The 72,089-nt window shown below is 32.7% G+C and overlaps 1 protein-coding gene across 1 annotated transcript; it reads left to right on the top strand.

Annotated features, from left to right (window-relative positions):
- Positions 1-22,561: 22,561 nt before the first annotated feature.
- LOC133289790 (heat stress transcription factor C-1) lies at positions 22,562-23,847 on the top strand. Its single transcript, XM_061487788.1, has 2 exons — positions 22,562-22,840; positions 22,997-23,847. The coding sequence occupies exons 1-2, from the start codon at positions 22,637-22,639 to the stop codon at positions 23,789-23,791; spliced, it is 999 nt and encodes a 332-aa protein (XP_061343772.1). The 5' UTR covers positions 22,562-22,636; the 3' UTR covers positions 23,792-23,847.
- The last annotated feature ends 48,242 nt before the right edge of the window (positions 23,848-72,089 follow it).

The following is a 72,089-nucleotide window of genomic DNA, read 5'->3' as shown; positions in this document are numbered from 1 at the left end:
AACATCTTCTTTAACGGCAAAGTACTTTAATTCCATGTGTTTAGCACCTTTGGAATACTTGTCATTTTTAGAAAAGAAGACTGCTGCGGAATTATTACAATAAATTTTCAGCGACTTTTCAATATTGTCGACCAATCCAAGCCCTGAAATAAAATTCCGTAGCCATTTAGCCTGAATCGTGGCTTCAAAGCATGCCACAAATTCAGCTTCCATAGTGGATGCAACTATTACAGTCTGCTTCGCACTTTTCCATGATATAGCTCCTTCAGCTAAAAAATACAGGTAACCACATGTAGACTTTCTTGTGTCTACGCATCCTGCAAAATCCGAATCTGTGTATCCAATAACTTCAAGGTTGCTAGACCTTCTATAAGTAAGCATGTGACCTTTAGTTCCTTGCAAATATCTCAGAACTTTCTCTGCAGCTTTCCAATGATCCATACCGGGATTACTTTGGTATCTACCCAACATCCCAACTGCAAAGCTAATATCTGGTCTCGTACAAGTCTGAGCATACATTAAACTCCCAACTAATGATGCATACGGAATTGCTTCCATTTCTTTTCGTTCCAATTCACTTTTAGGACATTGTAAGAGACTAAACTTATCTCCTTTCTGAATTGGAACTGGAGACGATGAGCAGTTTTCCATTCTGAATCTCTCTAGAACTTTATTAATATATGCTTTCTGAGACAAACCTAACAGTCCTTGTGATCTATCACGGAATATTTCTATTCCTATCACATAAGCTGCCTCACCCATATCTTTCATTTCAAAGTTACTAGAGAGAAACTTCTTAGTCTCAGTTAAAAGACCAAGATCGTTAGTTGCAAGCAAAATATCATCAACATACAGAACCAATAAGATGAACTTGCTCCCACTGATCTTCAGATATATACATCGATCAACGATGTTTTCTTTAAATCCAAAGGAAACAACAGTATCATTAAATTTAAGATACCATTGCCGTGAAGCTTGTTTAAGTCCGTATATTGACTTCTTAAGTTTGCACACCATGTGCTCTTTACCCTTTTCTATGAACCCCATTGGTTGGTCCATGTACACATCTTCATCTAAATTTCCATTTAGAAAGGCGGTTTTCACATCCATTTGGTGTAACTCTAGATCATAATGAGCCACCAATGCCATAATAATTCTTAAAGAATCCTTCTTTGAAACTGGTGAGAAAGTTTCTTTATAGTCAATGCCATCTTTCTGAGTGAATCCCTTTGCAACTAGTCTGGCCTTGTAACGTTCCAAGTTACCATGAGAGTCACGTTTGGTCTTAAAGACCCATTTACAACCAACTCTCTTGCACCCTTCTGGTAACTCAACAAGATCCCAGACCTTGTTCTGTTCCATAGATTTCAACTCATCTTTCATAGCATCTAACCACTTATCACCATTTCACCATTCATGGCTTGTGAAAACGTTACTGGATCATCCTGAATACCCATGTCAAATTCAGACTCTTGTAGATATACCACATAATCATTAGAAATAGCAGGTCTCCTTTCTCTTTGAGATCTTCTTAATGCTATTTGTTGTGGTTCTTCTACTATGGGTTCATTCGGTTCATCAACAATGATTTCTTCATGAATAGTGGGATCATTAACTTGTCCTTCATTATTATTGATTGGTTCAATAGCATAAGGAACAATAACTTTACTAGAGCTACAAGGTAATGGAACTTGTACTCTCACTTCATGAATATCCACTTTACGTGGTGTTTCACTCCCACTAACTTCACCATTCTCAATGAACCTTGCATTTCCAGATTCAATAATCCTTGTAGTATGATAAGGACAGTAAAATCTATACCCTTTCGATTTTTCTGGATAACCAATGAAATAACCACTGATTGTCCTTGCATCCAGTTTCTTTTCTTGCGGATTGTAGTATCTAGTTTCTGCCTGACAACCCCAAACATGCAGGTGTCTTATACTAGGTTTCCTTCCAGTCCAAAGTTCAAAAGGAGTCTTTGGAACTGACTTACTGGGAACCCTATTCAATAGGTACATGGCAGTTTTTAGAGCATAAGTCCACAATGAAACAGGTAAAGAAGAATTACTTAACATACTCCTAACCATATCCAGTAAGGTCCTATTACGCCTTTCTGATACACCATTCTGTTGCGGTGTACCGGGCATTGTGTATTGAGCACAAATACCACGCTTTTCCAGAAATTTAGCAAATGGGCCCGGATGTTGTCCACTTTCATCATACCTTCCATAATATTCACCACCCCTATCAGACCTGACAATCTTCACCTTTCTGTCTAATTGCCTTTCAACTTCATTAATATAAATCTCCAAAGCATTTGCAGCTTGAGACTTATCATGCAACAAATAGACATAACCATAACGTGAATAATCATCAATGAAAGTGATAAAATATTTTTCTTTATTGAAGGCATTAACATCAAACGGACCACATACATCAGTGTGTATAATTTCAAGAAGCTGAGTGCTCCTTGTGGCTCCTTTCTTTGTGTGTTTTGTTTGTTTTCCTTTAATACAATCCACACAAACATTCAAATCAGTAAAGTCTAAATCCGGAAGGATTTCATTATTTACCAATCTTTTCATCCTTTCTTTGGAAATATGTCCCAAACGTTTGTGCCACAAGTAAGCGGAACACTCATTAATTAAGGTACGTTTAGTACCAACATTATGATGCAGAGTCATAAGTGTTTCAGCATAAAGATTATCAAGACATAATTTATATAATCCATCACATAAAGTACCATTACCAATCAAATGATTGTGCTTGTACAAACTGAAACTACCACTACCAAATTTAAAAGAGTATCCAGCAACATCAAGTTTGGAAATTGAAACTCAATTCCTAGATATACTAGGGACATACAAAGTTTCACATAAGTCCAAATGATATCCACTGTCGAGAATTAAACGATACGTCCCAACAGCTTCCACCGGAACTTTCACTCTATTGCCCATAAAGACAAACTTTTCATTTGGCCTTGTGGATTTTAGAAGAAGAGGCATCATTCACTTTAAGGGGTCCTCCTCCTCCTCCTTTCTTCTCATGCATCTTACCTTTATACTTTTCAGCTTCTTGATGCTTTACATAATTGACAGAATGATTTTAATAACATGCTCAATGATTTTAATTTTGCCGCAATGCTTGTCATTTCAATAACATGCTCATGCATAGTACGCGAACCATCAAACTTCATGGTGGTCAGTGTACTCATAAGTGTCCTAGCAAGAGACTTATCAGCGGTTTGGAGCGCTCTTCCACAAGTTTCATTCGATAGCACTTTCAGTTTGTGGAAGAGCTGACTTAATGTTGCTTGCTATACTCATTTTCATGTACATCAAACTTAATCTGTTGGATCTTTCCCAGTTCTTAAAATGGTTCCTTTCATCCTCAGTGCTTTCAGGAGTAATAGCATCAGGTTCCTCTTCTCTAAGAGCCAAATCCATATCCATTACCCCAAGGTAAAAATTGATTTGCTCTTTCCATTCAGAGAAGTTCAGCCCATTAAAAACTACAACAGTTGAGAACATGGAATGTGTAGCAACTGGTACTGCGAGGAATAACATTTAAAACATTAATGCTTTGAGTCATACATGTCACATACTAACATAATTCACATATTCAACTATACTAACTTCAATGCATATCAATGTTCGCCTTTGGGGATCCATTAACATACAACATTAACTATAATGATGCTATATAAATTTCATATAATTTGGCAATGATGCATACCCCTATCATAATTATTTGTCATCTTTGGATGTCCAAATGTGAGGAAATATGCCAACAATACCAACATCCATGTTCATTTTACAAAACAAATAATCAACATTTGGGTTGATCCCCAACTGTTTTATAATAATGAACCTCAATATACCACAACCAGAAAATTATTTCATACTCTTCATAGCATCACAGTCATGGTAATTGAAATAAAATTCATAATATTTGAAATTAAAATAACTCTTCAAGATTTGGCCACTTTGGTGACTAACAAATCTACCATAATTAATTTCAAAACTTTAATATTTCATAAACAATAATAGGATTAAATTTTCATATTCAATTTTAATCTAACCACATCATATAATCATTCACATTCACGGTTTAGAAGGAAAAAATAAAAATAAAATATTCATACAGTACCTAAAAGCCGATTCAATCAGTAGCTAAAACTATTATGGGTCTTCTTATTATACTTTAATGAAACCCACCGATTGACTTTTAAAATTAATGAGCAACAGTACTGTATGCATATATATCGATTATTGACAAGTTGATAATACAAGCCGATTCAATCTCTTTGCATACAGTATTTTCAAATACAAACCGAATGGCAATCTTTCCAACTTTGTCCTTTTGTGAATACAAAGTCAATTTGAATTTTTCCTTCAAAACTCACGATTCTTTTCAAAATCAAATGTGGGCACAAATGACAGTGATTCATGAAACCAAATTGAAAACTGAATGGCTATCGAGAAGTACCTTTAAGCATGATGATCAGAAATTTTCAATGATGATCGTGAATTTTATTTTCAAAAACCCTAACTTTTCATGAATCAGAAATTCATTCATAATTATTTATGGAAAAACACAAATTCTTAAACACACGCTCTGATACCACATGTAAGCAATTTGTCAATAATTCATGATTCATGTTCAACAGTAATCAGTCAAGAACATGACATAGGATCTTTAGAATTCATGAGTTTCACACAAACATACCTTTGTCCATAATTGCGGAAGATCTTTAACAGTAGAATGCTTTCTCTAAGCCTTAACCCTTTCACCGTTCTTGTACCTTCTTTGATAGGGATATGATACAACTTTTCTAGGCAGACTCAGAAAGACGTTTGTTTTCTATAGATACCCTTACTTGAAAACTGACCATATAAACTATTATATAACTGGCCTATCACAGTTATTTCTAATTAACTTCCCTTAATGCGAAACGTCAAAACGTCAATTACCATTAATGCGAAACGTTACCATAATGCAAAACGTTAAAACGTCAATTATCATTAATGCGAAACGTCAATTACCTTAAAGCCTCTTTTATTGTTAATCAAACCAATTGACACACATCACACATGAGACACAAATAGTTTTACACATGTACAATAGCTAGAAGGAAAAATTTTTACGTCCTCTTGAATAAGATTTTTATTTTTTATTTTTTGGAATCTCTGCTAGTAATAGTAAGTTTTTCTTGTATTTTTTCCTTACATTTTATCTTCTTAAGTAAAGGTTAAAATGTTCTATAGAGAAATAACTTTCTTCCTCCAGAAGTAAGAAAGAAACACAATAGCTAGAAGAGTAGTAAGAGGTAAGTCCAAGGGAAAACAAGAAATCTAAATATGCTATTTTAAAAGTTATAGCATTCTACTTCTTTGAAAGGAAGATCAATGCCAATTCCACAATTTTCTAAGGCTGATGACTCCACCGAGAAACAAAAACTAGATACTCTCCAAAGTCCAAGTTAGAAGGTGTGCTTATCACATATTATTTTGTTTTGGTTTATAAGAAAAAATAAAAGAAAATGAGAATATCATTCTTCAACCAAACCTATACCAGAAATTTCAGAGGGGACATTGGCCCTGGCTCCACCCCTGATTGGTGGATATCATTCGAGTACACTTCATTAGTACATTGGTAACACGATCGATGAAACTCGAAGAACCCTTGCAAATTGCAATGCATGGATCCATTTTTCAACTTCAAAACTTTAGTTAGCAACAAGTTGCACATTTAATTTTATATTTTAAGTCGGTAGATATTGTTAATTGCTACATGAAATCGAAAACCAATCACATAAAAAAGTTATAGGGTATGATCGTTGGACAAGTTGAGATCTGAGAATCCAATGCAACCACCACTTGCAATTTGATTGGTTATATTGTCTTGTTTTTCATTCACACTATGAAAACCTAAAAGGGAGTCTATAGACAATGAGACAAAAATGGAAGTCAAGGTTGAACTTGTGATATTGCTATTTGTCAAAACTTTTTCATGTCATTAAGCTGCTTGGAAAATTGGTAACATCTATCACGCAAATTCACTGAAAGAAGCTGTACTTAAAATTTCATTTTTGGTTAAGCAAGATAAAGTTTGATTTTGAAATTGGAAAAGCGATATGATTTTATGTCAAAATTAGATAAAGTTGATTTTGAATCATAAGATTCATACCCTTATGAAAAGTAGAACATGGAAAATAGACCATACAAAATACGGGTCCTAAGAAGACCCTTTTCATTTTGGATCGTGTTTTTTTTCAACGAAGCAAAGAAAGGTACACGTGTATCACACCCTGCCAACCTGCCAAAATCATGTATGTATTTTTTCTTTTGGTAATTAAATCATGTATGTATTTAAATTAGTATATTGATCTTTGGTTAATATAATAGTGAAGGAAAAAAAAAATCTAGATAGATAATACTGCAAATTCACCTCAATTAATGCAGCTAGGAAAATTCTCATTTATAAAGTATCGTGCACCCTAGCTGCTAATTCAAAGCAGCTCTAAAGAACTTACTTGAAGTGTGATACAGACATATTGTTACTGCTCTGGACCCTTCTTAAAATATATATATATATATAGAGGTAGGATCCTTTGACACCTCATCTGAGAGCCGTTAGATCAAAAAAGATCAATTGTCTCACATGTTTATAAATCAGAGACATTGATCTTTTTTGATCTAACGGCTCTCAGATGAGGTGTAAAATTTGACACCGGTGTCAAAGGATCCTACCTCATATATATATATATATATATATATTGTAGTTTAGAAAAATAAAAATAAAATTATGCAAGTCGGCTTAAGACAACTTAATTAACTATTTAGTATTTCACCTGAAAAGACACTAAGATTGTGTACACACTTCAAAATCTTATTGATGTTACCTTAATGTGTCTATCATCCACTTTTTTCCTCTCAACCTACTTAAATTTGTTTATGGGGTTGTCGAGCATTCATTGGTTAGCTACAAGGATTTTGAAATAAAAAAACAATATCCCTTGTCCCTGATACAGTTAAAGAGGGGAAGTAGACCCTTCCCCCTTGCAACTTGAATCGTGCTATACTGTTCAAATCTTGAATATGTTAATAATGCAAGTCAAAAACACTATTAACAGAGAGATATAAGGGGGAATATTCTATTTGCTTTTAATTGTTTCATGCAATCTAATTGGTTGACTCACTACCCCATATGTTGGAAATCGATCTTGCTAGCTCTGGAGTTGTTTATCAAACTTAGACCATAAGAAAACGTTTGCTGAACTTAACCAACCAATCAGTTACTTAATTTGCTTCATTACCCTGAAATCATTAACCAACTAATCAGAGACTGGAATGTGCTTCACTATTTTGTGCTAGTTCACTTGTTTTTCTTTTGAGAGATAATTAAGACAATGATGAATATGGGATCTTCAGTCCTGTACCCACTTTAAGTTTACCTAAACTTGATTATGGACCCGAATTTTTTTAATGACTAAATTGGCACGTTTCAATTTGGTTTTGATTGTAAAAGAATTACATTAACATATAACTTGAACATTAGATTTCACATATTTTTATCTGAGTTCTGCAAGATGATGACATCAAATCAAACAAAGAATGCATATGTTTATCCACTTATTAAGTGACAGCTGTAATGTGTGTGTGTATATATATATATATATATATAAGTCATACCTAAGTAGGCCCGGAAGTAAATACTAAGTTGGAAAGTACCTTCAAGCAAAGGGCAGCATAAATACCAGAAAAAGAAAACCGATCACAAGCAAACAATTAAGAGATCAAAAGATTTAGATGCATGAATGTCAACTCCACAAAAAGGGCTTGAACTTTCTCTCACATATGATGTTACTTATTTGATGTTTTGGATTTTTAATAACACTATACATGTTTTTGTGGCTATATTCACATTTCTACTTTGGATTAAGGAATCGTAGAGTAATGGTATATATCCATAGACAAACTGCTTCTAAGTTCTCAAGCAACAGTACTAAGTAATAAATTTTTTTTTTGAAACTACAATTTTAGGGGACAGTGCGCGGAGGACCAGATGGAAAAGTGTTGAAACGATCAAAAAGCCTCAGTCTTGTTCCCCTTTTTCAAAAATATCCAATTAAGAGAACTCACCTTCCACCTTGTGTGTTAATAATGAGATTTGTTTTCTTTTCTTTATAAAATGTTTATCAGTCAGATCAAATTATATGGTTTATTCCCTTCTTTAAATAATATCATGTTAATAATTGTCATCCTTTCATCAGATTCCAAATGGAATTAGTGAGAATATATGGGAGAAAGGAGATAATCAACCGGAAGCACTTCCCGTCCTTCCACATCACATTTTTCACGCTAGGGTAATCTTCTCCCCTATATAAATACTTCATCATATTCCTCAGAAAGATTATCTTCATCTCCATTACTCACCTTATTGAAACTTTGCTGAATTCACTTCTCCCCAGTCATAACTGAGCTTGTTCACTCTCCCTTGATTTTCAACTTGCTTGAGGCTTGAACGATCATATCTCTAAACTATGGTTCATATTGCTACCTTTTCATGAGTCACCGTTATATTGACATAGTTCACCTTATTTGAAATACATGATATATTTCACTTTTATGACAAACTAGGAAATCCATTGTGCTCTTGACCTTAAAAGTATCTTTTGTTGGATATGACTCATACTTTCTATTCAGATAACAACTCTTGTTGGCGGGACGTAGAGAAAGTCAAAAGGGATCCCACTCCCCGATGAGTAGATAAGGTTTAAGGAACCAACATATGGGCGAGGTGTGGGGGTAGCGCCCTTGAGACCGCAAAGGCCTCGTATCGTTGTGAACTTCAAATATATTTTATTTTCCTTTTTTTTTAATAGTTTGAGTTTAAGCTCTTCAATAGCTACTGTTGTTTAGGATTTATAAGTCGATTTATATTCCTCTTGTAAATCGAATGCTTTGTAACGAGTGAGGTGAGGAAAAAATAATTAAACATTGCTGGACATAGCCCACATTGGATGAACCATGATAAATTTGTGTCCTCATTCTTTCTTCTCAACCTTATTTTCTGTTTTGCAATTCTATGTGTGATTGTTAGGTGCCAATATCTTTGTGTGTAGTTCAAACTTTAAATTAACCTTAACTTATGACATGCATTTTTTATTGTCTTTGATAGTTTCACCCCAAGATTAATATAAAATCATGATTTTTTTCATTTGAGCGAAGAGACGAAGATGAGAAATTAAAAGTTGAACTATACATAGGAATCTGCAGAGTCAATAATGGCCAAATGTTCTTATGATGCCCACTTCTCATCATAAGAACATTCCATTACTTTTATTTCTTTGGTGAATGTTCTTATTCAACAGCAAAAAATGCATTCCTCTGCTTGACCAGAGAGTGTTCAGCACTCTCAAGCTCGTGTATCAGCTGAGTAAGATCCAGATTCATCTTGTTTATGTTATAATTCATTTTGAACTGGTTGCAGTATTCAGGCAGTGATTGCAGGAGGAGGTCAACTTTCACCTCTTGTTCAAACTTGATCTCATGGTCATCCGCTCATTTGATGTTTGCTATCATTGTCAAACAATGATTCTGCACTCTTCCTCCAGTCATCAAAGCTTTGGTGACTGCAGTCAGTTCATTCTGCCTAGCAAAACTGTTAGAAATAACAAATATGCCATCAAGAGTGTTGAGCATGTCTGCTCCACTCTCAATCTTGCTCACTTGCTCCTACAGGTGATTAGCAAGATTGGCCAGAACGTAGCAGCGAACTGCAACACTTTCCTTCTCCCAATTTGAAAACTACATCTATGTTGCCTTAGACTCATTTTTTGCAGGCAGCACTAGCTTAGGGGTAGTTAGGACAAAGTTGAGCTTTTCATATTGCAGAACAATATCTAAATTGGTTTTCTATTATTTGTAGTTTGTACCATCCATAGGCTTTTGACTCAAGATTGAAGCTAAAGGTTTGAAAGATGACATTTCTGAAAACTATACAAAGCGTACAGTTTACAAACAATAAATGCAATAAACAGATTAATCGGAAGTGGATTCTAATAACTACTTATAGTTTATTAACAATCCTTCAATTCTCTTTGTAAGGCTTACGAGGGGCAAGTCACTTATAAAAATTAAAAGTGTTATTTGGTCCTTTGGTGTCATTTCCAGAGCCTCGATAGGAGGGTTAATAAATTTACCAAAGTTGAATGTAATTAGAACCTGTTTAGATTCTCTCTTTTTTAAACTAAAAGCTACTTATAAGCTATAGATAAAAAGAGCTTAAAAAAAACTAAAATTTGTTTGGTGATTACCTAAATTTTTTAGCTTATAAGTTACTTAAAAGCACATGTTTCAAGAAAACTTTTTCTCTCTATCTCTATAACTCTTTGTTTCAAAAAAAGAACAATTCAAGAAAAGCTTATAAGAGCTTAAAAAAACTACTCCTAGGAGCTGTTTGCTGTTAACTTTCTTCTTCATTATAAAAAAAGAGCTTTTCATCATAATAGCTTTTCTCAAAATCTGTTTCACCTAGTTTCTACTTATAAGTAGCTTCTAGCTTAAAAAAGAGAAGATCCAAATAGGTACTTAATCATTACTTAATTTAAAAAATTATCCTTAGTATGCAAGCATTGCCGACAATAGGTTGTACAATACTTTACTAATTTTTTTGAATTTATTAAGGTCCAATCAAATAAAATCCAGTCATGCTTATCCGATGAGGCTTCACATGACCATTTTATTAATGGACCACAATGGAGCCCGCAGATTTAAAATTATTTTTTTTAATTTAGAAACCTTCATTCATCCAATATTTTAAAATTTAGAATTTTTCAATTTCCAGGAATTGTTCAATCGAGAATAATCTTTGTTTGATTTCAAAAATTATGTAAGCATGTGCGCAAATGAACATGTATCACTTATCTTATTGTGATTTTTGAAATCATTAAGGTCCTAAAATCTTGTCATGATAGGTAGCGTGTGCTCCACACAATCATGATTCACGATTGTGGTATGCAGCGTGTGTTAACACATTACCATTTTTGAAGACCCACTTTTTACTTGCCGAATAAACAATTCTCTTATGAAAATTTATGTATTATTTATCTTGATTTTAATTATCCAAATTTAATTAATTCAATTATTAATATAATTTTTTTTAAAAATATAATAATTATTAATTAATTTTTGAGGATGTTATAAAAATCAAAATAACCCCATAATAACTATCTAATAGTCATTTGTTGACATAATAGCTACTATGCTCTTGTAACTAACAAAACATATAATTCATTTATGGGTTTTATAAGAGTTATGTTGTAGGAAAAGTGATTGTGTAATGTTATAGAGATTCGTTTTGCGTGCCTTAATTTTTTATTTATTTTTTTGTTTTAAAAAGTGTGGGCCCCACAAAATATTGTGAGTGTAGAAAAATTTGTTGTGTTATGTTAAAGGATAAAACGAAAACCCTTCATTTATTCATAAAAAATAAAGCAATTATAATTAGACTTTAATCCATGTTTCCCTAGAGAGAAAAAATTACAAAAAAAAACAAAAAAAAAAACTTTTCCAGCCCCTCTACTCCTTCCTTTTGGTCCATAGGTTATGCTTTAAGCCTCTTTATGGTAACCATGGGCCCAAAGATCCAAAATACCAAAATTTAGCTAGAATCCTAAGTCAACTTTTAGGAACCCCAACAATCATGTTAGTGCGTCGTCACCCGAACTCATCTCAGTATGAAACTCTAGGGTTAGGACCACCCTGAAAAGATGAAGTCACGGCCAACGAAACCACCCAGATTCTACCATCTACGTGCCTACACGCGCTACTTCTTTCCAAGAGACCGATGCCAATGCCCAACCACTTCCAGTGTCACGTCTGGCGTCATCTCGACTTGAACCGATCGTCTTCTTGCACAATTTTTTGTCCTCTTTCACCTTATATGGTTGGTTTCTCATATACGCCACCAAAAGGTCACGAACACATCCAAACAAATATGGATCTCCTTGTTTTTGGCTTCTTTTGGATCTTTTTTTATTATAATTTTTTAATACAACAAAAAAATGTACAAAAATTGAAAGAAAAATTAACGAGGAAACCTATTCATGTGGGATTAGCCTCTTTGTTACAATCCAAAAAAATAAAAAGAAATCTCTACCATGAATTAAAGCCAAAAATCAAATAAAGCATTGATTTTTAATGAAAATAATTATAAGGATATACATGCGAAAGACATACCAATAAACATAGAACCTTATGTGCCATATTTAATGAAGCAAAATTAATTACATGAAAAATCGTAAATCAAAAATTAGATCCACATCTAAGCAATCTGGCTCTAGTACCAATTGTCAGGCGGGTATAGAGAAAGCTCGTGATCGGGAACCACAACCAATGGGCGAAGCTAGAATCACACCAGGTAAATCCAACACCACATCTCAATACAAAATCTTAAGGCATCGAGTTCATGGATCCTCCCACTTATATACATTTCACTTAACCTCGTGGAAATCCTTTACACTTGAAAACCCCACATATCTAATTAGACCTAGCTAGTTGGATTACTTTTGTCTTGGAGGGATGACTGGTGGTGATACAGCCAAGTATTATTTTCTTGGAGCTTATGCATATACAGCATTGGATATAATACATCTCTGAACACTTTGGAATGCGATCGAAGTGGGCAAGTTAAATTAATATATTCATAGCAAGAAGTTTCAATAAACAAATTAGCGACCCCATTTCTTCTTTGGGCAAGTAATGGATCTCACTTTGCCTTAATGGGAGGAGGCAATCTATAGCATTATAGAGATGTGGGGTAATGGGGTTAGGTAGAGTACGGCTTGATAATCTCATCCCTCCATTTAGTTATTATACACACACACACTAGCAACCTTGATCAATGGTGCTGCTAGGTCTAAAAGAAAAATAAATAAAAAACAAGAATGCAAATTGAAGGAGAGAGAAGGAAATTAATCCCTTGGCTTTCCATCGTGTTCGAACTATAAGTTGTTGTTACTACAACACTTATATCGTATAAATGTCATTATTTACATGTAGTGCTCTACTTTGTTGTTAGATAAGTATACAAAAGCAAATTTAAATAAGAGGGAATGATTCTGCCGTTGTTGCAGAAATCATCCCCTCTGCCACTTATACAGAAAAAAAAAAAAGATGAGGGAATTAGTGAGTGGCAGAAAGATTTTTTTTACTTTTGAAGCAAAAATGATTTTTCCTTTAAATAATAACAATAATAATAAAATGATAATCATGTAGGGATAAGTTATTTTTTAATAAGCAGAGATAAGTTTATGAGAATATTTTGGAATATGTCATATGTGAACAAGCAATTAATGTTTATGGAGGTGACAACTGTGGATGATGGCATATTACTATACACAAACAAATAGGTAAAGAGACAAAGAGTGTATGATGATGATAGCTAGAAATATTAGAATTTCAAGAAAAAATACATGCGAAATTTAACCATTTATCTATAGAAAATTCACCGGAAGTTAAATAAAATTCATTTCCCCAAGCTAAAGGGCCCATCACATGAGTCCTGCATGATAGAAATCATTATAGTACTTATAAGAATATGCTTTTTGAAATAAGTTATTTAAGTGTTCATAGTTCATTGATTGATTGTTATTTTTATTATAAATGTTAAAAACAATTTAAGCATATATAAATGGGCCCCTTTTTCTTATATTGTAGGAGAATTTTTTTCTCCTATTAAAGACACAAAATATGGTGAGCTTCATCATTCATTAAAAATAAAAATAAAAATTATTATACACAATTCGATATCTTACTAGTAGGAAAAAAAAATCTCTAGAACATGATACTTTTTTTTCTTATATATATATATATATATATATATATATATATATATATATATATATATATATATGAAACACCGACACTTCAAAAATTCTGACTTGTCGTGCCCGACACTTCCCAACACTCCGACACTTCAATATTCGTTGTAAAGACTCAAAAAAGGTTCAAAGGTTACGCTGCGTTGCATTTTGAGTTCCAACTATTAAATTTGTTAGATTACGATTACGATTTTATTGAGTTGGGATTTATCATGTTTCTTTGTAAAATTGATAGGTATTATAAGTTTAGCTTTTTTTGTTAAATTATTAAATACTAAATATAATATATACTACATAAATTAAATATATTATATAATATCAAAACGTGTCCTAACGTGTCGAAATTTAACATTTTTTAGAATTAACGTGTCGGAGTGTCGTGTCATGTCGTATCCCGTGTCCTGTATCGGTGTAACATAGTATATATATATATATATATATATATATATATATATATTTATATAAGGGAATGATCCGTTTACAATTTGTTTTTACAAACTTATAAAATACACCATGTCTGATCGGTAATACTCTACTCAAGAATGTATTATCGATCAGACATAATATAGTTTGTAAATAAAAAATTTGTAAATATAACATTATATATATATATATATATAATAATTATTTGATAATATATTTTTAAAAATGGTATTGGAATAATCGGACTTACAAAAATATGTTCCCCAATGCTGAACCAGCACTTGAAAAGTGCATAATAAAATAAGGTGATACACAAATGGACCAATGAGGAGACGACAGAGAGTTATGGATCAATGAGGAAAGGACAGAGAGCGATTTATTAATGCCCCCACTCACGAGCTGTCTTGCCTCAAAAGTAAAGCGAAAAGGGAATCAGAATTCTAAGCCACTGTTTAGGAGAGAACCCTTTCTATTACCATGTAATTATATATAAGTGTCCTCTATTATTGGTTTACTCTCACACTCTTTGCAGCCGCGCGTGTCCATTTTTATACAGCGCTTTTTGTTTTTTTTGCGCTCAATAACTTATCTATAATTTTATGCATTTAATCTTTATTATGTCTTAGAATATAAATTTATCTCTTACACAAAATTTATATAACTCATAATAAAAAAGAAAAAATAAATTTCACGTACTTTTTTTGCATATAAAAGAGATAAATTTTTTGATACATATATAAGAAATAAATTTATTTTCCATAACATGAGAAACAATAAATTCTAATTTTATTATATATTTTTAAATAACACACCTTATGTCCTTTCAATGTCACAAAGAGCTGGAAAGTACGGACTCGATTTTTTTTTTAAAATTTGCGTGTCGGACACGACACGCGGTCAACATTTGGGGACACGCGATCAACATTTGGGGACACGCGGTCAACTCTCCGACACGTTCCGATACGTTTTTCTGACACGTAGTCAACTTTTTCCAACACGCGGACACGTTTTTGGACACGTTTTTTTTTTTAAATCTTAATTTTATTTTGTTAACTAAATATAAAAGAAATAATTTATAAATTAATTTTTTTCTATTATGAAATTTGACATGAAAAATTAACAAAGTACGAAAAATTATTTATATTTATATTTATGTTATGAAATTTAAATATTTGATTGGTTATATGACTTATTATGGACTCTTATATGTATTAAATATAAATTATATTATATATATTAAAAATTATTTAATATCAAAACGTGTCCCAACGTGTCAAAATATGACATTGTTTAGAATTAACGTGTCTTCGTGTCGTGTCGTGTCCCGTGTCTTCGTGTCGTGTCGTGTAGGGGTGTTCGCGGTCTGGATTGGATCGGTTTTGGAAGCAAAACTCATCCGATCCAATCCCTTCGGTTTGATCATGTAATCATCCATTCGGTTTAATTTTTTTTTCAAATCCGATCCGATCCAATCCAATTTTTTTCAGTTTGGATTGGATCGGTTTTCGGTTTTTTGAATATCCTAAAATTAGTTTCATGATTCTTGTGCAAATAACATCTTTTGTATATATTGGCTTTGTAAAAAAAAAAATTGAAATACAAAAATATCAGTAAACAATACTATAGTTGATGAGACGTGACTAAGTTTTTTTTTGTGTTTAGTTGATGAGTTAATGGGTCTTGAGTTTAGAAATTTTTGGGCTATGATTGGAGAAAGGACAAGTAGGTAGAGAATAATTAATATATTGGATCGGTTTTCATCAACCCATCCGAAAACCGATCCAATCCAATTAAAATTTGCGATTTTCTTTCGGTTTCCGATTTTTCGATTTTCGGTTTATTCGGTTATCGGTTTTTCGGTTCGGTTTTTGCGATTTGAATCGGTTTGGATCGGTTGATGAACACCCCTAGTGTCGTGTCTCATGTCTCGTGTCCGTGTCCGTGTCCGTGCATCATAGACAAAGAGGTACGACTCATATTTTTAAAACTTTTTTCCTTCACTCTTTTTCCTATAATCTATCTCATTCTCTCACTTAAAATAATACAACTTTGTATCCTTTAAAATGATATATATATATATATATATATATATATATATATTTCCTATATTTCATTGATTCGATGATTCAAGATATATGGGAAATTAGAAATAAAATTCTTTAATTTAGAAATTTGTTTCTAAATTTTAGTACGTGAAATTTATAACTTACTTTACATCAAATTAATACTTTTATTTATTTAATTTAGAAATAAGTTCATTTTAAAAAATGATATTTTGAAATTTTTAACATATTTTACATCTATTACTTTTATTTATTTAATTTAGAATTATTGTTGAGATATATAGTCCCACATTGGTTGTATGAGCAACTAATGTTGAGTTTATAAGGCTTTGGGCACTCCCACCTTTTGAGCTAGCTTTTGGGGTGGTGTATCCCAAGGTTCTTTACATGGTAACAGAGCTTGAGTGACTACAAGGTCACAAGTAGATCCTCACCGCCCTCCACTTTAAAGTGAAATTAAAATAAAAAGCACAAAAGGTAAACCAAAAATTGGGCATGTGCAATATCCACGCTTCCAGCCCAAAGGGCTCTAACACCCTGTGTTAACCCAGTTTGTTAACATGTCATCGTATTAAGCCACACTTAATTAAATTTTGCGAAATATCTTTTTATGTTCAATTATGACGTCATTATCATTACCAAGTTGAATTACCTAATTCATTTTCAAAACATTGCCTGTATGTAAATTGCAAATAGACAGCTAACTGAAATACCTCAAATAGATAAGTGAATATCTAAGTCACGGATCTACAACACGTAGTCCGGACATAATCATGATACAATTATACAACTTGAAACAACTAAAAACATAAAGTCAAGTCAATGTGGCATTGACAACCCCCATGCTCACCAAATAAGGCAACAACGCCCAACAACAGTCTCAAATCAAATAACATGACAGTAAAGATAAAGCAATGTCAGCATCCAACAAAATCATCATAATAGCATGCAATCAGCTAAGCTCTGGCCTCCTGCCGCTAGAGGTCTCAACCTCCGCATTACCTGAACCTGAAATGGTGCCCCAAACGTGGGGTGAGATCTCTAAACAGAAATCTCAGTAAGACAAGGGGTCCTCAAGGATCTTCCACCCCAAGCTCACTTACATGTTCAATATAAGCTCTAAAAGCATTAATTCAATATCAGTTCCAAAATCAGTGCAATGCAACAGATATACATGTCATGTGTGTTATAACTATTATACTGATCAGAGAAGTGCATGAATACGTCTATTACCCACACAGTATACGCTCATGCTGTACCCGCCCACAGGACCGCCCTATGGCTTCCTGTCTTGGCGGAACACTACATACATATCATATAGCATTTGCATTTAACAGTTCAATAGCATTTCAGTAAAACAATACATGAAAACACATCATGCATATAACCATCCCCCATGGGACATGGTTGAACAAACAATGGCTAAATCGATGACACGAAAGCTTACCTTGCAAGCTAGCTATCCAAGCGAAGAGTCCACACAAGCTCAAGGTCCACACACAGCACAATCACAATCTGTTAGGACCAATAACAACATCAATATTCATACTCTACAAGCATACGATATAAAGACAACGTCTTTCCTTTGCGTTCCAAGTCTTAAGGCTTCTCACAAAGTCACAAGCCCTTAATCCCTTGATTCTGACTTAACTTAATCATTACAGAAGTTCAACTTCCACAACCTAGGATCCACAAACCCATAACTCAGTTCTGTATGAACAGTACCGTTACTGTTCTCGAAAACCCAGAATATCCGGATATTTGTCGGGGCAATATTCGGATATCATTTCCGGATATGTATATCCAGATATCATATTCCGATATCCACAGACCCCATATCCGAATATTTCGCGACAGAATGCAGTTCTGCATTTTGCGAGATATCCTTCTCAAAGGTGGTTCATTTCACGATTTCAGATGCTTAAACATGCATTTCTAGGTGTGTTTAACCTTACCCAACCTTAAGTTATCAGCTTTATCTTATTACATGCATCAAGGCTTCATTTTTAACCAAAGAAACTCAAGAACAAGGGTGATGATCATACCACAAGCTCAAAACAGAACAAGGAGGTGCTCTTGGAGCTCTCCCTTCAACCCCAAAGGTTCAGACTTGCAAGTAGAGTAGGTTGTTGAATCTACAATTAGATGAGAGCATCATAGATGACTAAAGAGGTCCAGATATGAAGAATGAGAGATCAACTAACTTATATGATGAGAGCAACTCAGGTAATGGCAAAGAATAAGAAAGGTGAGTGCACAAAAGGCTTGGTTTCTAGTGTGAGAATAAATGAGCATGCACAAACTAAGCTTCAGCAATAATGGAGAGATTATTTAGAAAGTTATATTATATTTAAAACTAATAGAAATTATTTGGGAATATGATATAAAATGTGTCTTTTATGTCCAAAGTATTGTTGTGAAACTCAGTCTGACCCAGCCGGTAGACTTGAAACCCTGCGAATCAGTCATCGGACTGGTCATGCATCATATTTGATTATATTCAATCAAAATCCGGCCAAAATTGGCCAAATTCAGTAAAAGTCGATGACCCAGTGACCCAGTCAGGTCATGCATTTATATATATATATATATATATATATATATATATATATATATATATATATATAAATCAAAAACCAAAATTGTATTGTCAGAAAAAATTGTAGAACTCATTGTAAATTTTTTTGTAATTTTATTTGCTGGTAATATACTCTTTTACCATGACCTAAAATTTCAGCTTCCAATACTGAAGCAATTTGCGGAACAATAAATTAAGAGAATGTGACATATGTCATTTCAATGTAGATGAATTTGAAAAATATAATTTCACAACATCTGGTCTTTTGAATGTTATTAAGAGGTATGCTATGAGGATTTTGAGTTGCAATCTAAATTGACATAGTAATAGCATGCATTTTCATTTATTTGTGCTTTATGAACTTATAAAAGTGTGATTGGGTAATTTTTGAACTTATTTAGTGAACATTGTTTAACGAGAATATAATCAAATTTATATGTTTATATTTATATATATCTGGGTCAACCGGTTCAACCAATAACTCAATATCACAACCGGATCAATGCCTAAGTCGAGTTTAATAACACTAGTCTAAAGTGTTTATAGACTAGCAAGAGATTGGGGTGATGGTATCAAGTATCATCAATTTGACTTTAAGTTTCATCTGAAAAAACTATAGAAAACAAATATATCATGTAATATATGAATAAGATATTCTTATAGTGTTTAATTAAAACATTCTCTAAACTAGACCCAACTTAATTCTTTTTAATTATTTATGTCCTATATATGAGAAAAAAAGAAGCATACTCTATCTTCTATATCTTAGTAGAATGACTTTAGGCAAAAATTGAATGGGGTAATATAGTTACAAGAGAAGGTTCAACTTATCCCCAAGAAAAATTATAACTTCAATACATAATAAAAAAAAATTGGAAATTATTCCAAGAGTATCCTCCAGCCAAAAATCAAGGACTAATTACCTCAAGCCAGAGCCGCAGAGAGATCACACGATCGTGGATATAATCTCTCTTAACAAAACCTTTTTTATACACATAATCAAAAATCAAACCCCTATCAATATACTTAAAGGACCCAATTATCTATGCACATACTTTGTTGATAGATAATAAGTTTTGTTCAACTTTCTAAAGGAGTAATGTAATAATGTAATGGCTCATATGCATTGGTCCGCCACCACTTCCATTTTTTTATATTATCTTTTATGACTTTTATCAATGTAAATGAATTATTTTCTTAAATAAATTATTAACCAATTATCTATAATTAGTTGAAATATATATAGAATAAATGATGAACTTGATAATATATTAGAATTTATTATGATTGGTTACTATAAATTAAGGGAGTATATTTATTATATTGTAGAAGATAAATTTTATTTTCTACACCCACACATAAAAGTATATATGACCATATTTTTTCTCTTTTTTTTTCATATAATCCTCACACACTTTTATATATATATATGTAATATCAAACCAATTAATTAATAGTGCTTTTGGAAAGTCGGTCCAATGAGATTGAATGAAATCGTGGAGAGGTATTCTTAATTTAAAAAAAAAAAATCTAAAATAGATTGGTATTTGGTTTTGAGATTCGTACGTGGTTTTCAGAAATTGTGTGGACGGAAAAATTCCTGGAAAATAAAAATACGTGAATTTATTCGTTTTATAAAACTTCATAATAAAAGAAGGGAAAAAAGTTTCCGATGTTACTTTAGATAACTTTATCTAATGTTCATCGAAAAAACGTCATTTTGAAGTTGAAAAATTAAAAAAATAAGAGTGATAAAGACTATTATAACCCTGAAATAAATTAAAATTACAGAAATACCATGATTTTCGTTCCAAAACGACATTATTTTACATTAAATAAAATTATCTAAAGTAACGTAACAAAAACAAACTCACAAAAGAATGCACAATGCAGTTTAAAACCATTTCATTCATATATTTTTTATTTTATTTTTAGCAAACCATTTTATTCCACCGCAACTTCCGTATCGAAATATGATATTACCGCAAATTATGTTAAATCTTGTAACATCATTGACTATCAAATTTTGATATAAATCTTAATCATCCTAGCATTAATATTAATTTGTCTAACTACATCAAATCAATGTAGGCTTTCATTAATTTCTCTAACTACATCAAATCAATGCAGAAAATGTACTTTGAAAGTTTTCTTAGAAAGGATTTACTCTTAAGTTGACGCAAATATCAGATAAAATATACTACTACTGGGAAAAAAATTAAACTTATTCTAAATCGAAGCCACTGATGATTATTGTTTGGTATTCTGCATGTGGTTTAACGTTTTGGTGCCGGGATATTGTCCCACTTTTTGGATGGATTTGTTGGTGAATTTTAATTTCCTATAGGTTTAGAGAAAAAAAATTATATTTACAATATTTTTTATTTATAATATCTTACAATCATGTTTTAATTGTTGATTTTTGTCAATCAATGGTTATTATTTTTACAAACTAAATTCATTAATTAATTATTAATTCACAATAAATAATAACCGTTGATTGACAAAAATTAATGATTAAGATATGATTATAAAAAATTATAAATTAAAATCAGTTGTAAGTATAACCTTTAAAAAAAAAAGAGAGACGCCATATATAGATATATATGATTTATCGTTTCTCCATTTAATAAAATTTTCTTCTATAACATCAAAGTTTTGAAAGTTAGGACTTAGGAGAATTAATGAGGAATGTTATGATAAAATTTATATATGATAAAATTTATATAATATAAAAAGGGAAAAATGTTTGTCATTTTAAATGACAGAAAGTTATGTCATTTTAAGAGTGATACAGACACAGAAAATTTGAATTTTAAATTAAAAAAAACCACTCACCTTCTCTCTCCCATTATTTTCGTTTTTCTGTGTCTATCTCTCTCCTAAAATGACATAATTTATGTCATTTAAGATGACAAACACCAAACCCATATAAAAATGAACAAAAACTTAATCTTTTTTGATCTAACGGTTAGCAGATGAGGTATCAAACTTCAATTTTGATACTAGTGTCAAAGGATCCTACATCATATATATATATATATATATATATATATATATATATATATATATATATATTACCGGTATACAAAGTGCTGGATTCTACTAATTTCGGTTTGAATTTGAGTTTTTTCACTTTATATAAAAGAAGTTGCAGTTTGAAATTTTCCTATTAATTATTTGCAATATTTCTTCATGGAAAAAAAGGATATTAAGTTGGTAAAAAAAAAAAAACGTTATATGACATAGCCAGCACTAAGGAGCTGCCTCATTGGCAACTTTGGACCAAAAACACCCTGTCGTTTACTCCCATTTGGCCTCAATCCCAGGAGGAGGACCACAGCCACTTCATCATGTTCTCAAGTATCGACGCGCCAACTAAGCGCGTGATCAACCTTCCAAAATATCTAACTTCGAACATGACGTGTACCAAAGCGATGCCACGTAGGCATCAACCCACTACCCTCGAGCAAATATCACAGCCCCTCCCGATGCAAGCCACGTAGTTACCCTCATTTTGTTACTGTACATGCGTCCCCTCTATATATAAGGTGCTCTCTCATTCTTATGAAAAAGCTCACCCTTACGCTCAGTTTCGTTCACAGACATAGAAAAACTCAGACAACACAACATAACACAATACAAACACTCTTTCTTTCTTTTGTTGTTGTTGTTAATGGGATGGAGCAGAATAACGTTATCGCACCGTTCGTTTTAAAGACATACCACATGGTGAATGATCCCAACACCGATAAGCTTATCACGTGGGGCCCAAACAACAACAGCTTCATCGTCCTCGACCCCCTCGATTTCTCTCACTCCCTTCTCCCTGCTTTCTTCAAACACAACAACTTCTCCAGCTTCGTTCGCCAACTCAACACCTATGTTAGTACTAATCACTTCACTTTTTCAATTCAATTTAATTTTTTAAACCAAGCCCACTTCTCAAAATCATATTTTGTGAACTGGGTGTTCTTTGTTTTTTGATAAATCAATCGAATTCAGATTCAATTTTTTTATTTTTTTTTATTTTTTTTGTAGGGTTTCAGAAAGGTGGATCCGGATAAGTGGGAGTTTGCGAACGAGTGGTTCCTGCGAGGGCAGAAACACTTGTTGAAGAACATCGTGAGGAAGAAGCACGGTGGTGGAAGGAATAACGCATATTCGAAGCTCGAGGATTTGGACGATGAGGCCTTGGTGATGGAGATTGCGAGGTTGAAGGAGGAACAGAAGGCTTTGGAAGAGGAGCTTCAAGGTATGAACAAGAGGTTAGAGACAACAGAGAAACGACCACAGCAAATGATGTCTTTTCTCTGCAAAGTCGCCGAGGATCCTCAAGTTCTTTCTCGAATACTCCTCGAGAGAGAGAGGAAGCAGCTTGGGGAGAAGAAACGGCGGTTGATATCGGCGGCGGCGGCTACGTCGTCTTCCTCGTCGTCGGGCATGGCGGCGACGAATTCGTCGGTGAAGACGGAGTTTGAGGAAGACGAAGCAACTGTGGGTAATATAATATCTTCATCATCGCCGGAGACAGGTTTTGAAATTCATAATTTTTGCCGTGCGGTGCCGCTGTCTCCGCCGCAGGAGGCTACGCCGGCGGTTTGGTGGGGGCAGGCGCATGGGATTGGCCAACAGGGTGGTTATGGTTATAATTGTGCTGCCGCTCCGGCACCGTTGACGGAGGTGTCTGTGGCGGTGCCGCCGCCAATGGGAGGAGGCTATCCGGGGTACGAGAATAATAATGGTAAGGGGCGGGTGAGTTATTTCAGTGATATGGCGGTAGAGTGCAGTTCACTGCCACCTTATCCGTTTTCGCTGTTGGAAGGTGGCTTTTAGCTTATGTTTTACTTTTATTAAGATTTTATCTTGGATTCTCTCATTTGTAAAATTCTATATATATATTTTTTTCTCTTCTTCTTCTTTTAATACTTCACGTATTTTTTTTTATTTTTGATTCCAAAAGAAGGACATAATCACATAAAGATTTACAAATAATTATTATATATTTTTATTCAATTTTAAATTTATGTTCTGCTTGATTCCTTGAATATGATTAAGAAAAACATACCGCGGTTATTCTGACACACACAAAAGGAGAAAACCGATCTGTAGTTATTTATTTCTGAAAAAAAAAAAATACCACCCGAAAAGAAGGATGTGTTCCTTGTATTTGTTATAAGTATTTCAAAAGGATTACTAGTAAATCTTTTATGGTAAACTCAATTACCATGTTTGATAGAAGAAATAAAAACCAATTCTCGGATATTCAAAGATTATCGGTAATTTGATTTATAAAGAAAAATTACTATTCAGATTACCAAAAATAATATGGTAATTCAGAATACCAAGTAAAGGAAAAACACAACAATAATTTTTGAGACAAAAATACCCCAACACACATAAAAACCTAGACTCAATCTATCAATTACAAAAGTAAAAATAGTTTGAGATTATTTTTGTAAAATAACCTCATATTCCAAGTCATATTTCGTTCTAAATCAAACATGGAGTTAGTAATTTTTATCCAATATTTTCGGTAATATTTTGGCGAACCAAACACATTTTTCATAAGATTCTAAGTAAACTCAATTTCTATTGTATTCCCATTAATCGTGATTTTCGGATACCAAATTTTTTTCTTGTACCAAACACACCCTAAGAGTATAGTAACTGAGTAACATGCTTAGAAATTAAAATTATTCTCTTTCACATAAATAATCGGATGAAAGTAGGAAGAAAAAGAAAAGAAAACTAAAATAGATGAAGCAATGATCATTGGCTTGGCTTGGAGAAAGATTGTTCTCACTTCTCATTGGACCTTTTTGTCAAGGGTACAAGAATATTTTTTTCTTATAACGTGAGTTCAGTTTACTAAAAGAATATCCTTTTGTCAATAATAACATCATCAAAGTTTAAGTTTGATATCTCTTATCATATTAACTAAAAGAATATTTTTGGTCAATTCTAATAGTTAATTTTCGTGTATCTAACAGTTATAATTTATTATAAAATTAATAAATCAATAAATAATTAATATATATTATCCAATAAATTATAATTGTTAAATGAATGAAAATCAATTATTAACATTTGACATAAAATTTATTATTTTTATACTACTTAACCTGATCTTATCCCTCTAAAAAAATGTTTTGAATGTAAAATATGGCCATATATATTCGCGAGAGAGAGAGAGAGTTGCTAATATGTATTTATTTAAATGGCAACAGTAATCAAAGGGAGTCGAATATTCCTCCAAAGAAATAATCTTCCGATCACCAAAAATCTTTTAGGTGATCAACAAAAAGAACGATTCTTCCAATGAAACTATCTTTTAGCCTAAAGCAACAAACTTGGGTGATAAGGTGGATTAAGGAAAGTAATTTTATGGTTTTGGGTTTTTTAAATTTATACAGTTATACGTCTTATTCTATGTTAATTCTTATATTCACCAAGTTATTTAATTTAATTTATTTTTATTATAATAGAGATACAAGTGTCCCTAGCAACATTTGAATGAAGCAAGCAATTTGTTCTTGGGTTCGTATTTTCTGCGGTTATTGCAGATAATTTATCTGCAGTAAGCCTAATATGACGTCGTTTTGGAGCGAAAATTATGGTATTTTTATAATTTTAATTTATTTTAGGATTATAATAATCTTTATATTTATAATTTTTTAAGATTTCAATACCAAAACGACGTTATTTTGAAAATAAATTCAGATAACTTATCTGCATTAACTGCAGAAACATTACCGGCTTGTGTTGGAAAAAAGCATAAATTAACAAACATTATTTAAGGTGCGTTTTAACTTCTTTTTTGAATGAGTTTTATAATTATTTAAAAAAAAAATTGGATTAATTTTAAACTAAAAGTTAATTTTTATTTAAAAATACTAACAAAACAGGTTTTATGGGATACAAATCTAATCCTTAATCATTTACGTCCATTTTTATAGACGATAAACTTTTTTTTAATAAAATTATGGGAAAAAGACTTCTCATGTCGCATGATAATCTCTTCTCCTACTACTCTCACTTCGATGTATGTGACAGTCACTTATTTATTTTCTATTTTTTTTCAAGATGATTCTCATTCATCTCTCTCTCTGTAGAAAAGTTTCAACTTCTCTTAATTACAACATGAGAAGTTACAAGCCCTAAAATTATTTATTTGTTTTCAAGGGAAAATAAGATTAAAATCTCGGCGCAAATTCTAGCATAAGTTTACTAGCTTTTATTTAATATTTCGACATAACTAATAAGTTTTGAATTGTCAATTGAAAAGAACGTGATCATATCTTATCAGGATCTCGCATTTATTTGGAAGAAATCAACCATTTAGATGCGCTTCACGAAAGTGAAACGAATACTGTATTTGTTATTTTTAGAAGGGAATGCTTGGCTATCATTAAGTGCCCTAATTTATACGAAGAGCCCAAAAAAAACAAAAAAACTACACGTTCTACTTCTATTTTGTCAAAGGTATACGCTTTTTTTTTTAGTAAAGAAAATAACTTTGACAGGTATACGCTTTTTAGTGATCAAAGAAGAAAACAAAAGCAACATAAAATTAATTAGCAATAGTAAGTGGCAAAGTTCAACAATCTCGCGTGAGTAGTACTGACACCATCCCTCCATACATATGAGAAAATTTTGGCAGTGCAAGTTTATATGCCGATGAAAAAAGATGGGTTTCATTTCAGTTCATATGTGAACCCACGTGATCTCTGCGACCTTTTGTGGCACTTTAAGGTCACCACTTGCCCACTTCTATTGCTAAAATTTATAATAAACATATATATAGCTCCCATGTTAACTATAAATTAAGGTAGGCCATGCCTTCTTTGTAACTGTGTCCTACATCATATATATGCCCACCTTGCCTTTGTCCCCTTTCCCATCCAAATTTATTAACCTTGCTTCACCTGTTTCTCATGCTCTTCTTGCCTATGGCTATCTTCCTCTCTCTCTCTCTCTCTCTCTCCCTCTCGCATCCTACACTTTACATCGATCTTTGGTGCACAACAAAATTTAAAAAGAAAAAAGATAACTCCTATAGACTTAAGAATAAGAACTACACATGATAGGAAAGCAGCTAGCAACACAACACTAAACCCCTACACATATAAAACAATCTTGGTCCCAGATGAACTAGAGAGAGGGTGAACTGAGTTTTATAAAAATAATTCGCTAATTAAAAATTAACTCAAAGCAATAAATCAAGATAAGGATAAAGAGATATTAACACAATAGTTTTTACGTGAAAAACCCAAAATGGAAGAAAAACCACGGGCCCTAAAATCGAATACTGAAATTCGACGGGCAACTCCACTATGAAACTTGTGTACAAAGAGTTCTCTAGTATTCTAGTTTCCTAGTCTACCTCTTACACAAATTTCCAAACTGGTATCCTAGTTTCCCAGTACGAAACCCTAACCCTTTAGGGTTCCGAAACTCTATCAAACAAGAGTTCTCAACTTACTTTCAATTTCCAAGAAAAAGAGACATGCTGGTATCCCAGTTTCCCAGCACAAGAACTGATATCCAAGTTTCCAGTACCGACCTTCAAAAAGGTCAAGAAGGAAATTACAATTAAAGTATTTACCTCAGTGCTTCTTTTCCTCAAACATATAGGTAATATGAATTCCTATGGTGAAATATTCACTTTGCCAAAGGAAGAATGTATGAATGAATGTTCTTGAGAAAGCTTTTTAATTGATGCACAAGAAAGAATCCTAATCTTGAAAATCTAATTCTCTCTTCTTCTTTTTTTGAAAATATTCCAATCGGTTCATTATTTCGCAACTAATCTGATTCGGGGTGGGTCCAGGATTAAGGCTTTAAACCCCTCCCATAGGTGGTACTGGGGAGATTCGAACACATGCTCTCACCCCCACCTGCTTAGCTCCCATGCGCCAACTGAGCTACCACCATTTGGTAATTCTCTCTTTTCTTTCTTGTATATTCTTCTCTCTTCTCTCGTATTTTTTCCACTATGAAATAATATGCAATGAGCCCTATTTATAATAATAACATCTTAATCTATTATGCAATGCAATCCTAATAAAATCTTTGGCAAAAAATATTTTATTTCTCTTACATAAAATCTAAAAAGATAAAATCTATCCTAATCTTTATTTGATTCCATGCTTTTCTATCTCTTCATGATATTTTCCATATCTTCTCCAAATTTTCATGCAATCTTCAATTATCTTGAATATTAATTTAAATTAGAATAAATATTATTCTGAAATCTCAAACAATCAGCTCATTAGTAATTTCAAGACAATAAAATATTATCAATTAAATTAAAAATAAATTGATTGTAATCATCAAAACATATTTTAAATCAATTAAACAATTGAGGTATAACAAATATCCAACAAACAAGGCTTTAATTTTTCTACATTGAATGTAGATAAGTTATCTACATTCACTCCCAAAATGACATCGTTTTGAGTTGAAAAATTAAAAAATTATAAAGAAAAAGACTATTATAACCCTGAAATATATTTATAATTACAAAAATACCTTAATTTCTGTCCCAGAACGACGACGTTTTGAGCTCAATGTAGATAACTTATCTACATAATTGGCTGCAGAAAAAACGAACCAATAAAACAATACACATTATTTTAAAAAAATTTAGATAAACATTTTTCATAAGTGTTCAACTCGGAATGAGAGATTGATACGATGATATAAGGATTGAGGTAGAGCGTTTGGTATAGGAAGGAACAGTTCTTAGACTCTATTTGACATTTCTTTTAAGTCAAAAATTATTTTTTGAGTTAAAGTTAAAATAAAAGTTTAAAAATCAAAGTTAAAAATTATTTCACTACAAGAAAATTCATTTTTTGTGATGACAATAATCGTCATTAAAAGTAATAAAAAAACATCACTGAGATGCATTTGTGTCCATATTTCAATTCGTCAACAATCATCACTAATATTAACGCTATTATTAAATTAATGATGATATTTTGAAACGACACTAGAAATAATATTTATTGTGACGAAAAAATTGTCACTGATATCTATGATTAATAATGACAAAAATTGATTGTCACACACACATATATATATATATAACATTTGTGATGATTTAATTGTCACAGAACACTAGTTATAATGACCAATAATTTTTATAATCATTAATAATACACCATAATATTAACGACAAAGTCAAATGCTTATCATTAATTCTTTTTTTAATAGTTGTGACAAATTGTTCATGGTCACTGATATTAATATTAAATATTAGTGACAAATTATTATAGACACAAATGATTTATATTACTAATGATGAATTATTGGTCACTAATAATAAAAAATAATTACTATTTTTTATAGTTATTTCTAATATAATATAACTTTAATTACAAAGTTAATTTTTTGTCACTAATATTTTTTTGACGTCTTCAAGATTTTGCATCAGTGACGATCTTATAATAAGAAATAAAAATGGTCCCTGATAATTTATATTAATGACAAATTATTTGTGACATATGTAATTTTTGGTCACTATTAATAATATTAGAGTGACAATTTATCACTTGGTTACAATTAAAAATAACATCAATGATAAAATAAAATTTAGTCACAAATAGTATATAACTAACGAATTTTATATTTGTCACTAAATTTTTATCACTAATAATCATATTTCTTGTAATTTGGTGATTATATAATGTTGTTCTGAAGATTTTGAAGTAGGGAAGATAAAATAATTTATTATTAGAGTAAAGAGTAAAATTGATTCGCAATCATAAGTACCGTAATTCTTCGACTCGCATCCGAACTCTAGATTAGTCCATAGGCGGCTCAAAGAGTCAAACTGGTAGAGATACCGGAGGGTTCTGATTCGATTAGAATCAGTTTCAAAAAAAGAAGAAGAGTAAAATTGATAAATTTAAATTTAAATTTAAAATAAGTGTGAGATTAAAAAATAAAAATGAAAACTTTAAAAAGTTAGTATATATCTAAAACAAATCTCCTATTGGAGCTTTTAGCTTTTATTTTTTTATTCATTATAGTTAAAAAAAAATTTATAATAATAAATTTTGTAAAAATATACTTAATTAAAGTTCTATTTATAAGGAGAAACTTCTTAAAAAAATAATAACTTTAATGTTTAGTCCAAGGTGTTATATGATAGTTTCTGTCATTTGTACTTTTTTTTTAGAGTAAACACCCTTTTTAGTCCCTGGCAATATCTACGAAGTCCTTTTCAGTCTCTGGCAATAAAAAAGGACCAAATTGGTCCCTGAAAGTACAAGAAAATGGCCACTCTACATATTTGGGAGTTGACATAAGGACTAACATGGCCCCTTTTTTTGTAATTTCAGGGACCAATTTGGTCCTTTTTTATTGCCAGGGACTAAAAAGGACTTCGTAGATATTGACAGGGACTAAAAAGGGTGTTTACTCTTTTTTTTAATAAACATCTGTCATGCGTATTACAATGGAGGGAAAGACAGCGTGTTCACCAACAAAAAAGTTACCTGTAGTATGTGCCAGAGAGCATGACCAAAGGTTCTTACCCTAGGGCAAGTGTATGATATAAACATATGGTTGTGAGTAGGGGTGAAATTCGGGCGGGTCGGCCTACGCCATATCAAATCTGACCTAATATATTTCATAAAATAGACTGAGCTTAGACTTTGAAAAGACTTGTTTAATTAAATATACCGCAGGTCCACTTTCACAAAACCTGACCTATAAGCTTACAGGCCGGCCTATATTGTACTATTTATTTAAAATAAAATAAAATAAAATAGAATAAGTATGCTTTGAAGAAAAAATAAGAGATATAAATTTAATCAATTGTAATTATTTATAACTTAATTATATTCGATTATTATTTAATATAAATTTGACTTTATTTCTTATGTAGGAAGAACTAACATCCCAACATGTTAGATTGTGTATATGAATATATTAAAAGATTTTTGGGTGATGTTATACTTACTACCAACATCATAGTGTGTTTGTTGGATTCATGTAGTTGTTTTAATTTACATAGTATGGATTTGTTTGTTGGATCTCATGAAATATATGTTATTTAGTTTTAGCATTTTACTTTTGAAAAGTGACTTAAATGCATATTGTGATTAATTTTGTTGTGATTCATGATTATGTTTGAACGTTGAAATTGTGATTTTTGGTTTAGCAACATAATTTGAGTATTTTGTGAAGTTGATTCATGGTTTTGCTAGGAAGTTAAAAATTAACAGGCTAACAGGCTATGCCAGACCATTTTTTTTAATAAACGGGTCAAGCCAGGCTAATAGTTAGACTCGCACTAGGCTTAGGCCAGACCAAAATTGAAATTTTTTGACATAAACTTGAGCTTTTCGAGATAAAATTTGGCTCAGCCCAGTCCACTTTTACCCCTAGTTGTGAGTCTTGTGACAGTTCAAGAATTAAGAGGTAATCAAACTGAAAAATTATTCAGAGAATTAAATTGATTTATTTTTTTAAACCAGTTTAGAATTCAAATATAAAGTACAAAAAGATTGATAAAAAATAAAATAAATTTTTAAAAAAAGAAGTAAACAATTATAAAGAAAAATAAAAATCTAAACAAAAAGACAGTAAATAAATAAATAAATAAAAAAGAAATAAATGAAAACAAAAGAAAAAAAAAACAGTTCAGTCTAAAAATTAATTTTTTAAAAAAATTAGTTCTGTTCATGATTTATAAGAATCAATTAATTTACCAACCCTAATGTCACCAATCAATTTATACAGGTTAGTGAGTGCATTGATCATATGGAGAATCATGTTGCAAATGGTTATACGAAGAGATGAAGAGATATTCCGTAATATAAACGTTTTGTCCGGTAAAAAATATATAAATAAGTCGCATAAGAGATTAATTGACCATTCCATGGTGAATTTTATGCTACAATGTTATTTTATATATTTGAAATGATGATGTTTATGAAAGATTTTGGAGAGTAATAAGAGAAAGTCGAATGTATCTAATATACTTAACTCGTTTAGTTGAACATTTCTCATTCATCTTATTCTTCTCTTTCATTGGATTATTTTAGAAAATATCATCAGTGGTATGGATGTATTGATCACTTGGTATATTCTTTACTAAATATAGAAAAAAGTAATATATTTACACTATTCTTATTTTTATGGTTATTTTCTTTTATATTCTTTTTTTTGATAAAAATATATCTACATCTGTTGCACTGAATATTTTCTCATTATTTTGTGAAAATTCTTTACGGTAAGGAATCAAGGATAATTCTTTTTTATTTTACATAAATATTCTCGTATTTAAGAATTTTAAGAATAAATAAAATAAAATAAAAAATTATTATAAAATATTATAGTCTTTCTTATTCCTTATTTTATTTTAATTAGAAAAATAAGAAAAAAAATTTAATGTTGAAGATTGAAATTATTTTGTAATACTTTTACTATTAGATAGGAACAAATTATTTAGATTAGTAGAAGTTGTTAGTAGGTTGCCGTTTATCTTGTATAAGTTGTTATTAATTCTTGTATAAATACACCTCATTAACAGAGGTAAAAAATGAATGAATGAAATACAAGTTCCCTGAATTTCATTTTTTAACATGGTATCATTGTGTTAAGATCCAGGACCCAAATAGCCCCACATTGCTTCTGCCTCCTTTACTTTATTTTTTTTCCTCGTACCTGACCCGTGTCTTTTCCTAAACCCATATTTTCTTTTCGGTTTTTTTTCCTTTGAACTTACCCGACCCGCAATTCTTTGCCCCTTTCTTCTGGAAAATTCCAAATCCCTAACCTCTCAACAATGGAAGACGACGAAAACTCTACCCCTCCTCCAGTCACAAACCCTTCCCCTCCACCACAATCCAACATCATTATTCAGCAGGACAACTCCTTTTTTCCCGTCACCGTCATCCTGGATGAATCAAACTACCCACTTTGGTCTCAGCTCATGGACATTCGTATTGGTGCCCGAAATAAGACTGGGTATCCTACTGGTGATACGGCGAAGCCGCCGGCGAACGATCCAACCTATGATGTTTGGGTCACTGAAAACAAAAGGGTCAAGAGTTGGCTCATCGAATCCATGAAACCCTCTCTTATGCAGCGTTTCATTCGCTTGGAGTCAGCTCACGAAATCTGGACTGCAGCTCAACGCACGTTCTATGATGGATCGGTTGAAACTTGTCTATTTGAACTCCATCAACGATCTTTCTCCACAAAACAGACCGGACGTCCTCTCTCCGTCTATTATAATGAGCTCCTCTCTATCTTTCAGGAAATCGATCACCGTATGATCTCCTCTGCGGCCACCGTCGATGATGTAGTTCAGACGCACTCTTCCATGGATCGGCTGCGTGTCTATATTTTTTTGAGTGGCTTGGACTCAGACTTCGACCAGGTCCGAGGTGAAATTCTTCGTAAAGATCCCAAATTGGATCTTGAGAGCATATATGCACTGGTCTGTCGTGCACATCAGCAACGTGTCACGATGGGTCGCCCTGCCTCTACAACGGAGTCCTCAGTTTTCTTATCTTATGTTCCTCGTGCTCCCTCTGCACACCCGACTCAAAAACCTCGGAAGGATACATCCTCTGCCAAGATGCTTCTCTGCTCTCACTGTGGCGATTCTGGCCATTCTAAGAACCGTTGCTATGAGATCATCGGATACCCAGAGTGGTGGGACTTTACCAAACGACCACGACGGAAGGTCATCTCCAAAGCTCTGCAGTCCTCTTCTGATCATGATTCATCTTCTATTCCTCAAGCCAATGCGGTGTACGAAGGTATTTTAGGTAACACTCCTGCACTCTCCTCTAACTATAGGAATTTATCTTGGATAATTGATTCTGGCGCGTCAGACCATATGATTCGTGATGCCTCTCTGTTAACACATTATTCTTCTTGTAATAAATCTACCATAACTACTGCTAATGGTGGATCTGCTTATATTACTGGTCAAAGTACTTTAACTTTATCTAAGAATATTACTCTAAATTCTGTTCTGGTGGTTCCCTCTCTCGAATTCAATCTGTTGTCTGTGAGTAAACTTGTGTCTGAGCTTAATTGCAAAGTTATTTTTTGGCCAACTTTTTGTGTATTTCAAGACTCCCAAACACAAGTGATTCTTGGCTCTGGTGTTAAGCGTAACAACCTTTATTTTTTTGAGGTTTTTGATCGTGGACCTGACTTGCAATCTACAGCGTCTGTGACTCACACTTCTGATCCTCTGCATTCCCCAATTTGGCTTTGGCATAAAAGACTTGGACATCCCTCTTTCCAGTATCTTCAAAAGTTGTTTCCTAATTTATTTTCTAAATGTAGTCCTTCTGATTTTCACTGTTCTACCTGTAAGAAGGCTAAAAGCCATCGAATTCCCTTTTATCCCAGTCTGAATAAAAGTGTTATCCCATTTCAAGTTATTCACTCTGATGTCTGGGGGCCTTCTAAAGTCCCTTTTCTCACGCTTATTATTATGTCTCTTTTATTGATGAGTGTACTCGCATGATGTGGATTTCCTTACTCAAACATAAAAATGAAATCTTCTATGTTTTTCAAAAATTTTGGAATATGGTTCAAACCCAATTTAACAGTTCCATTCAAATCCTCCAATTCGATAATAGGCTGGAATATAAGAACAACCTGTTTTCTGAATTCTTGGACTCTAAAGGTATTAAACATCAGACTTCATGTACCTACACACCTCAGCAAAATGGATTAGCTGAGAGAAAAAACAGGCACTTGTTAGAGGTAACAAGAGCATCTTTATTTGAAATGAATGTACCTTCTTCTTACTGGGGAGAGGCAGTCCTTTCTGCAGCTTACCTTATTAATCGTACTCCTTGTAGTTCCCTCAATTTTCTCACCCCACAAAAAAAACTTGAATCTTTTTTTTCCATACCTCATGTAATGAATCTTGAACCTAGAGTCTTTGGGTGCACTGCTTATGTTCATATACCCAAACCTTTACGAAACAAACTTGATACTTGTGCTAAGAAATGCATCTTTGTTGGATATTCTGATCTTCAAAAGGGTTATCAATGTTTTGATCCTACAACTCACAAAATGCATATTACTCTTGAAGTCTCCTTTCAGGAATCTGAAGCCTTCTATACAGGGGGAGTTTCCTCTTCTTCTTCTCAGGGGGAGATCCAGAATAATAGAGAAGAAGATTTCTGGCTATCTACTTCTACAATTTCTGTACCTTCTACCACAAATCATCAGCTAACAGACACTTATCCAGATTCTTCGACTGCAGGAACCTGTGAACCTCCACAAACAAATCTGAATGATGCAAGTCCATCTGTGCCCAATGAGACACTGTGTCCAAGTGAATTACCTAGTCTGCATAATTCTGAACCCATAACCGAATTGCCAAATCCTTCTGAATTACCCATTGTGCATAATGCTGAAGACAGAACCGAACTAATCCCTGCTCCTAATACAGATTGTTCTGTTTCTGCTGCTCCTAACAGTGTGCAGACCCGAAAATCAGAGAGACCAAATAAAGGCAAACCCAAAATTGCTTATGAACCAGATCCAAAAGTTAAAGTAAAGTATCCTATTAGTAATTATGTGTCATCTCATAGGCTATCTAGATCATATGCTCTAACAGTTGATCAATTATCTACTGTATATATTCCTAATAGTGTGCAGGAGGCTTTGGAAGATCCTAGGTGGAAACAAGCAATGAATATTGAGATGGAAGCTCTTCAGCATAATAAAACTTGGAGATTAGCCTCTTTACCAAGTGGGAAGAAGACAATTGGGTGCAAATGGGTATATACTGTGAAGCTAAAAGCAGATGGAAGTATTGACAGGTATAAAGCGAGACTTGTAGCAAAGGGATATACACAAAAGTATGGAGTTGACTATCAAGACACGTTTGCTCCGGTAGCTAAACTTAATACAATCAGAATCTTGATATCCATTGCTGCGAACAGAGACTGGCCCTTAAAATAGTTCGATGTAAAGAATGCATTTTTGAATGGTGACTTAGAAGAGGAAGTCTACATGGAAATTCCACCTGGATTGAAGCTAACATCTTCAAAGGAGAATATGGTGTGCAAACTGGAAAAGGCTCTCTATGGCCTTAAACAATCACCAAGAGCATGGTTTGGAAGGCTCTCATTGGCAATGAAAAAGTTTGGTTATAAGCAGAGCAACTCAGATCACACATTATTCATAAAACATAACAGAGGAAAGGTGACAATACTCATTGTTTATGTAGATGATATGGTGTTGACAGGGGATGATGTAGAAGAAATGAAACTACTTGAGAAGAAATTGGTTGTTGAATTTGAAATGAAAGATCTAGTTCCTCTAAGATACTTCCTTGGGATAGAAATTGCAAGGTCTGATCAAGGTATATTTCTGTCTCAAAGAAAATATATTTTAGATCTTTTATTTGAGACTGGTTTACTGGCTTGCAAGCCTGCTGATACTCCGATGGAAATGAATCATTCTTTGGGCATTTATCCAGATCAGATTGAAGTTGACAAGGGCAGATATCAAAGGTTAGTAGGAAAGTTAATTTATTTATCACATACTAGACCTGACATTGCGTATTCTGTAAGCATTGTAAGTAGATTCATGCACTCTCCTAGTGAAGAACATATGAAGGCAGTTTACCGTATTTTGAGATATCTCAAAGGATCTCCAGGCAAATGTCTTTTATTCTCAAAAAATAATAGAGCATGCATTGAAGGATACACAGACTCAGATTGGGTTGGTGATAAAACCACAAGGCATTCAACTTCAGGGTACTTCACCTTTGTAGAAGGAAATCTGGTCACATGGAGAAGCAAAAAACAAAAGGTAGTAGCAAGATCCAGTACTGAAGCAGAATTCAGAGGCATTGCTTATGGTGTTTGTGAACTGTTATGGGTGAGAAACATTCTAGCTGATTTGGGAATAAAATATGATAAACCAATGAGTCTCTTTTGTGACAATAAAGCAGCTGTGGAGATAGCACACAATCCAGTCCAACATGATAGAACTAAACATGTTGAAGTGGATAGGCACTTTATAAAGGAAAAGATTGATAATCAAATAATTCAGATTCCTCATGTTCGATCACGGGAGCAACTTGCTGATGTATTAACAAAAGCTGTCACAGGGAAAGTGTTTGAAGAAATCATTGGCAAGTTGGGCATGGTTGATATCCATGAGCCAACTTGAGGGGGAGTGTGAAGATTGAAATTATTTTGTAATACTGTTACTATTAGATAGGAACAAATTATTTAGATTAGTAGAAGTTGTTAGTAGGTTGCCGTTTATCTTGTATAAGTTGTTATTAATTCTTGTATAAATACACCTCATTAAGAGAGGTAAAAAATGAATGAAATACAAGTTCCCTGAATTTCATTTTTTAACACTTTTTAGTAACAATAAAAAATATTATACATTAAAACTTATTTATAAATATATAACAAGAGTATGCATTTCCAAAAGTAGGCACGCTACGAGTATATACCTTTTCAATGGTGAGACATCACCAAAGTTGTTATATAAAAAATAAAAAATCACATCATAAGAGAAAATTATGGTTGATAGAGTTATAAGACGGGATCAGGGATGACGATAGATGCACGCGAGGAAATGATCAAGTGGGAGCACATCCATGACTAGCCAGCTGGGTAATAATGACACGCGTCACGAGAACAAAGCAAGTTGTGAAGAAAGAGGGACCCACCTTCCTTTCCAATAATGGAATAAAATATAGAAAAAGTGGGTCCCGCGGCTATTTGTAGTGGACAAACTCATCGGTCTTTTCGCTTTTCAGGTGGGGACCCTTTCCTTGGCTCGTGCAACTCACGTGGGGGCCATCACAATTTGTACGACGCGTGTCCCGGCACAGTACTTGCTTTAGAAAAATTCATAGATTTAATATTTTTTCTTTCGTTTTCTTCTCTTCAAATAACCTTACCTCTTACATAATTTTAAATATTTCAATATGTGTGTAATAAATAATATTTATAAAAAATATTAAAGCTAAAAATTATAATGAGAATAATGTTTTTCTTCTAGAATGGAAATGACTTTATCTATTATACTCACATAAAAATAGATAAAATTTACTTTTTCTCTTTCCATTTTTACAATATTAATACAGGAGATAAAATTATCTTCATATTTTTTAGTAAAAATTAATCCCAAGAATAATTTACTTACCATTACCAATACTAAAATTATTCTTCAACATATTATAATATTATATGAGCAATATAAAATCTAAAATATGGTGGCTATCTATCTACCTTTACCCGCCCAGATGACGAATGGGCAGCGATATGGTGTTTCTCTGTCACACACACTTTTGTGGTTAACGTTGATCCCATGACTTATTGTTCCTTTGGCTCCACCTCCACCATGTGTAACATCTGCAGCTCACCAATCGTTTTGTTATTACTATTATTAGTATAAAAAATTTCACACTTATATTTAACAGTGTATTATTACATAAATTTGATATCTAGTATAATTATTAGCATAGCTAAATTTATTAAATAATATAGCAACATATCATTATATATTAGGATAAAGTTTTTGTATAGTAATAAAACACGAAAAATAAACTCAATTAATATTCACATAGATGGTTACAAGTCTCACATTGGTTACATAGGTAACTAATGGAGTCTTTATAAGGTTTTGGACATTCCTACTCTTTAAATTAGTTTTGTGGTACTGACCTAAGATCCTAACATTAATATTTTCATTGAGAATTGATGTCATAGAAAGACTCACCTATAAGCTGAATTAATGTGTCATACCTAAAAAAATAAAAAAATAGAAAATAACTCAAGTCAAAAAGAGAAAAAAAAAGGATGTGCTTATCATTGTTTAACGTATAGACTTATATTGTGTGGAGTGTGGACCATGTTAGATATGCATATATTTTTAGAAATGATTTTTCACAAGTCAAATTAATAATGATTTGAGTGATTATGGGGAATACTACCAACCTAGAATTACTCTCTCTCTCTCTATATATTTTTTGTATTTAATTCTGTATAATTATTAGTATGCTTAACGAATATTAATAAATTTATCCAAAAAAAGTGAATATTAATAAACAATAATGGAAGCTTTTCTTTATTGTAAACGTTTATTTACCAGTTTGAAACATAAAATAACATAGAAAGTACCATTTTATTTATGCTTCTAAATAAAATCTAATCTAATTATATTGTTTTCTTTTACTTTTCAAATAATAATATATTCATATGAATAAAAAAAGAGAAAAATGATTATCCTATCATAAGAGATAAACAACCCAAAATGAGTTTTTTTGAATTTGAGGAAAAAATAAAAGGTATTTTGAAAAATATTTCTTCGAACATGAATTTTTTTTTAAAATACTCTTTATTGTGTGAAAGATAACAGAATATTGAGGTGTAAAGAAAAGAACGCAAATGATTCTTGAAACTGAATAATAACTGTTTATTGAATACTTTGTAAATTTATAATTGTATCTGGTATAGAGAAGAGTTACAATATATATACTACGTTAAAGTTAGTTAGTTAATAGTAGGCCCAGACAACATAGCTGGCCCAATGGCCTATATATCTCTTCATCCTCCCACAAGCTGAGTGGGCTTGAAGTTCAAGACTCGAAGATTGGATTTAAAATCCAAGAATTTGGTGGAGGTTATGGCTTTAGTGAGCCCATCAGCTATTTGATCCATTGTTGATATGTGATTAACGGAAAGAAGGTTGGCTGTGACCTTTTCCCTGACAAAATGGAGGTCAAGTTCGAAGTGTTTGGTCCTTGAGTGAAAAATGGGGTTAGCTGAAAGCATAACAGCGAGAGATTATCACAGTAAAGGGTTGGCAACCGTGGAATTTGAACGCGAAGTTCAGAGAGAATGAACTGGATCCATGTGAGCTCAACGATGGTGGCGACAAGGCAGCGATATTCAACTTCTGTGTTAGAACGGCTGACAACTGGATGCCCTTTCGAAGACCAGGAAATGAGATTGTTACCAAAGAAAATGCAAAAGCCACTAGTGGAGCAACAATTGTCCATATCAGACCCCCAATCAGAGTCACAGTAAGCTGCAAGGTGAAAGTGCTTGGAGGGTTGAACTGTGAGACCATGAGATGCAGTGCCGCTGAGATAACGAAGTATTCTTTTTACAGCTTTCCAGTGAGTATCAAGAGGTCGGTGCATGAACTAACAAACTTTATTAACACTGAAGGTGATGTCGGGTCTGGTGATGGAAGCGTATTGGAGAGAACCAACAATAGAACGGTATTGAGATGGATCTGGATGAGGTGAGCCATCATGAGCGGGGAGTTTGCATGTTGACACCATTGGCGTAGGCATGGGTTTGCAACCAGTCATGTGTGCTTTTTGCAGAAGATCCTAGATGTATTTTGATTGACTAAGATTGTAGCCATCAATTTGAGTTTTGTGCGCTTTGATGCCGAGAAAGTAATGTAGATTTCCAAGGTCCTTTAAGGGAAAAGCCTGATTAAGAGCTTGAATAAGAGTTGTAACAACAAAGATGGATGATTTAGTTACCAAAATGTCGTCAACATAGACAAGAACATAAAGAGTTGTGGTGCTGGTGATACGAATGAAGAGGGAGCTGTCGCATTTTGCATTTGTAAACCCAAGATTATGAAGTGTAGTAGAGATCTTGTCAAACCAAGCACATGGTGCTTGTTTGAGGCCATACAGGGCTTTGTTGAGACGACAAACCAGTTTCTTATCTGAATGAAGAAGGCTAGGAGGTTGTTGCATAAACACCTCCTATATGAGGTCACTGTTCAAAAATGCATTATTTATATCTAGTTGATGAATAGGCCAATTACTGGAAAGGGCAAGAGTGAGGATTATTTGAATTGTGGCAGGTTTGACTATAGGGTTGAAGGTTTTGTGGTAATCAAACCCTTATTGTTGATGGTAACCCTTGGCAACAAGACTAACTTTGTGTTTGAGGATGAACTGAGTTGTACTTTGTACGGTAAACCCATTTACAACCAATGGGAGTTCTATCTGGAGGAAAAGGTATAAGCTTACAAGTGTTATTTTTTATGAGAGCTTGATATTCCTCTTGCATGGCTTTCAGCCAATGCGAATTAGCAAGAGCTTGAGAGACGTAACTTGGCTCAATAGATACGGTAAGAGCTTTAGGTTTGTAAATTCTAGCTTTGTCGCGAGTAATCATAAAAATGTGTATTTTGCAGAGGTGTGTCCAATTCTGAAGTGGATGTGCTGTCAGCTATGTTGATAGGAGCAATAGACATGCAATCAGTGTTAGCGGTACTGGCAGTTGAAGTGGGAATAAGGTCAGACATAGTGTTATCAGGTCTGGCTGGATCGATAGGTGAGGAGAGAATGGGAAGAAGAGGAATGATGAGAGATGGAGAAGGGGTGATAGCAGGGAGGCTTGGTGGTGGTGAAAGCTCTTTGTAGGGAAAGACAGATTCATCAAACAGTACATGTCTGGCTATAATGACTTGGCCAGTGGAGGTAAGACAATTGTATCCTTTATGTTTGGGGCTATAACCAATAAATGTGCACTGATCTGATCTAAAATTAATTTTGTTTTTGTTGTCTGGCCTGAGGTAAGGGTAGCAGGCACAACCAAAAGTCCGAAGGAAAGAGTAATCTGAGGGTTTATGAAAAAGAACCTCAAATGGAGATATGTTGAGGAGAATTGGTGTAGGTAGCTAGTTGGTAACAAAGGTAGCTGTATGAAAGGCATTGTCCCATAACATGGTTGGTAGGTGGGAGCTAGCTATGAGAGTTAATCCAATTTCTATAATATGTCTGTGCTTTCTCTCATGTTTACCATTCTATTGATGTGTGTAGAGGAAGGTGAGTTTATGAATTATGCTCTATTCCTGCAGATATGTAGTGAATTTAAGATATTCCTTTGCATTATCAGTTTGTAAAGCCTAAATTTTGGTGTTTAATTGCAATTCTACCATAGCTTTAAAGATAAGGAATATATCAAAGGCTTGTGACTTAGTTGCCATAGGATAAAACAAGTATAATTGGAAAAGGCATCTACAAAAGTAATATAATATTTAGCTGTAGTTATGCTGTCTATGGGTGTTGGTCCCCAAATATCAGTGAAAATAAGTTCAAGAGGAGCAATGTAAGTAGTGACAGATGCAGGTAAGTGGAGTTTGTGCATTTTTGCCATACAATAAGCACAACACAAAATTGCATTATTTTTATTGATAAAATGAATATTACATTGTTCCAATACTTTCTTGACAATATTAAAAGAAGCATGAGCAAGTCTAGAATGCCAAAGTTGTAAGTATTAATAGAGACATTATTACATGAAATAGGATAACAAGAATTTGAATTAACAGAATTAGTGTATAAGGGAGCAGCTTCTGTGCTGAGAGCAGTGTGAGTGCTTTGTTGTACTTTGGTGCTCCATGAAAAATATACAGTCCATGCTTAAGAGTCCCTTAGAGAAGGATCTCCTTGGTAACCTGAGATTTGACATAGCAAGCATTAACATCAAACTCAAAAATGAAATTATGGTCTTTAGGAAATTGGGATACACTTAATAAATTCTTTGAAAGACATGAGACATATAAGAGGTTATAAAGAGTAAAAGATAGGGAGTTTAATGATGAGTATAAGACATAATATCCTATATTTTTAATTTCGAGATTAGTACCATTACCAACTTGAACAACTTCTTGTCCTGAATATGTTATTTTGTTAATCAGGTTGCTTGAGTCAAGAGTAGAATGATGTGTGGCTCCTGAATCAGGGTACCAACTTGAATCTGTAATTAAGAATTAATCACTTGTTGCATCTGCAGGTTGTTGTGAACCTCGAGTATTTCTGATTACCATGTTTAGTTGGGGACCAGCTGATGCAAAGACATTGTTGCTGGTGTTAGAATTGAAAGGGCTTTGGAAATTTTGATTGAAACAGTGATGGCATTCCCAACCTATGTGACCATATTTGCCACAAACTTGACACCGTGGCTTGTATCCATTGGTTCTGCCACCACCTCGTTGTGATCTGCCTCCTCTATAGGTATTATTTCTGCCTATATTATAGTTGAAACCACCTCTGTTTGGATTAGTGATGAGTTTCCAATTTATTATGTATTAAGGGTTATGAGAATTATAATTAAAGTGTTATTTTATTCTCAGTAATATTCTTATAAAAATTCTTATATTTTGTAGTAATTTTCAGCTCAATAAAAGAAAAATTGGAGAGCTCAAGTAGATTTATTTTGGATTTTTGAATCATATAATTAAGTGAAGATCTTATTGAAGATTCTCTTGAATATTTTTAAGTAATGTTTTCCTTTAAATATAAAAGGGAAGATTTTAATGATTTGATTAATAACATGATTGGAGATTCTGGTGAAGATTCCATTGAAGATCTTATGGGATATTAAAAGATATGGTTTTATCACTATAAAAAGGAAATTCTTGAAAATAGAAAGAAGACTGGCAGATTCAGAAAGAGGGGAGCTTTTGTTGGATATTGGAGAATTTCAGAGAGAGAGAAGACTTGAAGAATTGGGCAACATTGATTTCTTTTCTTCTTCTTCTTCATGAATTCTTCTACTACTTTTCACTTCTTTATTTTGTTTAAATCAGCTGTGTCTGGCTAAGTTTCTTTTGTAGTTAGGGTTATGGATCCAACGTGAATCCTTGTTTGGTTTAAATTGCTTCTTTAATAAATTGTCTCAAATTATTTGTGTTTTACATTGTAATAATTTTATGCATTCTTGTATGAGTTGGTCACTCATATAGGGATTTGAGGGTTAAAGTTCACAATAGACATATTGCAATTTTAATCCTGACAGGGGTAAACACCAATTCTTGCATGATCTAGACATAGGCTTGTAGGAATTGCAAACTTTTATAATTCATCATGCTTAAAGCTTAATCTAAAAGGTATTACTAAGATATTAGAATTCCAATTGGGTTAAAGGGTCAAAGTCACTAAGAAATTAGGATTTAACCAACCAATTAATTAGAAGATGAATTATTTGAAACAATTGAGATAAATTGTTATTGAAATTAATTTATACTAGTCAAAGGGGATTAGAGGTGAAATTTTCCCTAACTATAACTTCTGTTATTGAATCCTTTAAATCCGTTTTAATTCTCTACGTTCAATCTGAGTTCTATTTTAATTGCGATTCTTTTTATTTTAATTAAAAATTACTCTTCTCTACACCTATTGATCTATCCAAATTAAAGGGAATAGTGAGAAATAGTACTTGGTGCAATTAATTCTCGTGGGAACGATATCTTACTCATTACTTTATTACTTGTACGACCGGTATACTTACCATGATCGCAACAATTAGCAAAGTTATTGTTCTGTCTGCAAAACTGTAATTGAGCCATATTGGGTTACAACTCTGTAACTTCAATGTTCTTACTATGTTTTTCAAATCTCTGTTCTTGAGCCATTAACAATGCTTCCATCTCTTCCACATTGTAGGGATATGTTCTTGAGATGACTGAGGTAACAAAAGAATCATAATCCTCATTTAAGCCATCTAATATTGCATCAATATGACCTTTTGAGGTAATAGGTGAACCTGTGCCAACCAACACATCTATAATTTTTTTGATCTACAGCATGTATTGTGAGACATTTTTTTTCTTTATGTTTTTGAGTTGTATCTTTAATTATTTAACTCTCGCTCTTGTTTGCGAGGCAAAGAACTCTTCAAGTTTCTTCCAAACCTGGAAAGAACTCAAGCAACCTACCATAAGGGTATAAATGGTTTCTGACATAGATGAAAGAAGCCATGATAGAAGAAGTTATATCACTGGAATCTTGATCAACAGAGGGTGTTGTGCTTCTTGTGCTTGCCGTTTTAGCTGTGCTTGCTTTATTTGCATCTTCCTGTGGATCTTGTTGTGCCTCGTTTGAAGCCTTTTCAGCAAAGCTTTGAATTTCTTGGGTGATAAATCTAGTCAGATTATATCCTTTGATTGTTGCCAAGGCTTGTTGTTTCCATGGCAGAAAGTTTTCTGCGCCTAGTTTAAACGACACTAGGTTGGTGAAAGATTGAACAGAGTTACACTTTTGGGTCTCCATGGATCAATAGCTCTGATAACATGAAAGATATCAGAATATTGAGGAGTAAAGTAAAGAACGCAAGTGATTCTTGAAACTGAATAACAATTGTTTATTGAATACTTTGTAAATATGTAGTTGTATATGATATAAAGAAGAATTACAATATATATACTATGCTAAAGTTAGTTAGTTGATAGTAGGTCCAGACACAATAGCTGGCCCAATGGCCCATATATCATTTCATTGTGTACTCCAAACCCTAAAATAACATCACTTTAGAATTATAAAAAATAATTTTATTTCCCGTTACATAAAAACACTCTTCTCCTTAGAAAATACCACTTTAAATGTAAGCAACTACGAATCATGATAAAGTAATACTTTTGAATTTAATATGTTCTTTGCTTGAGATATATATATTTTTTGTATAGGGAGGGAGATATAAATTGAAAGTTTAACTACACTAACTAAATACCTTTTAGACTTAACATTAAAAATGTGAGTAAATTAAAAATAATAGTTGAATTTACAAAAAAAAATAAAAATAAAAATAATAGTTGATTACAAAATATTCTTAAGCCAAAATCTCAAGCAATTGTTAGAGAATAAATAAAGGGGATTAATTTTCTCATTTTACATGAGAAAATTTTCTTATGCCACACACTCAATGTATAAGTGGAGTCCACAAAAAAGTAAAAAGATAAAAGAAAAAAATATGGGACCCACCTTTTGATTGTATGTGTAACATGAGAATCTTTTCTCATGTAAAATGAGAAAAGATTAACCCATAAATAAAATATATAAAATGAAGAAGTATATATTTACCCTCAAAGAATAAGAATAATGCTAATACCTGTCCACACACCTGCTTATATTTGTACAGTACCAAGCATGCATGATTCAAATAGTCATGATAGAATCCTCCAATGATAGACCCCATCGCAGTCGGCATTTCAAAGATACACAAGATGTACTTTTTCAAAGTACAGATCCAAAAATGAAAAAATATTCCAACTCTGTTTACTCTTTGTTATTGTTGGAGTTGGAGACGTGTGAGTGTGAGTGTGCGTGTGCGAGTGAATGGCATAATTTGAGTAAACACAGCGATTGACACTTGGCAATTGTCAAATTGTTAATACAAGAAAAGTCATTTTCTAATGGGATTGAGCTGCTAAATTGTTGTATGTGGTGATTACTATATAATAAAGATTTGCGACTGTGAATGACCCACGTTACTGGAAAAATAAAATAATAGAACCATTTCCTTTTGTGATACTTGCAATTACTCAATTATGCATTTGTACGTGAAGTGTGACGTGATGTGCTTATCATCGGTCACCCTAAACCTGGTGTTAAAATAAATGGAAATTGATTTAGATAGAAAGAGTATATTTCTTAATTTATTTTTTGTTATAAAATTTGTAGAAAAATAAATGTAATAGATTTTATTTTAAAGTTTGTTAATATTAGTCGTTGATTTTAAATTTTTGACACACTTTTTAAATTTCGTTAATTGATTCGTGATATATATATATATATATATATATATATATATATATATATATATATATATATATATAATAAGGAGGAGTTATATTTACAACTCAAATAGTTTACAAACTCTTACAACTATATCTTAACCGTTGATTTTCGTCAATCAACGATTTTTATTTATTGTGAATTAATAATTAATTAATAAATTTGATTTGCGAAAATCTTAACCGTTGATTAATGGATATCAACGGTTAAAATATGGTTGTAAGAAGTTGTAAATGAAAATAGATTGTAAATATAACCTTCCCTATATATATATATATATATATATATATATATATATATGGGAAATGATAGTCTCATGCTACATAAGATATCTATCTCATGTCATACACCCATAGAATTTTGTGCCAATCTTTTCTTTTCTTTTTTCTTTTCTTTTTAAATTGTGGACCCCACATATTTGTATCACCCACATGAGATAGTACTCTCATGTAACATGAGATTAATAAATCCCTATATATATACATAAAAGTTAATATTTCTTCGGCCGTTTGATATCCAGCAGGTCAATTATTTATCATATATATAGATGATATCATTAAATGTGAAAAATTATAGTCATATAAAAGGTGAAAGTATCAAATGTAGGGAATCATAACCATACATTTATTATTGTCGGACGTCAAGTGGCTGAAAAAATAATTATATATATATATATATATATATATATATATATATATATATATATTATTTTCTGATCAAATGTTATGTTCAACTTTTTTTAGTGTTTAATGTTACAATGAACGGTGAAAGGGTGGAGAGAGTTGAGGCTGGAGGTGATGTAGAGGCTAGATGCCCCCCTTAATAGGTACATACAATAGAAAAGAGAGGGACTGAAAAATTCAATAGCAACATTGTTACCTATGCAAAATTTGAAGACTGAAATTATGCATGTGGTGAAGTGTAAAAGTTCCCCTGAGGGTTGAAAATGTGTGGCATTCCAACACGTGTAATAGCCAAATCATGTTCTATATTGCAAAATATTATTGAGGTATATAGCGAGACATATTGTTGGTGTCAACTGTCAATAAAGTGAAGGAAAAGTTCGTGGAAGATGGGCCAGAAACAAAGTAGGGAACTTGTGGCAAGGTGACACAGTCATAATTCACTTGAGGAGATGCAACAATGATGTAAATATAGTTGACTTAGAGGAGAGCGTGGCAGGAAATTAAGTCTTGTTCTCTTTTTGTAAATGTTTGGTCCAGTGAGTGATGGGCTTGGGTTTTGTTTGTTGGGTTTATATAGGACCGTTGTCCAGCACAGGCTACATGGCTCAGCCTCAAGTCAGCTAGGAGGACTGAACTTTAATAAGTCACTTTTGCTTGAATTGAACCGTTAATGATTTGAAAGAGAAAAGTTATCTTCGATGAATCTTTTACTTCTCTATCTCTTAGATATGCTAATTAACTTAGGCGTTGAAGTATGTAGGATCCAATGTCAATTTTAGTATATCCAATGTCAAGTATCTTAGATATACTAAAAAGACAAAAACACCATGAAAATAAAGTGTTGAAAAATGACTACTTGTTACTACTCAGGTTCCTATTACAACTAATTATGCATATTTGGTGATGTCTTTTACCCACGATGGGACCACAATGAAATTACAAGATGATTCTAAGATGCTACCTATGGCTATTTCTCTTTCCAATTACAAAAATTGGCGTCTCTCAACTCAACCACATTTTATTTAACGTGCTTTCCTAGCTCTCCCCCTTCCCTTCTGCTTTCACTATCACTTCGAACAATCCATTCCATCTTATACCCGAAATCCACAATCTCTTCCAAAATAACAAGATGTCTTTGCCACCCCTGTAACGCCCCGTCTGCAACTGGTTAATTAGTATTCATATGATACTTAGCCAAGCAAAGATTACTTTAACAACCCCACATCCCTTCAAACTCGATCAGCCTTATATTCACCATGTAAATTGAGCCTAATTTAGGGTCTGTCCATATACGACCATATCGCTACCCCCATTTTCAAAAAGCTGAGATTGAAAAACTAATTTGGGAAATGTTAGCCGTTGTCATTATCTGCCCCAATCACTCCCGTTTTAGTTCTTTGATTCTCTTGGTTAAAAAGAAAAATGGAATGTGGCAATCTTGTGTCGATTACCATGCTTTAAATTCCATTACTATATAGGATTACTTCCCATTACTACGATCAATGAATAATTGGATGAGCTATATGGCTTAAAGGTTTTCTCTAAGTTGGACCTTCGTTCTGATTATCACCAAATAAGAATACACCTAAAATATGTTTACAAGACTGCTTTCAAGACACACCATGGATACTTCAAATTCGTGGCAATGCATTTTGCCCTATCGAATACTCCATCATCCTTCCAAGTGACTACCAATGACATATTTGCAAATTTTTTCTAATTGTTAGTTGTTATAATTTTTTGATGATATACTGGATTTTAGCCCCTCTATAGCCATACATCTGACACATCTTAAGCAAGTTTTGGGACCTTGAAAACACATTGCTTATATGAAAGATTTTCTAAGTGTTCATTTGTCACAAATACAATGCATTTTCTGGGCCATATCATGTCTGCTAATAATGTGTCCCCCGACCATGAAAAGTCATGGTTGTTATTGATTGGTCCCCTCCTACTTCAGTCACTCAAGTTTGTGCTCTCCTTTGTTTATCAGGCTACTATCAGAGGTTTATTCACCATTATGCCAAGATCGTCCTCATATCTTAATCATTGATCCATTCTGATAGATAAGCATAATATATTTTAATATTTTTCATACTTACAAAAATATAATTGTTTGAGAAAAGAACCATTTTACATGTCTTATAATTGAAATTGATATCGAAAACTATAAAAAAATGGCTAAATAGAAAGTTAGAATTCGATAAAAGAGAATTTTTTTGGTTATTAATTATAGTAATCAAAATAAAAAAATATTCAACTTTGAAAATAAGGACGTTAAGCACCCCTTTATCAATAAATTACAAATCAATTCAAAATTCAAAATCCTACAAAATAAGGAAAGTTCATAAAGATAAACACAAGTCCTTAAAATAAGGAAAAATATAAAAATAAAGATAATTGATTATAATCAACCTATTGTATGATATTCCAAATTCAAAATACGTCCCAAGTCAAGGAAAATTTGTTGCTTTTCATTTTTTACCGTACGAATTACAACCAAATCTACTGCTTCATTCGAACTAGAAAATTTGATTGTAACTTATTAGATTTCAATTGTTGCTTCTTTGGACATATAGGGAAAAGATTTCTTAGGCCATTTGTAACTGGCTAACTCTAAGTTCATCATTCTTTCCTGCTAGAAAAAGATTCACCCTCGAATCTGTTTTGACGTCATTGATATCAATCATCTTAAAATGCCCACGTGGCATCTTTATTTGTACTATATCAAGCAATGATAGAACTTGCAAAAGAATTTTTGAATTTGTCATAATTTTGCTTCGCCACGACAACTGTAAGAATCTAAGTTGTGTTTGTTTCTTCTTCTAGGATGGGATCATTTGCAATGTTCATTGGCTATAACTGGACTGGATAATGAGATTCTCCTTTTGATATGCCAACAATTAGACAGAATTTGAATATCATTAATCTTTTTCTTATAGATTGAATCGTTAAAACATAATCATTATAGATTGGAGTATCGTCACAATCTCGTTTTTCATCGGAGTCATTATATATAGGACTATAATCGTACATTCAAGTGTCAGGAATCTCGACCGTCATCTCGCTATCTTAAAAAGTTGACTGATTTACAAGTCGCACTCCCTAATTCCATTCCTGGTTTAGAATCTCCAAAGGATTGACGTCTCATACTTCATTATCAGATACGTCATCTAATTCCCTTCTTTCTTTGTATTGAACATCCAACTTTGTTTGTGAATGTCGTCGCTCTAATTCTTCGATTCACCTACTATGTGCCTATACAAGTCGTCACTCTCAACCTTGAATCTGTCTTCTAAGCTCTTCTTCTTCTAACTCTCGTGAGTTTATTTGATATAGTTGCCCATATTCTTCAAGAACAAATCCATGTCCCCTGCCATTACTTCTCTGCCATCCACTACCTACATAATTATGTTCAGTCATTGGTTGAAGGTAACCTAGTTCTCTGATACCAAATAATACCAAAAACCAGGGGTGGCAATTTGGGTTGGCCCGCCCCGACCCGCCACCAACCCGCCAAAAATGGGACGGGGCAGGTTGGCCCGCCATTGAATATGGGTTGAAAAATTGAACTCACCCCGTTTTATGGGGGGTTGGTGGTCAACCCACCAATTAAAACAAAATTTCATTAAAATTTTAAAAAAAAATTTATTTTATGAATTTTTCTAATATTATTTTATCTTATTTCACACTTCTCTTAATTTTTTTTAGTCTCAATCTTTTTGTTTTTGGGTACAAATTTTAGTCTCAATCTTAAATGTATACTAATATTTGTCAAACATTATTTAGGAACTCATTTATCTCCATATATAAATAACATTTGTCATAAATAAAATTGTTATTCTTTATCTTTTCTAGGAAGTATTAAGATAAAAAAAATTAGATATCACAAAAATTTAATGACAAATGAAATACTACCTAATTGTAAAAAAAAAAAAAAAATTATAACCCGGCGGGTCAACCCGCCCCGCGACGGGTTGAACCCGTTTTGACCCATTTCTAGGTGGGGCGGATTGAAAACCTCAACCCAACCCGCCCCGTTTTGGCGGGTTGACCCGCCGGACTCAACCCATATTGCCACCTCTACCAAAAACGTATAAAAAAGTGGTTAAATTTTTTTTAGGATTTGATAAAAGAGAAACTTTCCGGTTCTTAATTGTAATAATCAAAATAACAAATTTTTTGACTACTACAATAAGGGCGTTAAGCACCCTTTTATAGACCAATTACAAGTCTATTCAAAATTCAAAATCATAAAAATAAAGAAAATTCAGAAAGATAAATACAAGTCCTAAAAATAAGAAACATCTAAAAATAAAGATAATTGATTATAATCAACCCATTATTTGATAATTCCAAATTCAAATATGTCCCAAATCTTATACCTCAAAGCAAGCCAAATTTGTTGTTTTTCAAATTTCGCCAAACAAATTACAATCAATTTGCTGTTTCATTTGAATTGGGATATGCTTGTAATTTATTATGTTTCAATTTGTTGCTTTTTTGGATATACGAGGAAAAGATTGTTTGGGCTTTTTGTAATAGGTTAACTCTAAGTGCATGACAATTCAAATAGCAATAAAAAGAATATAGTTTTTATCATAATCATATAATATTGCAATCAAAACATAAATAATGTGGTACATTGCGTGTATGCTATCAAAATTAAAAAAATAACTATAATGATGTATATAAAATACATAAAATTTTAATGTAAACAATGTAACAGCTCAATCCGTAATAACAGGGATATAATAAAAGTAATAGATTTTAATATTTACATTTAGAGGTGGCAAAACGGGCAACTCGTCCTGCATCAACCTGATTAAAAATGTTTGAAAGTGCGTTGAGAAAACCCGCCAAATAAGATATATGCATTTGTGGAGGGTTTGGAACCTCTAGAAAATATTTCAACAAATTGTGGCATTGCACACAAAGACGCCAAAAAATATGTTGTGGCGCATGCGCTACTGGCGTTTGTTGTGGATGCCACAAATATTCTTTGTGGGGGGTTTGGAACCTCTAGAAAATATTCCAACAAATTGTGGCGTTACACACAAAGACGCCAGAAAATATATTGTGGCGCATGCACTACTGGCGTTCGCGGTGGATGTCACAAATATTCTTTATGGGGGTTAAAGACTGCCACTATTTGCAAATATAACTCCCACAAAATACTTAAATTTTTGTAGTGAAAGGACCAAGTATAGCTATATTAATCATAATTTTTTTTTTAAAAAATGGATTGAATATTGATAAGTCACCATTACAAGTATTCAACAAAACACAAGTCAATGTCAGGATAACATATATTAAACTATGATCCAACACAAAATTTAAATGTAAAGTAAAAATTTCTGTATTTTTTTAAAAAAGCGAGTTTTACCGGCCAACCCATCCTATAGCATGTTCAATCCACTTTTGACCCACACATAGACGGAGCAAATTACACGAGTTGAGGGATTATAAACATAACTCATCCCACCATATTTTGGCGGGCGGAATGGGTCAGCCTGCTAGGCGCTTTGCCTTCATCGCAATTTTTATCCCTCTAAATCCCACTTCTTCCGATAAGCCCAACAAATGGATCCCAGCATTACAAAAGGCTTAAAAATTGCTCCAAAACTCCATCTTTAGAGTGATGGCCATAGGAATGGTCCTGTTGACCCCCCTCCCAAAAAAAAGGAGTACTGGTCCTTCTTTTGAGACCAGTTTTTTGGCTCACTCAATTTCTTAAATTTTCCCGTTACTTTTATCTAATTCTAATGGAGTATAAATTCCCACTATCATTCTTTTCTTTTTATAAAAGAAATTTTAAACTGAATATCATAGAAAGTTGCATCAATCATCAATCAAGTTTTATTTTCTTTTATTAATAAATGTATATTTAATTAGAGTGGGGTTATTAGCATTCTTCATTGCTTGTTTACACTTTTTATTAATTGTTTTAAATTTTAAATTTCCCTCAATGAAAGGTGGATAAACAAAAAAAATAAATATAAATTAAGCTTTAACTTTAATGAAAATTATTTAATCAAAATTATTTAAAAAAATCAAAACTATAAATAATTAATAAAGAGTGTAATCAACAAACAATCAATAATGTTAGTAGCTACAGCCATTTAGTTAACCCTTGATTATTATGAAGGATCTTAATTTCATCCACCATAATCTTTCGGCTTGGATACCATGATTCCCGCGCATGTAAAGATTCGTTTTATTAGGCCACGTAAATTCATTAATTCTACTTATTTTTCTCTTGGGAAAAACATCTATCCTTTTAAAGGATATAAGTTTATATCCTTTTAGATCTTAACCGTTGATTTCCGTCCATCAACGGTTATAATCTATTGGGCCAAACTTAATGAGCCAAATTTATTATTAATTAATTAATAATTTTAATCCAATAAATTATAACCGTTGATGGACGGAAATCAACGGTTAGGATCTAAAAAGATATAAGTTTATATCCTTTAAAAGGATAGATGTTATTCCCTTTCCTTTTACCTAGTTAATTAGATCTGTGTTCTAAAATCAATAATAATGTGTGCCTAACTTTTTTTTTTTTTTTAGTTTAAACAATGGGTAAAGGATTTCTCCTGGAGATAAATTATCTCCGGTGAGCTCAAAATAACGTCGTTTTGTGGTGAAAATCAAGATAATTTTATAATTTTAATATATTGCAGTATTATATTAGTCTTTGTCATTATAATTTTTAAATCTTAAAACTCTAAAACGACATCGTTTTGAGTTTACTGGAGATAACTTTATCTCCGGTGATAGGAGAAATACTTTTCCCTTAAACAATACAAATAACATATTTTTTTAACATTCTTGCTTGACACTATTTCTATTATTTTAATAATAATCTCATTAAAAGCGAGTGAACCCAAATTATTTAGTGGAGTGTTCATGAAATTTATCACAAAAATAAAGAAAGTGTTAAAAAACGGGTGTTAATAACTTCTTCTTCTTTTTAAAAAAAAAAAAAAATCATGGTATTACGTATCATTTCAAACAATTCTTAAGGTGTTGAAATAAATTTTTGAATGCCATTTGACATTTAAATGTAGCTTGTCATCCAATCATGTGATCATTTAATTCTTTATCATCGTAATTTATTCTATCAAGTTGGTGAAAAAGAAGAAATTCTGCACACCACTCAAAATTTTTATGTTGTATTTCATCCAATTAAGATGCAATATCCCGATCGACTTTACATATTATTCATGTATTTCAATCTATGATCGATGCATCGACACTTCAAAAAAATCTGCTGTGTCGTGTCTGATACTTCCCGACACACACTTTGACACTCTTCAACACTCCAACACGCATTGCAAAGACTTAAAAAAGAGTTCGAAAGTTGCATTTCGTTGCATTTTTAGTTCCAACTATTAGATTCGTTGGATTACGATTACCATTTTATTGAGTTTAATATAAATATTTGAGATATCTTACGTTTCTTTGCAAAATTGATGGATATTATAAGTTAAGTTTCATTTTTTTGTTAAATTATTGAATATTAGATATAATATACACTATATAAATTAAAAATATTATTTAATATCAAAATATGTCTTAACGTGTCAAAATCTAACATTTTCTAAAATTAACGTGTCAGAATATTATGTCATATCTCCTGTTCGGTAGCGATATTGATGCAACATAGGTTTCCATTAGTTCTTTACTTTTCAAGTGTTTTATTGGTATCATCAACGGCTTCAATGGTGATCAAAACATGCTAACAATGTCCCCACTGGTAGCTCCTCCAAATTAAATATACTCAGAGTTTTTTTTTATGTGTAAATATTTATAAATTATAATCCAACCTGTAAGAAAAGAAACATTCCAACAAATTAACGTCTAATCACGCTTTTAATGTACAGGTGCTTCAAGTTGACACATATTGTTCTCAGTGGTTCCTGTAAGGGAAAAACATGGTGGAATTGAATATATGGTGCCCACAGAGATTCCTTTGTCATATAGTGGAAGTATGGGCAACTCATGAACCTGTTTGAATTGTAATACTAGATTTATTAATTCAAAAGAATGTTTAGGGTTGGAAAGGGAGACAAAGATAGACATACATACACATTAGTTTTTTTATCTCTCTGATTTTTCTTTCTCTAATCAATGATGTGATTAGCTTTAATTTGGAAATGTAAAGTTTAGGAACACTGCAACGGATTTGTTATTCTATGTAAGTGTTCTTTGTTGAAAGTAGCCTGAGAAAGTACACTAAAAAGTAAAAAGGGTCAACTTTGCTGGGATGAATTATTCCAATAGGATCATGTCTTTTTCTTTTCTTTTTTCCAATAGGATCATGTTTTGCTGATACTAATAAACTGATTCCATGGAGGTCATCCACTACGTTTCAGGACAACGTTACAATATATGACAAATTGATGGAAAGAAATTGACTCACCATAGATGATTGTGTTACAGGGTTTTATATATATATATATATATATATACAATTATTACAATATTTTCTATACAGTTTACTACAATCACCCTCCTGTATTTCCAATCATTGTTACCCAGCTTGTTTGTTCTTTTTTAAAATGGTTTCATCAATCAGTTAATTGGAAATGCAATTAAGAATAACAATTCAGATTTACACAACATGACATAAATTTAATATGAACACGCACAAAAACACTTAACATGAACACAATACAAATTTTAAAATGGGCCGGCCAAAACTTTTGATATAAACACGACCTGTTTAATTATTTTGGGGGGTTGATATTATACCACGAGAATAATCCGCCAACCTTAAATTATGTTATTTATTATGTAGGTTGACACATTATAAATAATTTGTTAATATCAAAGTGTGTATTCTATTATCCTAGTTGAATGACATGATAAGACATGACTAGTATCATGTTGACACGACGCAACACTTGTAACTTGTAAGAAAATCAACGTGGGTCAATTTTATGTTTTCGGATTGATACATAACACAACACTTGCGATGGGATGAAAATTTTCTTCCCATTTGCAACATTTTTGCTATGGAACGCTGGTCGTTCCGCCTTTTTAGTATATTTATGTTATAAATATTAGTATGTATACAATAATTGTTGACTTGTGAGAAGGGAAATACTTTAGGTACAAAAAGGTAAGAAAAGAGAAAGAAAATAGAGTGCTTAAGTTGTCCTTTACTTTTGCCTTTTGATTCCACTAACGTCTGGTTTTTGCTTTTTGCTTTTTGTAGAGCAATAATTTTACAGAGAAATAAAATATTAGTATGTATGCAATAATTTTGTCCTTTACTGCAATGAAAAGCAACCAAAAGGACACTAAAGCGCACAACAGAGCAGAGAATGTTTCTGGACGTGTCTGAGTGTAAGAAAATTATCCTTGAAAAAGCAAAGCAGAGGGTATAGCTCAACCCTACCTTTATCCTCTTAAACCATTGCTCTTCGTCTGATCAAGAAAGAGGAGACGTCCTCAATCTAATGGTGTAGAGAGAAACTCATGTTAATTACAAAAATGCCACAATTGCACCTACTCTATAAATAGAAGACCAAATGAAGGCAAAAATATGATTTTAAGAAGATCATTATTCTCTTGAGTTTTAACCTTTGAAACAACACCCTTATATTTTCTCTTCTTCATCAAGTCTCCACACAAGTAACCTTAATCAAATTTTCCATTTTTATTTTACCAATGTTATATTGAGTCTCTATTTTTCTGTTATTACTTTGAGTTTGTAATTTCTTTTCTATATGCTTCGTCTTCATTAATTTGTATCTCGGGTCTATGAGATTTCAAGTTGTTAAGATTATGTATGTATTTTCAGCCATGTCTTTAAGAATGAGCTAATTTATTTTTGGAATTGATAATTTGTAAAGCTGTTAAGTCTCTGTAATTGAATCTTTTGTTACTGAATCCAATTGATTTATGTTGTTTATGTATTTTAATATCTTGCATAAATGGAAACTGAACATGACCGAGAAAGGAAATTCATTAAGGAATGGATTTCAAACTCTGAACAATAGGAGGAAGGTGAAGAGTATGGAAACACTTTCACTGATTTCCTTAGGAATAAAGAACCAACTCATTCACCAAAGGTTCCGTACTTAGTAATTGTTGGGAATGAAGTTGCCATAGGAATATGAGATTTTGTATACCATTTTAGCCCAAGAGCTTGAGGAATCATGGTTGGCAATGAAAGAGACCTGAACAAGTCCATTGGACGAGGTCTTGTGTAACACCCCGTGGCCGTGTATACCCGGTTTGTTAACATGTCATCGTATTAAGCCATGCTTAATTAAAATTGCGTAATATCTTTTTCTTTTCAATTATGACGTCATTATCCTTAACAAGTTGAATTACTTAATTCATTTCAAAACATTGCCTGTATGTAAATTGCAAAAGACAACTAACTGAAATACCTCAATATAAAATTAACATCAACATGTCTCTAGTCACGGAACTATAACACGTAGACCGGACAACCCTGATAGTTTATACAACTCAATCTAAAAGTACTAACATCAATGTGGCATGGACAAATCCCATGCTCACCCAATAAGGAAACAAAGCCCACAAAAGTCTCAACAACAGCAGCATAATAATAACAAGCTAAAAGCATAACATCAGCAGATATAATCCAGCATCCAAACATGTCAACATATAACATCAATATCAGCTAAGCTCCGGCCTCCAGCCGCTATAGGCATCTGCCCCCAAGTTATCTGAACCTGAAATAAGCGTCCCCAAACGTGGGGTGAGATCTCTAAACAAGAAATCTCAGTAAGACAAGGGGTCCTCAAGGATCTTCCACCCCAAGCTCACTTACATGTGCAATATAAGTTCAAAAGCATTTAATAGTATAAGTTCCAAAACTATGCAGTGCAACAGATATTCATGTCATGTGTGTTTTAACTATTCTACTGGCCAGAGAAATGAAAGACTTACATCTACAACCCCACAATAAGTACAAGGAACACCGCTTGCACCTCACCCATAGCCTCACCATCTTGTATGTCTCTACATACTCAGGCTTACCGTATAGGTGGAACACCACATGCATATCATAAAGGCACTCGCATATAACAGCTCAGTCGCATTTATCAAAACAATACATGAAAACAACATCATGCATATAAACCATCCCCCCATGGGACATGGTAGAACCAACAATGACTAAACCGAGGACACAAAAACTTACCTTGCAAGCTAACTATCCAAACCAAGAGTCCAACCAAGAACCCACACTAGCTCAAAGCCCAATAAGCAGCTCAATCACAATCTGTTTATGCAGTAATCAATCATCAATAACCATTTCTCGAGGTTACCTAAGTGATTAAGGCTTTCCATCTCATTTTAAGTCATTTTATGCAGTTTCTGCAGGAAGTATTCGAATACTACACGATTAGTATTCCAATACTCCAGCTCTCCAGAAAGTATTCGATTACTTTCACTAAAGTATTCGAATACCACAAGGTATTCGAATACCAACACTCCAAGTATCCGAATACCATAGTATTCGAATACCAAAACTCACTGTATTCGAATACACTACAGTATTCGAATACTTCTTCAAAGGTATCCGAATACTTTTCTTCCCAGAAAAGTATCCCAATACTCCTGCAAGGAGTATTCGACTACCAAGGGATAAGTATTCGAATACTACACGAAAAGTATTCGAATACTTCTCCAACAGAATGCAGAAATTCGAACAGACTTCTGCATAATCCCAACATTAAGGGTCCAAACGTGATTTGGAGTCCAATGACTCCATAAACAGATGTTCATTAACATGTTATGAACTCAGAAACACATTCCTTTAATTAAATGATCCAAGTTTTACTTTTTAACCGATTAAACAAGCTTAAATTATCAAAATGACAAAGAGGTGATCATGGTATACCTCCAAGCTCCAAAACTCCGAAAATGAGACACACAAGGGGTCCTCAACACAGCACCACAACATTGGCTTCACCAAGATACGAATTTGTTCATCAAGCTAGACCCTTTATGCCAAAAGGTGGCTTCTTGAAGCTCAAGAAGCCAAGAACAAAGCCACACAACCAACTCAGAAGATGCAGCCCCTTAAACCCCAACAAACAGCAAGCACACCCATAGAAATGCTTCACCAACTCCCCCACAAAGCTCACTAAACCAGTGTTTATAACTCAAAGAGGAAGAACCAAAGTAAAGGTGGAGTCTTGAGGGATAAAGTGAAGAAAAATCAATGGAACAGTGAAGAGGGAGGGAGGCAGCAGCTACACACACACAACCCACGCAAGAAATGGTTGAGTATCAACCTAGGGTTGTGTGCAAGTTGCTATATATAGTCCACTTAAGTTGAGACACACAGTATTAACAATAATAGCTACACTTAGCATTTTAATCCCAAACTTAAGAATCTGATCATACTCATTTTTTTTAAGATTTATCATATTTTTATTTTATTTTTCGCAGCACCTTTCCGGTACGCGCTTTTCCATAGCCAGTATCAGTTCTGGAACCAGTTCTCATTATTTTAACTTGAAAATTGTTTTACAAGTCCTATATATTATTCTAGTGACGTATACACACTTTTCATAATTTTCTGGGATACTTCATCGGTACGCATTTATACCGAGTAGCAGAACCGGTATCTGCACTTTTCGTCAGAAAAGAGGCTTTCAACATTATCAATTACTTAAAAATGTTATTTAAGCCTTCTCATAATTATTAGGGTCAATCATGGAATTATTTCCTAATTTCACATAATTAATTAATTAACTTCCTTAATTAACGGTGCTGGTTCTTACATCTTGAGCATAGATTACAATTGGCTTAATAGTGGATTAGTGTATCGATTTCTTTTTTTTTAACTGTCATTCCGCTTATCACTTCACTTGTGTTGTTTCTTGTTATTGCTCAATTTATTTTCTGCATTTATTGTTAATGTTTCACACCACATAACAACAATCTTTTCCAATGACTTGTCGTTCCTCCTTGAATTAGGAAAGACTTGAAATACATAACGACACGAGAAATTATTTTAAGTTAATATGAACCTTTTGTCATAGTGCATGGAAACACCCTGTGATAACTGAGAACGAGTAGTCAGAACAGTTCAATACTGTTTAACTCATTCTTTTTTATTCTTTAACATAGTTTAAAATTCATATTAGCAATACTTTCTCCGTAGGAACGATAATATGGGCCTCAAAACTTTCATTTATTACTTGATGCGCGCATTTGCGCAATTTGTCATCATCTTAGACTTTGTTTGGGAGTTTGGAGGGGAGGAGAAGAAAAGAAATTTGAGGGGAAGGGAAGGGAAATGAAGGGTATTCCCTTTTCATGTTTGGGAGTTAAAAAAAAGATAAGGGAAAAACAAGGAAGGTTAGTGAGATAATTTTACTATTTTACACTTTTTTTAAAAATAATAATATAATTATTATACTTAACAAATAAAATTAAATGATTTTTTTTAACAAAATTATTTATATACTTTTCCCACTACTAAAAAAGATCATTTTTTAAATAAAACTTCTATGTTTCAAATGACGAAAAATACATTTTTGAAAGGCAACAAAATTTTTTATCTGTCAAAATTTTGACAGAAATAAATTTGCATCAAAATTTTCAATAGAACATAATTTCGTCAAAATTTTCGACGGAATTTAGTTTCTGTCAAAAGTTTTAATGAAAATGATTTCTTAAATTTTTTTGACAAAAAAAATTCCATCAAAAGATTGGACGGAAAAAAGAACTCTATCGAAATTTTTGACAGAAATATTTTCTGTCAATTTTTTTTATGAAAATGCATTCTGTCAAAAATTTTTAACGGAAATGTGTTCCGTCGAAAGTTTTGACGGAAATTTGTTTGTCAAATTTTAACGAAAATATTTTCTTCCAAACTTCGGGCGATGTTTAGGTTCCGTCAAGAATTTTAAAGGAATTTTTTTGTCAAAATTTGGACGAAAATGTTTACATCGAAAGTTTCGATGAAATTCAGATTTCGTAAAAAAAAATTACAGAATTTTTTTTGTCAAAATTTTGGACTAAAATATTTCCGGTCAAAAGTCTCGATAGAAATGTGTTTCGTTGTCAGTTTTGACAGGAAAAATCTTGTTACAAATTTTGGACGTACATATTTTCGTTGAAACTTTGGACAGAATTTAGATTTCGTCAAGAATTTTGACGGATTTTTTCCATCAAATTTTATTACGAAAATGTGTTATGTCAATATTCTTCATGAAAATGTGTTCCGTAAAAATTCTTCAACGAAAATATGTTCTATCGAAAATTTTGACGGTAATATTTTTTGTCGAAAATTTTGACGGTAATATTTTTTGTCGAAAATTTAGACAAAAAAGTTTCTACGAAATTTAGATTCTGTCAAGTGTAGGGGTGGAAGTGGGCTGTGAAAAACTCAGAAAATGGGACACATTTGGAGCTTCCAACACAGCCCCACAATACTGACTTCACATGGCCACGAATTTTGCCTTGCAAGCTCGGTCCTTTTCCTTCAAAGGTAGCTTCTTGGAGCACCAAGTGCCAAGAAGATGACTTCCCCACCCCAAATCAGGGAACTCAGCCCTCAACTCACACCAAACAACAACAACTACACAGAAATTGAAGGCCTTTCTTCCTCACTATGCTAGCTCACACCTAGCTATGGTGTTTTGGTGAAGAAACTATGAAGAAATGTGGTCACTTTTGAAGATACAAGGTATGTTTTGATGATAACAAAGTGGCAACAACAAAAAGAGAAGAACTTTGATTAAGAGCAAAAAGCATCAACCATATATGGATATTGAAGATGTATGATGTAGCCACACAAGAAGAATAATGTCATATCAAAGTGGCAAGATCATTGGATCAAGAGCAACAAGGAATAATTAGAAGAGCAACACCAAGATCAAAGATAACTAACCATGGACAACATCTAAGAGAAGCTCAATATCATAACCATGGTGACAAATGATCAAAACCAACTAAGTGTCAAGCAGTGTCATATCCAACAAGTCAAAGCATCAAGTTCAAGAAAAGATCCAAGACACAAGACATGAAGCTAAGTCTAAAATCATATTTATAATATATCTTTATGACTTAGAATATATGTGAGGGTATATGATAGATTGCATTGCATGAGCTCAAAGTTTTTCTCAAAGTAAACATGTTTTTCAAATTGCATAATCAAGATGTTTTACAAACATGTTTTTCAAATCCATAGAAAAGATCCTTGACATATTTTATAACTTCAAAACATATTTATCAAGTCAAGATCTTTCACAAAAAGTAGTTGGAAGCAAGGTAAAACACATCTGAACTTAAAATTTGTTGCTTAATTTCGCTGCTGTGTTCCATACACTTTTTCGTATCTAAGATGATGGATTTGGATCTTGTGTTCTTCATAAAAGTTGTAGATTTATCTTTTATCTTTCTAACAAGACCAAGATCACATCAATCCGACAAGTATAACTCAAATTATAGCCAAAATACGAAACAATGTTTTTGCTGTCAAGTTGGGAATCAATTACCACTGCGACAGATCTCAACGACTTTAAAATGGCTAATTTTTCAAATGAGATCCCAACGGCTATAAAACGGCTAGTTTTTCAAATGAGATCCCAATGGCTATAAACGGCTAGTTTTCCAACAGCTATAAACGGCTAGTTTCCCATCAGCTATAAACGGCTAGTTTTCAAACTGCTATAAACGGCTAGTTTTTGGAAACACTATATATGCTTTCCCAATGACTCAAAAACATTTGAGCATTATCTCTACACACATTAAGCATACTTTGAGAGCTTCTACACTATCACTTGCATATTCTTTCATATCTTTCAAAGATCAAATATATTTGAGCTCATATCTTGAAAATCCATATACCCATAGTGCTTCAAGTTGTATATCCACACTTTGAGAGTGTATATTCATTTCGAAATATTTTCCCATTGTATTCTTGAGTTGAAAGGGTTGTGAGACCCATTTTTTGAGAGGTAGCCAAATACCTAAGTAAATTCGGAGTGAATTGTAAGGTTACCAAGTACCCGTAAACTTAGAGATTGAAAAGTATCCAAGAACCCGAAGTCTTGGAAGATTGTAAAGGTTTGTCAAGCACCCGTGAAGCTTGACCATTAGTGAAGGAGTTGATCGAGTGACTTCAGTCTGGACGTAGGTCACAAGTGGTGGTGATCGAACCAGGATATATAGTATTTTCAATTCTCTAAACTCTAAACTCTTTATTTCTAGCACTTTAATTGCTTCTTTGATATGTTGTATGTGCTAGTATAAGTTCTATAATTGTGATACATTATATGTTATGGATTGTTTGAATGCATTGATTAGCTTTTCATATGTCAAAGTGTACTGAAATGATTATTTAGAAACTAGAAGGGGGCTTTTGCGAAAATCTTGTAATACTCAATTCACCCCCTCTTGAGTATGAAAGCCACATTCCTAACAACTTTGGTGGAGTTTCATGAAGAAGAAGGCTATGGAGTGTCTGGAGAGGGTGGCAGCCAAATGCACCAGAAACTCCTACGTAGTAATATTAAAATCTGACCTAGGTTATTGTGCAAGTGAGAACTGGCGTCAGGGCTGATACCGGCTACGTAAAAGCGCGTACCGGCAAAGTGCTGCAAAAAATATAATAAAAATATGATAAATTCTAGAAAAATGGCTAGGTTCAAAATCCATAGTTTGGGATTAAAATAATAAGCGTAGCTATTAATGCTAATACGGTGAGATTAAACTTAAGTAAACTATAAATAGTCTCTTGCACAATAACCTAGGTCAGATTTTAATATTACTACGTAGGAGTTTCTGGTGCATTTGGCTGCCACCCTCTCTAGACACTCCATAGCCTTCTTCTTCATGAAACTCCACCAAAGTGACCACCTTTCTTCATAGTTTCTTCACCAAAACACCATAGCTAGGTGTGAGCTAGCATAGTGAGGGAGAAAGGCCTTCAATTTCTGTCTAGTTGTTGCTGTTTTGTGTGAGTTGAGGGCTGAGTTCCTTGGTTTGGGGTGAGGAAGTCATCTTCTTGGCACTTGGTGCTCCAAGAAGCTACCTTTGAAGGAAAAGGACCAAGCTTGAGAGGCAAAATTCGTGGCCTTGTGAAGTCAGTGTCGTGGGGCTGTGTTGGAAGCTCCAAGTGTGTCCCATTTTTTGAGTTTTTGAAGTTTGAGGTATACCATGATCACCTCCCTTGTATATTCATGATTTTAGCTTGATTAATCCATTAAAAAGGGAAACTTGAACCATTTGAGTTAAATGATGATAATCTATGCGTAAAAGATGTTAATGAAGTTCTGTTTGTGGAGTTATTGGACTCCCAATAGCATTTGGACCCTTAAAAATAGGATTATGCAGAAACTGCACGAGTTTCTGCATTCTGTTTGATAAGTATTCGAATACTCATCAGCAGGTAGTCGAATACTCATTGAGGGAGTATTGAGATACTTTATTGGGAAGAAAAGAATTCGGATACCTTAGAAAAGTATTCGGATACCTCGTGGTATCCGAATACTGTAGAAAATGTATTCAGATACTGTGTAGTATTCAGATACAGTGGAAAAAGTATTCGGATACTTGTTGGTATTCGAATACTTTAGTGAAAATATTCGGATACTTTCTGGAGACATGGAGTATTTGAATACTCATCGAGGAGTATTCGAATATCTCCTGCAGAATTAGCTTTAAATCACCTAAAACAGGTTGGGAAGCCTTAAACACCTAGTGAAACCTTGGGCTTTGATTAATAATAATTATTTATGTTATAAATTGACTATGAGGGTGCTGTTTGGTGACCTTGGGCTAGTGTGGACTTTGGCTTGGATTGTTGGCTTGCGAGGTAAGCGTTCGTGTCTTCGGTTTTGCCATTGTTGGTTCCACCATACCTCATGGAGTGATGGTTTATATGCATGATGTGTTTTCATGTATTGATATTTGAAATGCTTTTGAGTTGTTTAGTGCAAGTGCCTTATAATATGTATGTGTTGTTCCACCTAGACGGTAAGTCTGAGTATGTGGCATCATACAATATGGTGATTTTGTGGGTGGGTGCAAGTAGCGTCTTGCACTGATTGTAGGTTATAGACGTATTTAATTCCTGCATGTTCTCTGGCCAGTAGGATTTTGACACACATGACATGATTATATGCTGCATTGCACAGATTTTAGAAATTATATTATTATTCTGCTTTTGAACTTATATTGCACATGTAAGTGAGCTTAGGGTGGAGAGATCCTTGAGGACCCCTTGTTTTACTGAAATTTCTTTTTAGAGATCTCACCCCACGTTTGGGGCATATTTTCAGGTTCAGGTAACTCGGAGGTTGATACCTCGGGCGGCAGGAGGCCGGAGCTGAGTTGAGATATATGTTGTTACGATGATATGTCTAGATATTGATTTTATTACCTTCAGTATATCTGTACTTGATTTGAGACTTTGTTGGGCTTTGTTGCCTTATTTGGTGAGCATGGGGGTTGTCCATGTCACATTTATGTTAGTTATGCTTGTAGCTTTGAGTTGTATAAACTATCAGGATTTGTCCGGTCTACGTGTTGTTATGCCGTGACTAGAGACACATTTATTTATATATGAGGTATTTCAGTTAGTTGTTTAATTGCAATTTACATACAGGAAATGTCTTGAAAAAGGATTAAGTAATCAACTTGGTTAATATTAATGACGTCATAATTGAAAAGAAAAAGTTAGTTCCGCATTTTAATTAAGCAGTGCTTAATACGATGATATGATAACAAACCGGGTATACACGGGGTGTTACAGGCTGGGCTAAGCTTTGCTCCGAAAAGCCCAAGCCTACGCAAAAAAAATTTAATTTGGCCTGACCCAAGCCTAGTACGAATCTAACTCTTAGCCTGGCTTGGCCCATTTATAAAAAAATAAATGGCCTGACCTAGTTCGTTAACCTGTTAATTTTTAACTTCCAAGCAGAACCATGAATCAGCTTTACAAAATACTCAAATTCTGTTGCTAAACCAAAAATCATAATTTCAATGTCCAAACATAACCATGAATCACATCAAAACTCATACAATTTGCATTTAAGTCACTTTCAAAAGCAAAATACTTAAACTAAATAACATATATTTCATCATATTCAACAAACAAATTCATACTATGTAAATTAAAATAACTACATGAATCCAACAAACACTTCGTGATGTTTGTAGTAAATATAACTTCTCCCAAAAATCTTTTAATATATTCTTATACACAATCTAACATGCTAAGATGTTGGTTCCTCCTACATAAGAAATAAAGTCATGTTTCTATTAAAATATAATCGAATATAATTAAGTTATAAATAATTGCAATTGATTAAATTTATATCTTTTATTTTTTCTTCAAGGCATACTTATTCTATTTTATTTTATTTAAAATAAATAGTACAATATAGGCCGGCCTATAGGCTTATAGGCCAGACCTTGTGAAAGTGGACCTACGGCCTTTTTGTTAAACAAGCTTTTTCAAGGCTTAAGTCCGGCCTATTTTACGAAATATACTAGGTCAGGTCTGGCCCGACGTAGGCCGGCCCGACCCAGTTTCACCCCTAGTCAAGTGTTTTGATATAATTTTATTTCCTTCAAAAATTACTGTAAGTGATTGTGACCAAATCTTGTTCCCTCTCTAATTTCATCTTTAGTTTCGATGGAAAAAATATTTGTCTTTAATTTTTACAAAATATGATTTTCGTCGAAAATTCCACAAAATATTCTCTGTAGATAAATTCTGTTGGTATTTGGATTTTTTTTAGTAATGTCACATTTAAAAAATAATACAAACTTAGGGGGGTGTATTGGATTAGGATTTTAAAAGACTTTTTTGAGATAAATTATCTTATAGATTTCAAAAGACTATTCAGAATTGATGAGACTTTAAAGACTTTTTTAAAAGACTTTTTTTACAATCAAAATTTTATAAGATTGAATTTTAAAGGATTTTAATAGAATTTATATTATTTTAAAAAAACCATATAAATTTTTAACAAATATTCAAAATTACGAGAGTCAATAAAAAAAGTTAACTAAGAAATGCTAAAATATTAATAAAAAAATAAAACGTAATATAATTTTCAATTAATAAAATTCGTGATAAATTTTCGTTTGGAATTTTTTGCAATTGATCTTGTAAACATTGAGGTTTTTGTTCTACGTAAAGAGAGTTTTACGACCATATATCATATGCATGTTTTCATTGAGTATTCCAAGAAAATTTTGAATCTGAATTTCTGGGTTTTAGTACATGAAAGTTTAGAAAATTTCTCAAATTATTTTCAATCGATACATCGAAATCTTAAATTGCTTAGGGGGTTTTGAAAAACAAGTTTTTAGTGATATGTTGACACAAAAATTGTTTGAAATCATTTTCTATAGCAAAGGAATTTCGTTCATGAATGTATTATTATGAAACATAGGGTTCATATTATGAAAGTTTCAATCTTTCTTTAAATCAATTTTGTTTCATTGATGTAAAATGAAAATTGGTTTGGAGTTTTTGTTCCCTTATTGTTTTTTCACTGTTTTATGTTATTTTTAATACAAAAATCATACATTTTTGTACCAAGAAAAATTATGACCAATAGCTTGAAAAATCATTTTTAAACTTTCAAAAATTGCTTCAAAATCTACTGTTTTTGTGATGAATTTAAAATCTTATCGGGTTGTTGTTTTTGGGTTGTTTTGTAATGAAAATCGCTCAAAAATATGTTATCTTTGAGCTTTGACAAAGCTCCCATGGCAAAACTCGGTTTCGAGCGGGTCAACAAACCAAAGGAAGAAGAAAAAGTTTCTAGGTTGTTTTAAAGACAAAATACTTATTATTTATACAAATAAATAAATATTGATTTTAATTAATTAAATAAACAAATATGAAATATTAAAAATATAAAAATATTTTCTTAAAAATCATTTGAGAGTAATATTTTACCATACAATAATGATATTATAAGATATTTTTTAAAATATTCTAATATTCCTTGTTCGTTTGTTCTTGCGGTTAATCACCAGAGCTACTTTGTGACCCTCTAGTTCCCTGGTTCATTTTGCTAAATTACTATGGGTTCTTCCCCAATTAGTTCCTCAATTCAGTTTTTCCGTTACAGATTGTGAAAGTTACAGTGCTTTAATTTTCATTTTTGTGGACTCCAATAGATAGAATGCTTATCACTATGCTGAAGGATCAAAAGTAGATGACACTTTTAGTGCTCTTTATGTTATTGGATTTTAGTTGAGGCTAATCACAAGCTAATTATTATATAATATATTGCTTTCTCTTCATTTGTTTGTTATCTCACACAAAACAATCTCGACAGTGCAAGTCAAATTGGCCTCACATAATCTGAAGATCAATAATTTGCAGTAGAAGAAAATGCGCTTTAAAGACATTGCTTTCCACAGTTACATAAATCATTTCTCCGGCCCAATTAGCTTCGTCACAAAAATGTCCCTGCAATTTACTTGAATCATAATTTATCTTTAATTGGTCCTTTTTTGAAGGAGCAACATATATAGGGGCTGTTACTTAAACAGAAAATCTAATGTTAATGGGAGTGGATCCTCTCATGTGAAAAGTGATCATGTTATTTAATTACAAGTACTCATTGATGATGAGATAAAAGAGAAAAAAATGTATAATTTTTAAATGAGTGGTTGTGATCAAATAATATAATCACATGACCACTTTTTCATATGAGAGGATCCATTTCCAATGCTCACAGTCATATATAATTATAAATTTTCAAAGAAACGAAAGTTCTATTATATTAATTCGTAAACGCAGTTTACCAATTTTTTTTTTTGTTTTTTTGTTTTTTTTTGCAAATGCAGTACTTTATTAAGGACTCAAATTTAAGATTATTGGTTAAGCTAGAACAACTCCTTACTAGTTGATCCGGGTAGCGATTTTAATTTGTTTGACAAAATGAGATGAGACATGCTCCTCAAGATCAATAACATTTCAATTAATATATATAATTAGGTGTTGACAAACCTCACTACTAAAAAGTGCATTTTATTTTACGGAAAAATTCTGTCAAAAATTGTAAAATTCTGTCAAAAACGAAATTTATGGAATTTCGACGCAATTTGTTTTCTGTAGAAAATCTTTACATCAATTCCGTCAAAAATTTCCAACGAAAAATAAATGGAATTCTGTCAAAAATTGTTGTGATGGTTTTCAATGGAAAACAGATTCCGTCCAAAGTTTTCAATGGAAAATCTATGAATTTTCGTCGAAAATTGATGTAAAGATTTTCTACAGAAAACAAATTGCGTCGAAAAATTTTCACGTAAAATCAATGAAATTCTGTCGAAATTTTTTGTAAAAGTTTTTGATGGAAATGGATTTCGTCGAAAGTTTTCCACGGAAAATAAATTCCATCGAAAAATTTTAGAGATTTTTTTTTTTTAAGATTTCTCTTTAACAAAATTAATACCAATTTTATGTACTGCACCTGATAAAAAAATATAATCAAAGTAAACAACCTAGCAAAATCAAATCTCTTTAATTAATACATTAATTGCATAAAAGTCCATATCATATATTAGGCTAAGTATTACAAAAGGCCCATACAATTAGCAAGCGATGTACGATAAATATATATTGTACTCAAATCTAAGAGTGATAAGTTTTGCAGATTTAGGATCAGAAGCCTCTTCTTCGACATGGATAATGATTTTAAGTGGGTGAACTTGAAATAATCCTCCCTAGTCAAGGCTGTCCTTGACTTGAACGTTCTTGGTCCTTTTCTCTATCTCTGACCATCTTCTTCTTCATCAGGAGCATCATCTTCCAATTTGGAACTATCCACGGTGGGGGAAGTGCCTGATTAATAAAATCACATTATAATGAATCCCTAAGATCATGTATATTTTAAGATCATGTTTTAAAATAAATTTAAGAAAAAATTAACACAATAACAAGTTTCAAATATATATGGGATATAAATCTATCATGTAATAGGAAAAATTTTATTTTTCCTACAGACACAAAATTAGTTGGGGTCCACTAATTTTTTGTTCTCTCTCTTACTTTCACTTTCTCTCTCTTCTAAATTTGTGTCTACAGGAAAAACTAAAATTTTGCTGTGACATGATACATATATATCCCAAAAATCCCAAAATATATATATAGGGATAGGATCCTTTGACACCGGCGTCAAATTTTGAAATTTGACACCAAATCCTAATTTTTGATTTCCGTCAATCAACAGTTAACATTTATTAGGAATCAAACTTGTTAATTAATATTAATTCCCAATAAATGATAATCATTGATTGACGGAAATCAATGGATAGAATTTGGTGTCAAATTTCAAGATTTGACTCCGCTGTCAAATGATCCTGCCCCAAATATATATATATATATATGTGTGTGTGTGAATAGCAAAGGGGTAAACATGAACGTCCAGTCAATCACAAAGTTGAATAGTACTCGAACTGTATTTGCAAACTCCTCAAAATTCACCACCATTTGCACAGTGATATTAGTTAGTTTATATAACAGTTTATATATTTGTTAGTTTATATATATTAGTTTATTCGTTAGTTTATGTATCGCGGGGGTATATAGATGTGTTCTATGGAGGGTGAAGTATGTTAATACAGGGAGTGCTCATAGTGACAATAGTAGAGACCAAAGCACTGTAGAGGTTTCCCATGTTTTGCATAAAAGGGGTGTGTATGTATGACAAAGATGACTCTGCAGGGGGGCAGAGTAATAACATAGGTAGAGAGTGGAGAAGATCCTCGATCCCCCCCAAAACATGTGTGGGGGTATTTAGAGAGGAGAGCCCTCTCCAGCATGGGAGAGACCGTTGGTCAGCCTCATGAGCTGTCTCATCAAGCCATGTCTTGTCCAGAGGCAAGACATGATGCCCACTGTTAGTGTACAAGAACAACATTGCAGGAAAAATGAGTTGTCCCATTGGTGAGCCTCTATGGCTTGCCATGGATGTCCTCTAAAAGATTCTAAATGTGGGTTTTAAAAGGTTGGATCAACTGGTGAGCCTAAGGTGAATATTCAGAACAGTTTATATATATTAATTAGTTTGTATATATTACTTTATTCGTTAGTTTATATATATTAATTAGTTTAAATGTATTAGTTGATATATCAGTTTATTCGTTAGTTCATATATATATATATTCGTTAGTTTATTATATCTATGCACAGTGAGATCTCAGGTTAAGGTTGCTAGCTATTCAATTAATGCAAAGCGATCTTTTACAAATCATTATTAAACGAAGAAAAAACTATGAATAGGAGTTAGCTACTAGCACATTAATTTAGTACCTGTAAAGGCTAGGGATGCTAGTTTCTCCTAATGGGGATTATTATTGTTCTTTGTTCCTGTGGATCATGCTCATATAATAAATCTGCAAAGTATGCAAATCATATATACTTATAATAAACCCTAATTACTGCAAAAGGATATCTCTGACTGACATGGCTACATCAAATGCCTTAAGTAATCTTTTACACCTGAGAAAATAAAGGGTTCTTGCTAACTTTTAAACCCACAAGTGTGGCGCATTATAATATGATTTTTGGTTCGCACGAGTTTATACAGCCTTGCTTTCCAATTCAAGTCGATACTAAAGGTTAAGAATAACAAACCTGATATATATATATATATAGCGGACCCAGAAATTTTTTTTATGTGTGTACACTTAAGGTGGGGGTTCGGGGGCAGCGTCCCCGAAGATTTTTTTTAAAGAAAATTTTAAATGTATTAAAGAAAATATAAACAAGAAAAGAAAAGAAAAGAAAACTTTAACTTAACAGAAAAATAATAATAATCAAGAGTCAACTAAGCTGTTACAATAACAAATAAAATAAATATAGAAAGTTACCTTTCATTGAGACTTA

This window comes from Gastrolobium bilobum, unplaced genomic scaffold (assembly GCF_033153095.1).
Source record: "Gastrolobium bilobum isolate Gb01-03AN ecotype WA unplaced genomic scaffold, APGP_CSIRO_Gbil_v1 utg219057, whole genome shotgun sequence".
Lineage (NCBI taxonomy): Eukaryota > Viridiplantae > Streptophyta > Magnoliopsida > Fabales > Fabaceae > Gastrolobium > Gastrolobium bilobum.
This window is presented reverse-complemented; position numbering and strand designations above follow the sequence as displayed.

Bases quoted from the DNA above. Each gene is read 5' to 3' on its own strand.
- LOC133289790 (XM_061487788.1), top strand. From the start codon at position 22,637: ATGGAGCAGAATAACGTTATCGCACCGTTCGTTTTAAAGACATACCAC. The intron at 22,841-22,996 runs GTTAGTACTAAT...TTTTTTTTGTAG, and splicing joins TTCGCCAACTCAACACCTAT to GGTTTCAGAAAGGTGGATCC.